The sequence below is a fragment of the Euprymna scolopes genome, chromosome 19, assembly GCF_053919585.1.
Source record: "Euprymna scolopes isolate OS-2025 chromosome 19, ASM5391958v1, whole genome shotgun sequence".
NCBI lineage: Eukaryota > Metazoa > Mollusca > Cephalopoda > Sepiida > Sepiolidae > Euprymna > Euprymna scolopes.
In genome coordinates, this window is record NC_136500.1 from 93,557,831 (window position 1) to 93,629,919 (window position 72,089).

At 32.1% G+C, this 72,089-nt stretch overlaps 2 protein-coding genes and 2 non-coding genes across 5 annotated transcripts; 1 reads left to right on the top strand and 3 right to left on the bottom strand.

The window, feature by feature from the left end:
• Window positions 1–4,821: 4,821 nt before the first annotated feature.
• Window positions 4,822–36,563, bottom strand: LOC145239841 (large ribosomal subunit protein eL8-like). Its single transcript, XM_080103389.1, has 7 exons — window positions 36,318–36,563; window positions 28,490–28,604; window positions 24,435–24,584; window positions 20,028–20,248; window positions 15,355–15,485; window positions 5,582–5,651; window positions 4,822–4,966 (listed from the first exon to the last, which is right to left on the bottom strand). The coding sequence occupies exons 1-7, from the start codon at window positions 36,318–36,320 to the stop codon at window positions 4,862–4,864; spliced, it is 795 nt and encodes a 264-aa protein (XP_079959515.1). The 5' UTR covers window positions 36,321–36,563; the 3' UTR covers window positions 4,822–4,861.
• On the bottom strand, window positions 17,171–17,241 carry LOC145240601 (small nucleolar RNA SNORD36). Its single transcript, XR_013862519.1, has one exon. It is a non-coding gene; the product is annotated as a small nucleolar RNA SNORD36 (small nucleolar RNA).
• On the bottom strand, window positions 21,911–21,979 carry LOC145240602 (small nucleolar RNA SNORD36). Its single transcript, XR_013862520.1, has one exon. It is a non-coding gene; the product is annotated as a small nucleolar RNA SNORD36 (small nucleolar RNA).
• Window positions 36,564–36,738: 175 nt separating the features above from the next.
• On the top strand, window positions 36,739–55,743 carry LOC145239842 (mediator of RNA polymerase II transcription subunit 22-like). 2 transcript variants are annotated; one of them, XM_080103390.1, is made up of 4 exons: window positions 36,739–36,873; window positions 39,995–40,167; window positions 50,899–50,979; window positions 55,498–55,743. In XM_080103390.1, the coding sequence occupies exons 2-4, from the start codon at window positions 40,030–40,032 to the stop codon at window positions 55,714–55,716; spliced, it is 438 nt and encodes a 145-aa protein (XP_079959516.1). In that variant the 5' UTR covers window positions 36,739–36,873; window positions 39,995–40,029; the 3' UTR covers window positions 55,717–55,743. The 2 variants fall into 2 exon arrangements, with proteins under 2 accessions (XP_079959516.1, XP_079959517.1); XM_080103391.1 differs by having other exon boundaries at window positions 39,995–40,155.
• Window positions 55,744–72,089: the final 16,346 nt, after the last annotated feature.

Sequence of the window (72,089 nt, forward strand, 5' to 3'; positions counted from 1 at the left end):
TTACCACTTAACGGGTTCCCTCGATCCGTTTCCGTGGTGGTCTTCTATCAACGGATAATTATTATTTCGGTCAAGCAACAAACACCAGGCCCCGTGGATCAGTGACTTTTATAGCCTCACTGTCAGCCGTACTGTACTTTAGACCGGATTTTATGACCCCGTCGGTATTTCAACAACCAATTTCCCTGTCTTCGTCTCCAAGTGGCTCTCATGGACAATTTCTTTTTACGCTCAGCCACTTGACGGCGATTAACTTTTGGTGATCTGTCGATTAACATAAGTGTTCGCCTGTCCTGGGTAGGAATTATTTTTATGACTTCTATTTCATGCGCAGATACCCTTTGGCTATCCATTCTTGTGGAGAGATCATTTTGATCATCTGTTAAAAACGCCTTCTTTTCATCATCCTATTATCATCATCTTCATCATTAGATTCAACCGTGTGAATTCTCCTGAATTCGTGTCAATGGAACCACCCAAGCGCAAGCTGTTTCTTAATCCACTAGCAAAGTCCCACCAGCACTGTCCGCCCCCCCCCCATCAGGTCACACATAATAGTTTTTTTTTTTGTTGTTTTTTTTTTTTTTTAATCTTGTCAAAAGATTGACGGATCAAAAATAACATTTGATTGACTGGTATACAAATAAGCCTAATTATAACCCCTACAGGGCAGCTCGGATGCAGAGGCTTGGGTGGAAGATGCAACCAATGTCGATCCCTGTAGTATTACCTGTGTTCTCGTCTAATGGTAAAGTTCGTCCTGTCGCCGTGGTTTGCTCACTGGCTTCACCTTTGATCTGTCTTCCAAACTGTCAACGGGGCCGTCTGAAAAAAATAGTCCGCATTCAACAACAGCGTTTTCAAATAAAGAAAAAAGTCAAAGCTTAACTGGTTTTTCTTAACATAGACTGATTATTGCTTTAAACTTCACAAATAGCGTATACACAGTTTGGCTTAGTCTTACAACAGGGTCTGGCGGTTATTAAAGTACTTCACTTGTCTAAGTCAGTATACTGGGAAGAATCAGTTCACAGAGACGTGTGTATCGGAGAAGCATGCCGCCAAGGCGCGTGGCAAAGAGTGTCCATCTATCTCCACTTCACCCTTTTTTTATCAATATCGGTTGGTGGCAACCCCCCCCCCTCGCTGAATACGCCCGCGATTGATGGTCAACCAATCAGCGGCTGCGCTTTTGTTTCGCGGGAGGGGGGGGGCAGTAATGTCTTGCTGACTCTGAACATACGATCACAGAAGAAAAAGAAAAGAAAAGAATGAAAAGCGAACTTTACAATTATTGAAGAGAAAGAAAAGGTTTTCGCCTACGTCCATTCCTCCTGTCACGATCCCAGACTAAATTACCACATCAGCGAGGCAATAAATGTCCACACGCCAGGAAGATGGGTTGTCACAGTCAATTAACACTCAACGGGTCCACCGGGCATGTTCTCGGAGTGGTCTTCTCTTCAACAGATAACGTCCATAGCCTCACTGTCAGCCGGACTGTTTCTTTGTTCAACCACTTGACAGCGATCCCTCTTAGTGGTCTGTCTATCAACATGTGTCCGTCTGTTCTGCTTAAGAATTATTTTTATGACTCATTCCGTTTCGGCTATCATTTTGATTATCTAGTAACAAACAGATGTATTCTTTTTAAAACATCATCAACACCATCATTAGAATTCAACCGTGCGAATTCCCCTGAAATTGTGTCAATGAGGCCACCCAAATAGCATGCTGTCTCATAATCAACTAGCCAGTTTCGCCCCCCCCCCCCGCATCGGATCACATCTCGACCCCCACCTGTTTTGTCCTTTACTTCGTAAATGACACCCAGGCACCACCTTCTCCGTGTCCGGACAGTCCATAACAGGAAATATTACAAGTTCTCTAATTAATTATCTCTCTAATGAGAAAGAGGGAGAGAGAGACGGAAAAAAAGTAACAAAACAACAACCAAAAATCACAAATTGCCAGCCCGCACCACACTCTAAAAATAAAAAAAGAATCGAATGAGAATTTTGAAAAAAAAAAAATAATAATAATTGTTCACTCGAAAGCCCAAGAGTCTTTCATATAGATGTCAAACAAAAAACAATTGTTTTTCCTCTCGTCCCTCTTTTTTTGTGTTTGTGTATGTGTATTCTAGATCAGGTAACGGGAGAAATGACGATTCAATTAGGGACTAAGCATGCAATGAAAATGTCTTTCAGTACACAACAAAAAGATTAGGGCTCTCACACCCCTTACATCTCCGTCCTTTTATTTTTTTTGTTTCTGTTTTTTTTTTTTTTTTAAATTCCTGACAATTTTCAGCTTAACAGCAGGTTTTAATGTTCCAGCTTCCCGCCTGGACATCTCGTCTGCATGTGGCATTCCCACCTGGATCTCGGTCCCCTCTATCAGAAACTGCAGCTCTTGTACTCTACCTTGATCTAGACATGGTGCACTCATTGGTACCCTCTCTTCACCCATGTGCTCTCTTGTCTGTGTCTTAGTTTTACCCCACCTTTTTCTATGTCTTATCCATACCGACCATGTTATTATCACCATATGATTATGACCACAATAGCGTGCCTCCCCAGACAGGCTATTATGCTAACCACATCCTCACCCACTCTTAGGTTCTGTTCACCTACAGGACTTAGTTCTCTGAGTCTCTTCCCTCCGGACAGCGTGACGCACCCCCAGTGCAATACAATACTGCAATACCTATTCAATGGGGTCCACAAGCAACCTTAAATCATGCAGTAGCTCAAACTGTATTTTCAGTAATACGTCTCTCAACCTTCCGGGGCCACAGGTTTCCTGATGACAACACATCTAAATGGCACACGTACATGTTCCGAGAGTAATAACAGCAATTGTCCTGCCGGCCATGGCCAACAATTTTAAATATGTCTACACCAAATCGTCCAGTTCTTACAGTTCTGTCATTATGACGTCAGTTATATTGGTCACTTCTTCTCTAAATATCTGCACCTGGAAAAATAATTCTCTCAAACCGGCTGTCCGTGGTCACCTCCACCCTGATGACATTTGGTACAGACTCAATATTTCGCCACCTGTGCCGATATTTTCGGACCGCTCTCTATCGTTTCTAATTTCTCCTAATTGCTCTTATATCTTCCTCGAACACTGTCCCAAATAATACATCCAGTGCTTTTCCCTTTATGGGTAGCACTGACATTTTCTGCAATGAGAAGAATGAGAATTTGGCCTTAGTTGTAAGTCCTTCCCTAACCTTTCTTTTTTATTTCTGCTGAGGAGATATCTCATCCTTAGTTATCTCCTCGCCTGCTCGGCCCAATCATATCTTACCGGACTAACTTGGCTTCCTAATCGTGGGTGCAACTCTGCCCCACTGCAATATCACCACCGCCTAACTTAGGCTGCCACATCCCTCCTTGGTGGATTGCCCTAATGAAATCCATTCCTATCCACACTGCAACGACGGAAGTCAGCAAAACGAAAACGGAGTAAATGTGGTACTCTGGGGCTGCAAGAACCCGAACCAAGCATGTCGTGGTCAAGTCGCATCTCCATAGTGATTCACCTATCTCCAAGTGCTTAGAGGACAGTCTACCTCACTACTACGAAGTCAAAATTCGAATTGCCCTCGGTATCGTTCCGACTGAGGTGCTGAAAAACCTCTACGTCAATAGCTCCCCTCAAGCAGAGCGATAGATAAGAAAAAGATAAAATTGAGAACACAATATCTCTATTTCTTTTGTATCCGCCTTATCAAAATCGGTACAACACCGGTACCGTCAGTTCCTTCAGAGTGGGTATATTTTTTTTTTTTTACCTCTCCCGGTCTCTCACTAGTTTTCGTTTAACACTCGCATTTATAATTCATCTTGGGGCCAGTTTTCTTTTTTGTTTTTTCTAAAAGCAAAAAGTCAAAATAACGATTCTTTCGGCACATGAAAACGTCACTGTCGGATTCTATTTCTCACCAAATCGGTACCGGCCGTACCGATCCTGCCATTCTCATATACTATCGACTACTGTTTAATGTTCAGTAACCGTCTTTCCCTTTTTTTTTCCTGCCGTAAATCCTAGCCACATCGGGCCTACAGTTCTACTTCCCGGAGGATCAATGAAATTTGTATTTCCTTTCCCACATTTATTCACCATCCATTTTTAACAATATTTTAGGCTATTTAATCGGTAGCATAAACGCTTCCTATCGCCTTCAAGCGATTCAATTACTTAAGCCTCCTCCCAAAAGTAAAAGTGCAGATAACATCAAGTTGTTCTCTTAACAGTCCAAAGCTCCTTCCCCATAATTTATTTATTTCATTTTTCTCTCAATTGGGAAAATCTCAGGCCAAGCCTTTCTTATACGACAGTTTAAACACCTCAACGCTACTTTCAAATACATTTGGTTAAATCGCCTGTTTCTACAACAAGTCTCCGACCAAATCAGTCGTCTTATTCGACACTTTAAATCCTTCCAAGACACTTTTGCTCAATACACGATTTTCTCATGCTAAATTAATCTCTCCGTTTGCCAATTTAATTGCTGCGAGATGCCTCTAAATTACTTACTACCCTTCTGTTATTCAAGGCGTTTTTTTTAGAACTCTCAGTTTTAGTCCTTAGCAACCTCCAAAGGCCGGTCCACTACACAATCTGCCAATAGTGTGCATATATGGGGGCCCTCCATGCACCCACAGAGAAAACAATTGCACCACATCACAACCCGGAGATGTCGCTCCAAACTCCAGTCTCTATCCTACCCACCCTCACTGATCCTTGGTGGACGGATGTTACACTAAAATGTTAATGCATAACAAAAAAAGAAATAAGAGACCAAGAAATTCTTTACAGTATTTATTTTCTTTTGAAATATAGAAAGTTAGCCCAGTTTTTGAGCTATTTCTTTTGCCCGCACTCTTTCCAATTTGGTCAATCGGGCCTGGGATTTGGCACCAAGGATACCACCACCCCAGTGACGACGGATCTGTAAAGTAAAAGAAAACAAGTTTCATCAAGAGGATATATAATTACAACATCAAAACCATCCAACAACAAAGACATTTGCACATTAAGAATAAAAATATTGAAAAAAAATTTTTTTTGAAAATTTGCAATTTTATTTAGTTTGATGGATAGAAAAATAGGATAAATTTGAACAGTTCAAACCTGAAACTGCCTAGAATTTTAATTGTTTGATTTATTGTTTATCAACTGGTTGAGATGTTTTTTTTCTTTTTCAATAAAGTTCTTAGTAGTTTAAGTATTTTTCACTTTTCAGTGGATTAGAATGAAATTGAAGAATATTGTGGAAAATCAGAGGCTTAGATTTGGAAAAGACATTTACTTTTTTTTTTTTTTTCAAGTAGTTTAGTTTTTTGTTTTTTTCTTCTTTTTTTAAAGACTTGACATTATTACTATTGTAATATTTTTGTCAGGTAAGAGCTAAGTCGACACCATTTATTAGGAAGTGTTTTACTGTGTGGTTCACTTGTCAAGATATGCTAAAGTTATATTTAAACAGGTTATCCCCCACACCTCACACAGGTAATGCCGGGTACTCCCGCTAGCAATACATAAGTATACAGAAAACAAGACTTACCTCTTCAAATCTATCATTAAAGTTAGTTTTTACAGATTCTACCAGTTTGTTCAGGTTGGCCCTGTCTTCTCTGGAAAAGAAAAGTGAAAGAGTTTACAAAGTTTTAAAGTGTATTCAATACAAAGCAAATTTATAAGAACATGAAAAAAGGGCTTTGTTGAGTCGTTCTTTGCTTGAATTAAAGTTTAAGTTACAATCCTTGACCATAAAGCCAAACTAGATTTCACCGATTAAAGAAAAAAATAAAAATAAAAAATAAATAAAATACTGAATGAATGTATACCATTTGTAGTGTGGTATTGTTTTTGTTGTTTTTTAACTCAACATGCAAGTACATAAAATGTGACATTTTAAAAGGATTTTTAAAGATTCTAGTGAAATCAGGAAATCACTGATTTCTATTAAAAATAATTCTTTTGAATGTTAAAATAAAATGACTCAGACAGCCAAGGGTGTATAATCACATAAATTCATCTTTTGAATAAAACTGTTTTTCATTCATTGTCATTTTACGTTCACATTCCATTAGAAATTTACTTTTAAGGTAAATAGAAAACCAAATTAAAATGATAGAACTTTGCAAAACCTTCGTATAATCTATTCAAATGAAATATTAAAAAACTGTATATTTACTAAACCGGGGAGAGGGGGGGGCTACATTAATTGCTAAATATGGATGAAAATATTCTAGAGTGTTATTTTAAGTTAAACAATTCAGAAATATTTCATTCTTATAAAATTTTATATCCACAAAGGAATTATGAATGTATTCTTGATGCACACGTCATCAAATAAATGACAACATTTATGCATTAGAAGAAACGTTATTGTTGGAAGAATTTTTGTACGGTCGCATCACTAATCAGATAACGTCCGCGTAGCGTACTTCCAAATATTTAAGCAGATTTATAATAGATTAAAAAGCAAATACAAAAAAAAAAAAAAAAAAACTCAATTCAAAAATGCTGTACTATGTTTTCCAAGACAATCTGAATGTTCAGCATCATTTGTGTCTGTAAAATCATTTCACCATTTGTTTCTAATAAAAGAGTATGAATGCGCAATTTATTATTTTTTATTTGAATTGTACACCAACACCAGAAAGGGAGTGGAAGGGAAAAAAAAAAATGCAAAGATAAACGAAGAATATGGAAGGTGGAGAGGGTAGAAATAGTCTAGTTGTGAAAGTTTATTACTCTAAAGTTGGGCATAATCTAGAGTATTATTTCAAGTTAAACAATTCAGAAATATTAAATTTACATCATAAAAGTTTATATCCACAAACGAATTATGAATGTATTCTTGATGCACACGTCATAAACAACATTTGTGCATTAAAAGAACCGTTATTGTTGGAAGAATTTTTGTACTGTCGCATCACTAATCAGATAACGTCTGTGCAGCGTGCTCCCAAATATTAATAAACAGCAGATTTTAAAAAATGGTATTGCCATCTACTGACAGAGTAAACAGATTTCCTTCGAGACTTGCTCCACAACAAAAGCGTGAATCTATTTAATCTTAAAATGAAAGGATATATTTTCAACAATCAGAATAGATATTCGATTAAATTTTTTTGTGAAACTTTATTACTTTAAAATTGGACATCGACATTAATTGCTAATTATGGATGAAAATATTCTAGAGTGTTATTTTAAGTTAAACAATTCAGAAATATTTCATTCTTATAAAATTTTATATCCACAAAGGAATTATGAATGTATTCTTGATGCACACGTCATCAAATAAATGACAACATTTATGCATTAGAAGAAACGTTATTGTTGGAAGAATTTTTGTACGGTCGCATCACTAATCAGATAACGTCCGCGTAGCGTACTTCCAAATATTTAAGCAGATTTATAATAGATTAAAAAGCAAATACAAAAAAAAAAAAAAAAAACTCAATTCAAAAATGCTGTACTATGTTTTCCAAGACAATCTGAATGTTCAGCATCATTTGTGTCTGTAAAATCATTTCACCATTTGTTTTTAATAAAAGAGTATGAATGCACAATTTATTATTTATTATTTGAATTGTACACCAACACCAGAAAGTTAAAAAAAAAAAAAAAAAAAAAAAATTGTATGCAGAGAAGATAAACGGAGAATATGGAGGGTGGAGAGGGTAGAAGTAGTCTAGTTGTGAAAGTTTATTACTCTAAAGTTGGGCATAATCTAGAGTATTATTTCAAGTTAAACAATTCAGAAATATAAAATTTACATCATAAAATTTTATATCCACAAACGAATTATGAATGTATTCTTGATGCACACGTCATAAACAACATTTGTGCATTAAAAGAACCGTTATTGTTGGAAGAATTTTTGTACGGTCGCATCACTAATTAGATAACGTCCGTGTAGCATGCTTCCAAATATTCAAACAGATTATAATTAAAAAGACAAATGGATAAAAAAAAAAAAATCTATTAGATGACAAAAATATTTCACCTGACATTACAAAAATAACAGCAAGTTATTACTTAATCAAGAAATTAATAAAAAAAAAGATTTTTTTCATGAAGTGTTTTTGAAACATGAATAGCAAAACTTGTAATAAATATAAAATCTGAAATTTACAAATGTAAAAATAGAATGAAAATGTGACTTTGACATCTAAAAATGTACACTCAAATTGTTATTCTATATATTTGCATCCAATGGGAAACTTACTTTAGATATATAGAAGGCAACCAGTGTAACAAAGTTACAAAAAAAAAATTTAAATAATTTTTTTTTTTTTTTTTTTTCAATTCCTTCCAACAATCAAAGATTCTGACTTTGGAATATGTAAAAAAAAATAAAAAAATAAAAATTCAAATTACATATTAGAAATACAAATACATTTAGGAAACTTGAAAACAACTCAATTGAGAAATTACATTTTATTTTTCAAAATTAAATCCCAATCTCTATTATAGCACACGAAATCGCTTCCGCTTAAAGATAGAAAAATAAACATTGACAATTCTATTTGTCATCAAATAAATAACATTGGTTAAAACTGTAGGTAGAATTTTTGTACAGTTGCATCACTATTAAGTGAGTGCTTTCCATTATTAGAAAAACTAAATTTTTTAAATTAATATTTATAGTAGTTCTATCACAAAATCGATTCTAATTAAAAATTTTTAAAAAAGTAGATCGGAATTACCTCTGCCACTAAATTTAGCAGTTAACTGATTTAACAAACATACTTAAAATTTGAATAGCATCTTAAAAATGGCAGAAAATTAACCCAAGTTTTCCATGTACAAAATAGATGATCATCTAAAAAGGATTCAGCCACAACAAATAATTCAAAGAATTCATAATTATAAAATGTTGAAGTTCAACATGTCAGCATTAAAAAAGTTTTTAATTGCTTTGTTTAGTTAATTTTTAGTGTAAATGCATTAGTATATGAAACATGAAAAATTATACATTTATTTGTAATAAAAACCAAAATTCTGAATGTGAAGAAAATGACTCAGACAGCCAAGGGTGTATAATCAAAAAAATTCATCTTTTAAATAAAACTGTTTTTCATTCATTGTCATTTTATGTTCACATTTAGTTAAAAATTTACTTTGAGATGAAAAAACATCTATAAATTGGGGTATAAAAAAAAAAATTAAAAAAAGGCAAGCTTTAAGGAGAAATAGTTAAACCTTTAGAAATAGAAGCTTTTTATAATTGCACTAATCTTACATTGAGTAAATTATTTCAAACAAAAATTCTTTGTCAAAAATATTTTTTCTTGCTCATTAAATAATTTGGTCTCAATTAGTGGTACTCAAAATAGCTTTCTCTTAGAGAATTGTGAATGTATTCTTTCCTATTTATGTCATCAAATACATGACAACATTCGTTGAAAAGAAAAATTTTGCTGTAGGGAGAATTTTCGTACGGTCGAATCACTATTCAGATAACGTCCGTGTAGCGTGCTCCCAAAATGCTTACATGTTTAAACAAACAAATTGTTATAGAAATAGGAATTCTCCAAGTCTAGGTAATACAGTGTTTTCTACACACTAGTTGCTATCATTTTTTTTTTCTTTTGAAAGATTCGCATAACTGAAAAATAGCTGAAAACTTAACAGCCGATATTTGTTTTTAAAGCATTGTTTATGTGAAAATTAGGAAGGAGACGAGAAGCAAGAATGAAGCATGTATAATTTGTACAAAAAAAAAAAAAAAAAAAAAAAAAAAACTCAATAGCAATCTCTAGGGTTTCATTTGTTAGTTTTAGTTGGAAATGCTGCCTTTAATTTATTTCTTAGTCTACGTTACAGTGTAGTAAAAGCAATCTAAAATATCCAATGGTCAGAAACATTAAATTAAAAAAATTTTGCAAGTTTTTCTTTTGGAATAAATAAAAGAAAGTTTCTGAATGGAGAAAAGGTTTAAAAAAAAAAAAAAAAAAAAAAAAAAAAAATCTTTAGCAATTTATTTAAATAAAGTTCATTGGTCTTTTAATAGTCAATTTTAAATTTAAAATGAAATACAATTATTTTGTAGTATAGAAAAATGAACCTTTTCTTTAATGAAATTGTAAATGTATTCTTCACTATTTTGTTTATCAAATAATATCCATTAAAAGAAAATTTTACTGAAGAATTTTAGTACAATCATATCACTATTCAGATAACATGTAGCACACTGTCAAAATGTCTACATTTAAAATAAGAATCAATATTTTAGCAACTTATCTAAAATTAGAATACTTTTAGTTAGGCTTACAGAAAAATATCACTAAATGTTTTACCCCAAACAAACAAAATCTTTTAAAGAAAACTCTAAAGACATCAAGTACCATTTAATCAAAAGATTTAAGAATTAGTTAACTCTGATTAAATGTTTAAATTTAAATAAAATACACATTTTTTCATTTCAAATAATGATAAAGAATAAAGTTTAAATTCGCTGCTTTCATAATTAATAAAACAAAAAATTCATAAGAAAAGGACTCCGCCAAAAATCTTGTTTTTCATTGTCATTTTGTTTACATAGTTGAAAATTTAGTTGGATAAAAAAAACAAAAAAAAAACAGTTTAACAAATATTTTGTTGCCAACTACTAAAAATACTAGTTTTTGATCTACCAACAATTTAAAAATTAATTATTCGGAATGGGATAATCTTGTATGAATTAAAACTAATTTAAGATTCTCAATCAAAATTGAAACTTTACTGAAATTTATTGTTAATAACATTTAATTAAACCCAAAACTCAATTCCTAATAGTAGTACACAAAATGGCTTCCCTTAGAGATGCAATTGTGAATCAATAATGTTAACAGGATTCATTTAATTGAATATATTTAAATACATTTTTAAAAATGGGTGCTTCATGGGTAAATGTACAAATGATTCAGTCACAGCCAAGGATTTTAATCACAAAAATTCATCCACAACAAATTATCCATCATAATCATTTGTAAAAAAAATTTCAAAATCTAATTTGTTGTCATAATAATGGGATTCATTCAATTAGAAATGATTATCTATTGCTTTTTTTTACATATTGAGTTAATTAAAACCTTAAAGTGATCACAAATTTCTAAAATAAAAAATGTCTTTCTTAAATTGTTTTATCGGTTTGTTCAAGCTGGGGCCACTAACTCAGATATTCCAACAGGGATCCTTTTAAGATTCTGACCATCCCTTTCAGTGCAACTGTTTGAATCTCTCTTACATTTGGTTTGCTAGGTAGGTTTTGAAATTCTTTTTTCAGTAGTCCAATTGCTGCTTTAATTACTGGAATGATAGATCTTAAGATTCCAGTTTCTTTTTCTGCCATACATAAGACCATAGTATTTTGTTATCTTTGCCATTTTGGCTCTGTTTAGTATGAAACAAAATGTGACACTAGAGAAACAAAATATTGAAAATTCAAAAGCAAATGACCAAGACAGCCAACAGTGAATCTACATGCAACATAGTTAGGAATTTAATGTGGATCAATTGAAGAAAATTTTACAAGTTTACAACTTGATTCTATACAAAAAGCACATTTTGGAACATCTGAAATACTGGTATGCAAGACAAAACTGACATGGACTGGAGAAATGTACCCATATCCAAAAGAAGTGAAACAAATCCTTTCTCTTTAGTAGAATAAAAATAGGATTAGCTAATCTATAAATAGAAAAGCGAAAATGTATGTGTGTCCGCTTTTTCTGTATGTCTACAAAAGGCTTTTTTCAGAGAAGCGGTCGGTCGCTTCACAACCTTTTATATCACATATAAATGGTAATATCTCACAGTTAACAACGAAGCTCGCCTGTCTATTTAATTTGCTCGATTTCGGGAAGATAAATATTCAACATTTGTCGCTCGCCACATGTGGGTTAGTCTTTTTCCTATAACATCTTGGGAAAATAAAAATCCCGCAGTCAAACTTGACTTCATTAACTCATTAAAACGGGCACCTGCCGAATCCAAGTAATTAAATAAATTCAAACGTGTTTCCGTTAGTATATCGCGGTGGGGCAATCGTTAATGTCGCACTTTTTTTTTTTTTCACACTTTAATTTACAACTTTGCCTCAACGGTTCGGGTTCGATCCTCATACTGACTTTTTTAACCCCCCACCCCCGGAGTTTCCACACACACCTCCAAACACCCGGGCAACGCCGGGTACCTCTCGCTAGTCTAATATGAAATCAACAATCAATAGTAGGGGGGGGGGGACATGGTATCATGTTAACTTGTCAGTATTTAAAAAAAATAATCTGCCCATTTTTCAAACAAATTCACAATGAAATAGGAAATTCTTGAATTTTCGGCAAAATAAAATTTAAATTCTGCTGTAAATTATACACAAAATCAATTTGTACAAGTGTTAAATCATGTTTTAGAAGGAATTGGGAATGTATTCTTGATGCACACGTCATCAAATAAATAATATTTGTGCATTAGAAGAAACATTGTTGGAAGAATTTTCGTACGGTCGCATCACTAATCAGATAACGTTAGTGTAGCGTGCTTCCAAATACTCAAGTAGATTCATCAATTAAAAAGCAAATAAAAATTCAATTAGAAATCATAACCTCCATAGACAGCTCCCAAAAACCTAAAACAATTGGGTTCTTTTATTTAAGACTTGCATATAAAAACTACAATTAAAAAAAAAAAAAAAAAAAAAAAAATGAGTTACCATCTTAAACATTCGTTTTAAGTGAAGAAAAAGTGACAACTATGAAATATGAAAGAATAATACTTTTTTTTTTTTTTTTTTTTATTTACTTGTTAGTGATAGGATAATTCCAGTATTTTTCTGATTCCGATACAATTCCCGATTCTTTAGAAATATTTAAATATTTAACAAGTTATATATTCCTGATTAGCATAAAAACATGTTAAACATGCAGATATTTTTTAAGTGTAAAAATACACTTGTGGCAGTGATCTCTAGATTTTAGTTTTACTGGTACTTTAAAATCAATAAAAATTTATCATTTCATCATTAATATGAGCTGTGTAAGATTTTGCTTCAAACAAAATAAAAAAAAAGACAAAGGAATCGTTTTTGGTATCAGAAAATAAGCACACATTTTTTTCTGATTTTGACACTCCAATTAATTGTCCTAACACTTGCTTGTTTCACCTTAAGCAAGCTATTGTGAATTAGAGGCCTGCTACATTTTAAGTGGGGAGTTGTGCAGACAGATGCTTGTTCACATTACATTTAAATTTTCGCATGTTAATCAAGCAAACAGATTGAAAGAGCAAGTAGTACATTTTAATAGACTTGTCTAGTGAAGGAGTGGAATTTTTAGAATGGTCAGAGATTGAAAAGACACAAGCGCAGAGGACATTCCATTGAACTTAGAATTCAAGCAGAGGGATGCAATAGGGGTTAAGCTTATTGGACTGTGGGAAAATTAGATGAGAGGCTCTTTTTTTGGAATTTGTAGCATCAATACTTCAGGCATGGGCAAATAGTGGCTTTGTAGACATACAGGATATTGACAGATAATTTTCTAGCCTAGTAGCAGGAGCCAACCTTCTTTGCAGCAGACTTGGAAATATCTGAATGTTTTTAAATTCATGTTATCTGTAAATGTATGGCAGAGAAATTTGAATGGGGTAAGGTGCTGCAAGCACGGGTAAGAAAGGTTTCAAGTAAACTGCCAAATGAAATGTGTTCCCATTTCGTAGCATTAAATGTAACCATGTGCTGCGTTTCGATATGTGCGCATTCGCTTTTCCTGTTGTAATTAACGAACCCAGTCAAAACCAAATTGCATCAGAGAGGTCGTTTATCAAAATCAGGAATAAAAAAAATCTGATTACATTAAGTATTTGTCTAGTTATAATTATACAAATTAATTTTCATGTCGGATTTAGCCAAAGGATGTAGATATATATCATAATAAAAACGAGAAAAGTGCACTGAATATTAAAGAAAATGACTCAGACAGCCAAGGGTGTATAATCAAAGAAATTCATCTTTTGAAAACTGTTTTTCATTCATTGTCATTTTACGTTCACATTCAGTGGGAAAGTTTAGAAAACATCTTGAAATAAAAATCTACTCATTGAACACTAAAAAAATAAAACCTGAAAAAATTGTTTGTGGAGTAGATATCAATGGGAGGGCGAGGGTAGAAGTAGTCTAGTTGTCAAAAGTTAGGCATAATCTAGGGTAGTCTTTCAAGTTAATCAATTTAGAAATATTCAATTTTTCTTATTAAATTTTATATCCACAAACAAGGAATGTATTCTTGATGCACACACCAAATAAATAACATTTGTGCATTAGAAGTCACTGGCAAACAAAAACAGTGTAGATAGGATAAGCCTATGAGAGAAAAACATCTTACAAATCTAAAGAGAATTACCAGTGCAATTGATGAAATTATTTCAATCAATTATACTTCTCTTCTGAAGTTATAGCTGATTTTACTTTTTACTCTTAAAACAATATAAATTCAATCTATTTTTACTGATGGTACACGAAATAACTTGCTCTTGTGAATGTATTCTTTTCTATTTATGTCATCAAATACATGACAACATTCGTTAAAAAGAACAATTTTACTGTTGGGAGAATTTTCGTACAGTCGCATCACTATTCAGATAACGCCGTGTAGCGTGCCCCCAAAGAGCAAAATATCTATATTTAGAGATTTTAATACAGAAAACTTTGGATAATCTAGAAACTTAATTACAAGTGATTCACAGCAAATCTAACAAAAGCATTAACATTATTCTTGTTTAATTTCACAGGTATATTTAAATTTTTTATAGCAAAGCAAATGAAAATTGTTGGTGTTCTGAAATGCATTTCCAGGGCAATCAAATTTATAAACCTTCAAGAAAAAAAAAAAAAAAGTTATTAATTACTGAAAATCAGACAGGTGGAACCAAAATGAACAGATAATAGTCCTCTATTTGGGTTATTTTTTTATTTTTTTTTACCTTTGATGTGAAAGTACCTTCATTTTGCTCTAGGGATAATCTTTACAAAAATTTGATTTGAACAAAATTTTAACATTTTATTCATATCCTACGAGAGAATTATGAAAAGAGTAAGTTTTATTTATTCATTTTATTTTTTTTTTAACTATTCTGTATGTAAAACATGGAATATGAAGGTGTGTGATTATTTACAAATGATTCAGTCACAGCCAAGGATTTAAATCACAAAGATTCATCCGAAAAAAAAAATTATCCATCATAATCATTTGTAAGCTGAAACTTGAAAACCACTTGTTTATCATGAAAATCTTTTTCTACTCAGAAACTGCTTTTCTAGATGTACATTAAAAGAAAAATACTTACGGATTGACTTGTGTGATAGCTAGGGAGGAACAGGTTCGGCGTCTCACGACACGTCCTAATCTGGCCTTACCCTTCACAATGCAATATGGCACCCCCATTTTACGACACAAAGCTGGCAGATACAACACAAGCTGGAAAAATGAGGAAAAATTTTTTTTATAATTTTTTTTTTTTTTAAATGTTTAAAAAATAAACATTTTTATTTTTTATGATCACTCAGTTTTTTGTCAATGTCTTCAATTGAATTGCAGGTGAAGAAATTCAAGCATCACAGTGATCATTGAAAAGCTGTCAGATTAATGTAAGGAACGTTATTTCGAAGCAATTTCGAAGAGAAAAACAAAAAATTATATTTAGATCAGAAATAAAAATAGGATGTCATACTAATGATGGGGTGACAAAACAGCTTGACTCATTGATTGGCAGTAAATTAATCTCAAACATTCAGTATTCAATTAAGTACACAAATGTGTGCTGAAGAAGATAGGAAATCAGTTTTCAGGAAGGATCGAAATTAGAGGATTCTAAGAGGCAGTGAAGAAATACTGCTTACTGAGGGACAGTCATGAATGAAGTAACTACTGGCTTCTTTGCGAGTTTCTATATCGGCTCATCAGTTTTCAAAATAGGGAGGCAATAATAAATATAATGAATGGTTGCTAAAAGCTGCAAGTTTATATTTGAATGCAGCAATAGCCTCACCCCACCTTGGTAGGGACAGTGACAACATGGTTGTCAAGAATTACCCTGGCACTCAACAGTATTAAGGCCACAATCTGGCTAATAGGACTTATGAAAATATCAGGATTCTTCACCAGTATGTAAAGATCAAGGAATGCAATTACTATACAACCTTGTTGCTCTGGGTGTCAAAGTTAAATTAAGTTTTATCAAACTTAAATTACATTTAATAATATAAATACTGACTCAACGTTAAGTCCAAATGCTATAATCATTGATTTATTCACTCCTAAGTATATTCATGCCATTAAAAATTCCATTATTTAGAGGTGGTAAACTTTAAATTGACAACTATTTTCTTTAATTGCAGATTTGGCAATTCATGCTGTTTCAGCAGGGCGGAGTTACATGTAACACAGAACCTGATACAATTAATTTACTAAAAATTTACACAAAATGGACCTGTGAACTGACCACTTTGTTCTAACGATTTCACCCCATTAATTAAAGGGGGATAGGTAAAATCATGTCTATGCTGATAAAGCAGACAATAGACGACCGATTCAAATTATTGCCAAATTACAGCTGAATTTAATGCATAGAGTTGTGAAAATTGGACCTTTAGATTAGACCATATACATGAGGGAAGGAGACGGGGGGGGGGGGTCGCATATGACCGATGCCAAAAATTAATCTTTAAAATAAACCAGTTATTTATATAATGAAAATATTTTAATTTCAAGTTCACTGCATATATATATAACAATGATAAAGATTTGTTATGCAATAATTAAGAAATGTTAATGGCCAGCATCTTCAAAATTAATTCTAAGTGAAGAAATTCAGTCATGACAAGATGAAATTAATTTTGAAGATTTTGCAAAGGTAAGCAAATAGTTTACAATTTTATTCAGGAAAATGTTCATTCTGTTGAGTTAAAATAAAAATCATCTTGGCTAATAATATTTCAATTGGCAAATCACAATTGACAAAACAAGCAAATTCAAATCTAACTTCAACTATTTTTTGAAGGGATTATACTAAGCAAAAAAAAAAATAAATTAAAAATTTCCTAACAAGCATATAAAAGTTATATGCATGAAAATAATTATGCTTTTGCAAAGTGGGATTCTTGAAGACTCAGATTTAAAAAGCTCGTTTTCACAACATCAGAAATCAGGTGAAAAATATAAATCATCATTGTTATCAAGATGAAAATATATAAATTGTGGAAAGCACGAAACCATTTGCAAAAATAATTTCAAAGGCAAATATGAGCATATAATGAAAATTGGAAATAAATGAAGGGGAGGACAGCAAAGGGTTTAGTCTAACAAACCATTTTGATCACGTTTCGAGTTTACAATTGAAAAAAAAAAAAAAAACATATATATATATAAAAAGCTAGTTAATTTTGATAAAACTTATTAATCTTCCTGTAAGATTTCATGAGAAAATTAAGAGTTGATTTTGCCTTAAAAATTGTTTAACAAACCAAAGGGAAATGTAAAAAAAAAAAAAAAAAAAAAAAAAAAAATTTACAAACTAAAAATCCTTAATCACTTAAGACTAACAATTTTGCATAAAGTTTGATTTTTTTTTTTACAATAAATGGGAGGTAAATGTATTAGTGGAACCACATCTTAAAAAAAATTAACATGGGTTTATGTAATATTTTTATAATTGAGAATCAAACTATTTCTCAACATTAAAACAGGACTCGAAGATCTCGGTATGGTAGTAATTTTTGATAAAACCATGGGTTGGTCTTATTGGAGTTTTTCATCATCGTCCTGCAATGTTGAGAAATTTTAATGTCATGGAAAGAAAAAAAATCCAGTTTATTTAGTTAAATTTCCTATGGCAATAGTTACATAAACATCACTGGAATAAATACAAATGATTTATGTAAGTATTATACATACAATTATATGTACATAAAATTTTAACTTTTCACAAAAAAAAAAAAAAAATCAGATTTTTAAATGACAGCAAATGTTTGAACTGAAAAATTCACAAAAATTCTAATTGTTAAATGATGTTTTGCAAAAGTTTCACTTTGAGTAGAAGTAATTGAGAATAGAAAATTTTAGAAAGCATTACTTTAGTATTCAACTCAAATTGCGAACAAAATCTACATTTTCCAAAAAATTAAAGAAATGACAATTCTAAATGTAAAGAATTTCAAAGGCAGGAATAAGAAGGCATAACTTAAAACTAAAAACAAATTTTATAATTAATTACATTCTAAGAAAAACTGGTATTTGTCTTTAGAAATAAACTGCAGTAAAAGAATCTTTAAAATTGGTAGTGCAAATATAATTGTAGACTAGATTAAAATAAAATGTCCAAAAATGACAAATTCAGAATTTAGAGCCAAAGTAAAAATTCAAACAAAAATTTATCACTGACGAAAAAAAATATGTAAAATTTAGGTTTGAGACTGCAAGTGACCAAAATTACTCTTCGCAATAAAACATGCTAAATATAAAGAACTGCATTCTATATTAAGCTGATTCAGCCTTAATACTTTTAATACATGTAGCAGTTTTTAACTGCAATAAATTGTTTTTATCTACACTAAATTTTGGACAAAGTAGCCTACAAGAGCAAACTTAGGTAGATTTAAGTTTTGGCTCAGTCACTGCCCATTTTTTTTTTTTTTTTTAATTATAAAAAACATTGAACTTAAACTATTTACAAAAAAAAAAGGAAATAATTATAAAAACTTGATCTTATATTTTTTTTTATCAGGAAGGTTTTGTATACAAAAAGTTAAACAAATTCACATAAGTATTTTTTGCATATTAAATTTGAGAGCACAGAATTTTTTTAATTTCTTAAAAACAGGACTCTAAGATCTCGGTATGGTAGTAATTTTTCATAAAACCATGGGTAGGTCTTATTGGAGTTTTTCATCATCGTCCTGCAAGAATTTAATACAATCAATAGATTAAGACAACTAAAAATCTTAAATCATTTAAAATTAACAATTGGACAAAGATAAAGTTTGATTTTTACCATAAATTGGAAGTAAATGAAATCACAGTTAATCTAATATTTTAAAAAGAAAATTTCTTACACAAAATTTCAACATGGGTTTATTGATTTTTAAATAATTTGTGAATTAAAATTTATTAACATTGAAAAAAAATAAAGAAAACAGGACTCTAAGATCTCGGTATGGTAGTAATTTTTATAAAACCATGGGTAGGTCTTATTGGAGTTTTTCATCATCGTCCTGCAAGGTTAAAAAAAAAATATTGTAGAGTTACTTAGCATCAAGACTGGAATTGCAAATTTATCCTTATGCATTTAATCTATCATTTAAAAAAGTGACAACTAAGCAATGGTTTAGAGCTAACGAAGAAATGTTCTAAAAGGACAAAGTCACTAGAAAATGAAGTTGAAAGAGTAACTTTTATCATACAAGATTTTATAAATAGAAAATCTTATTAAAAAAAGTGAAAACTAGTAATTTGGTTAAGTACTTTTTCCTTAAATTAAAACAAGAGACAATGCCAACCTCCTAAAGATTTTTTTTTTCTTTTAACAAAATTAATGGACAGTTGAGGATAGGACTATCAAATAAATATATATATAAAATGAAAGAAACAGATTTTAACAATTTGACATCAAGAAAAAAAATGTTCAAAAATGATTAGTTCATAACAGGACTCGAAGATCTCGGTATGGTAGTAATTTGTTTGATAAAACCATGGGTTGGTCTTATTGGAGTTTTTCATCATCGTCCCATAAAAAATCTTTTGAACATTTATAAATATTTGCCACAATCACTAAAATATGTATGAATTCAAATACATTTAATTTTTTTTCCCTTGGTTATTATTGTAACTTAGAGAACTAAAGCAGGACTTTGTATGGTAGTAATTTGTTTGATAAAGTTCTGCAAATGTTTTAGCAAAATATAAAATAATTTCATAAACCACTTACGAAACATCTATTCAAAAAAACAAAAAAGGATTACAAACCTCAATGGGGTCAACATCATGTGCAATGACAACAAGTTGAGCCTTTTTCTGTTGAATCAGTGTTGTGACCGTATTGCAACCAGCTCTGACAACAGGAGGACGTTTAGTTGGAACATCTTCCTTGCCAGCAGCTCTTCGTTCAGCACGAGCCCTCAGACGAGCTTTTTTGGCTTGCTTTGTTTCAGGCTTGTATTTATCCAACAGTTTGAATAATTGTGTTGCTGCAAATTAAAGAAAACAAAAAAAAAAAACTTTATTCAAAGCATTTTTTTTTTCACTAATAGGTTTAAGTCTGTACAATTCCATGGTAAAAGCATTTTCATGCAAAATTAAATTATGCTTTAAGTGGATTTTCATTTCTTTCAATGTTCAGCTTATTCCTATCTAGTTTTACAAAGTTTTATAAATGACTAATATCTAATATGCTCATAACAGAAATTCAGAAACTATGACATACAAGAAATATATGTATAATATACTAAACAAAAAGTTAATTTTTAGTGTAATAAATTGATAAAATTGAAGTTTCAATTTATTTTAATATATAATTGAAAATGATTTTTGTAAACAAAATATTTGTATTTCTATCAAATTTTATAAGTAAAAAAGTTTATATAAATAGGCTTAGTGATACTGTTCCACAACCCAAGAAAAAGATGCAAATATAAAAATCAACTCATATTAGTTAAACATAATGCAAGCAATCATTTAGAAATCCTAAGTGATAATCAGGTATTTCATTATATATATATATATATATATATATATATATATACACACACACACACACAGAGTCAATTTTTGATCTACAGACTTGAAAGAGCTATATTTTTTGGTTTCAATCCTACCTGATGGCACGCAAATCATCTTTGAAATCACTACTTAACATATAATAATCAGTAGAGAATTGAAATTAAAAATTTCATAGTTATTTTATAATCAAGTAACACCAGGCAACATGCTAATATTGAATATTTTTAGCTTGTTTAAAATGTTATAACAGATCAGTTTCTAATAATTTTTTTTATTTAAACTTTTATGAATAAGTGTTTATTCCCAGCAAAAATTGGTATGGAAACAGACCAAACCAAAAGCAGAAGGAAATAATTTTGATTTGGGGAAGGTTTTGTCCAAACGTATCACAAGTTACGCAGGTTTTTAAAATCTTCCCATAAAACCGATAACTTTAATGCAAAATAAAAAATATTAAAACGCAAAATTCCTTTTACAATGAATCATCAAATGCTGAAAGGGATAACTCAGGATAAAAAACATTTTTTCCATCACCTGCAACAACCTAAGTTTTATTTATACCAGTCAATCAAGGATACGTTCTAGATGATTAGAAGATGAACCCTTGTGGTTCCTTCTGACATTCTGTTAAGTTTCAAGAGGTCCACTCTCCCAGGCTTTACCTTCTTTGAGAAAGGAAGAGTTTATTGCTGATGGCTTAAGGTACCACTAACAGTATGTCGACCGAGCTGCTCAAACATTTTTGTAGGTCAGACACACTAATCCAAGTGCATTGGCATACCTGATCTTGTCTCTAACCTCCTGGAGATGAGGTAAATATATATATACTCCTTAAAAAAAACTCCATTTGAAATGTTAAGGGGTGACATCTCATTTTAAAAAGATCATTTATGAATCAGTTAAAATCAAATTATTTTTGTTTTCATAAAAAATTGCATTATACATATGAAAAGCTGAAATCAACACCACCACCTCAGTTTTTCAATGTTTTAACATAAAAAATATAAAATTTTGTATTCTTTAACGATAAAATTATAAACTCAGCCTCATTCTTAAATTGTTTAGAAAAGATTGCTCAACAGATTACTTTTAGTATTACTTGCCATGAAGACTTAGAAATGTTCAACTTGAAAACTCAGATTTAAAAAGCTCGTTTTCAAAACATCAGGAATCACATGAAAAATATGTCATCACGGTTTATAAGTTCAACATTTAAAGTATTTGAAATTATTTTTATAAAACTAAGGACAGGTATTATTGAAATCTTCATCTTACAAGAATTTAATAGAAAACAAACTGTCAGACTAAGACAGCTTATAAATCAAACTTACACTTTCGTACAGATAACTAAAGGGAAATAACTAATATTATTCAGAATAGAGAAAAGAAAGTTATGTATCGGTTCATGTAAGAAAATCTATTTACCAATAAGCACTTCTGCTTTAAATAAGGAGAATTAACAAATTTATTAAAAAAAATATATATAAATAAAATAAAAACAGGACTCTAAGATCTCGGTATGGTAGTAATTTTGGATAAAACCATGGATGGTCTTATTAGAGTTTTTCATCATCGTCCTGCAATTTTTTTTTTTTTTTTTTTTTTTTTAAGAAATAAAATCCATGTAGTTGTATGACCATTTGTGGTCATGCTTCAAAAGAGAATTTAGCTAAATTTAACAATTCAAGAAACCATTCTACAGCTGTGCAAAAATCATACTCTTACTTTTGTTTAAGAAATAATTAACATTGACAGATTAGAAATTTCTTACAAGGAAATTGTGAATAAGCAGCTAAATTTCTAATATTTTTTGTTAGATTTCTGGCAAAATTACTTAACGAGGTTGGTAGCGTTTTTGATTTTGGTCATTAAACCCTCCCACTACCATCATTTGGCACTAAGTTTTTTAATTTAACAAATCTCAATTGGATCAACAAATTGAGATAAATACTACATGTGCAGATACAAAAAATATAACAAATCTACCAAGTTTTATTTAGACTAAATTGAAGTGGTTACACAGTGCCTGGAAAGTTTCATTTCATCCAAAAAAGTTATCTAATTTTCTTAAATATAAAACAAGAAATAATATCATTTAACGTATAGATCTTACAGTAGAGCTAACATGAAATTAATATAAATTACAACCCAAAAGATTTTCTATATGCTTTTATAGTGTGGAAACTAACCATCTGAATTTATCATTAAATTGACTTAGAGTACAAAAATAAAACTTTAAAAATGGTTGCCTCTCACAAATATTTTTTAATTATCAATGTCAATTTAACAAATTTTACTATTTACAAACAAAATATATAAGTCTTTAGAAAATTAAATTTTAATGTTTGTGGCTGCTGCTGTTGAAAGATTATGAAACAACCACAACACTTACGTCAGTGACCACCTTACACATAACCCTTTATTCTTGCGTGACCTCACAAAGAAATATGCTAATATACCAATGTTAGGTTACATACAAGTTATCTTGTTTCTTAAGGGAAAAAATATCCAGTGTTTATGCATTTATATTACTAGACTATTTTTGTAATAGTATTTTCAAGTTAAATCAATTTTTACAATATGTTTACTAAATTGTTAGATAAAAGTACAGAATAGCTACAAAGCACACACCCCTCTTTTTTAAGAATGGCTTTCTAAATAACATTTCAGTGCAACAACAGATGCACAAGTATTGAAAAATACTGGAAAAAGCCAAACAACTTGAATGCTCAGATTTAAAAAGCTCGTTTTCAAAACATCAGGAATCACATGAAAGATCAAATCCTCATGGCTATCAAGTTGAATACACCTAAAGTGATAATTGGGGATTTGTTTTGAAAAATATAAGTTGCAAGAGAAGTTTACATTATCTTCAAAAGGTGATATTGTCATAATTATCAAATAAAAAACGAAAACTAAATTAAAATAAAATGTCTGGAGACAATTATAAAAACACTGAATTCAATCAAATCTGTACAACAGAAACAAAACATGAAGGAGTCAGAAATGGTGAAAAGTTATTAGTGACGCATTACTTGGAGATAGTTACTAAAACTAAAAAAAAAAATTAGAGTGATTACTCACCAACAATTTTTTTTTAATTGGTTGAAAATATAAATGATCATTAGCAAGAACTATGCCAGTGATCTACCAAGAGTGGTTAAATTTCATGAAAACTAGCTCCACATAACTGTATGTGCAAAAAATGTAGTAAACTAAAATATTTTATATTTACTAGTTATATTTACATGGTGTTGCTCAGGATGTAGCAATGTCATTTTAGTGTTGAACTGTTTGCAGATTTTTAAAAGGTAGACCATTATATTTTTCAATATAAATTGACTTTTTATCTTCAAATTTTTATTAAAAATCTTTCAACTAAAAAATTGTAGCTTAGTACATTATCTTGCCAATAACAGCAAGAATGGATGAAAATTTATCAGAAGCAGTGTTTGATTTGTCAGCTTAAATACTATTTGGGTCTGTTAATTGATAGCTAAAATTATTTTTGTGTTTATATGCCAAAATATCCTTGCAAATTAAGTGTCCAACAATTTGGCTCAGTGCAACATTTTTAAATCATTTTGATTCATGTAGCAAATATTCTAAGACATCATTGCCAGATGGACACTCGACAAAGGCAAAATGACTTACCCAACTGTTTATCCAATCCTTGTTTGAATTGATTGATTGGAGGAGGAACCTTCAAGCGTTGATAAAGAACAGCCTTTTGCCTTTGAATCTTTACATATCGTGGCCATTTGACAAAACGGGTAAGATCTCTTTTCGGCTGGATATCTTGACCTGTGGATTATAAATAGGATTATTTAAAATTCAAAGTGAAAAACTACAAATTCTCAAATTTCATCAGATAAAATTTTTTGGAATTGTAAAACATCTTAATTTTGTGCCACTATTTGATGCACATTTACAGGATTAGGTAATTTCTTTATTAAACTTACCTTTTAGTTTGGGTTTTTTTTTGTTTTTTTAAGCATCTTAAAATATAGATTCGTCATTTTGGAACCAGATTACATTTAAGACATTTTTTACTATATTAAAATCATTCATTCTTCAATTAAATACATAGACTTTTGCAAAAATGTTAACAAAATTGCACAATTCTTGTTTTTAGATGAGGATTGATTATCATTTGGATTCTGGACTATTCTCATCTTGAATATTATTTTCATTTTTTAGTCAATGTAACTTCCAAGCCTTTTTAAGGTGTATCCTGCTGAACTCTGGAATCTTTGTCGCAAGGATCCATGGCAAAAATTCTTCCGAAGGTTCAATCCTAAGTGTGGGCGACACTTAAAATACAATTGCAAATTACTTGGGACTTCTATCCAGTCATGGGTGATGGAATAAGACCAAGTTATCCCCATGGATTAAATAAAAAAGGGTTCTGTTAGAAATTCTGTGCAGATTCCAGAGTCCGACACGATACATTTGAAGAAGGTTGGAAGTTACATTAATGGAAACATGAAAACACTCAAGATGAAAACAGTACTTGATAATACGACTAACTCAATTTTGTTTCTGTATAGTTTTTATTTATAATGGCTATCACCCAATAAGCAAGAATAGTTTCTTCACAGTTCACTTTTGCAAAACTCAATAGGTTCTATAAATTTATTTCAAAACTATCAAAATGTTAGTTTAATAAATGCTAAAATTTTGTTTTGAGCTTAGAAAATTATGAAACATTTTAATTGGTTTCATTTTATTTATTTTTATTGGTATTTCAAATTTCGAACTTTAGGAAGCAAGCATTCTTTGGGGCATAAGTCCTGCTACAAAATTTCAGAATTATTTTTTATGATAATACTAAAATAAATTTACTATTTTATTATCAGTATATTATATAGGATTAGTTTTTCAGAAACAAAAGATACTAATTTTTAACGTCTGTTTGATTGAAAAGATTTATTACAGATCAGTATAAGAGCCTGTGTCTACCAGAAATATTCAAGTCACGGAAAAACCTCAAAATAAAAAAAGTGTTTATATAAAAAGGACGATCGATCGTTACCTGGAAATTTAGTCAATCAAAGATAGACAACAATCAGGCTGTCATCACATCTCCAGAATACCTAAACGCATCAAAAATGTTGGGGGGGGGGGGGGGAAATCGGGCGAAATCCTAAGATCCACAAGACAAATGGCAACAGAAGCACAAACATCAAGCAATACGCGAAGATTATGTCTAAGTGACCAACAGATGTCACACTAAGCTTCAAAAGCGACAGCTCTCTGCACCCACAATTGCAAAGAGATTCATCAGAAGTCGACCCTTGTCAAACGATATAAGGGAGGGCACGCTCAATAAGATAATCGTCATGGATGTAAAGTTATTCTCACTTTAACAGTTCCACAATCATCAAATTGGTGGAGTCTGTGAGAAATCGTGAGACAATACTTGGTAATACAGGAAAGATGCTGAGAATGCACAAACCAGAATCGATGGTCTGGGTGGTCATTTCTGAGATCGGGAAATCTCCACTCATTTTTCCCCCTTAAGGGATCAAGATTAACAAAGAATGTTACATTGAGGACATTGAAGGTGCACTGACTTCACCGTGTAATTCTGTGTAGGGTGATGAAGTTTGGACTCATCAACAAAATGATGTGACAAACCACACTGCCCATATAACACGGCAGTGGTGTACAGACAACTGTTAGTCCTGGATCAGCAAAGAATAACCTTCATCACTTAACGCTCGATTATTTTTTGTGATTACTCCTGGAAAGTGGAACATACTTTACATGAAAATATTGAAGCTTTAAAGACAAAATTGAACAAATGCTGGGAGAGAATACATTTAGATGCTATGCATACTGCTATAGATGATTTCCCCATTTTCTTAAGCTTTAACTACACTGCAAAGTGTAGTTAAAGCTTAAGAAAAGCATTTTGAATAATACTTATGCAACATTGTTCCTTCAGTATGTGCAAATCATTTTCCATATTTGGGTTTTATAATAAATTATTTTGTTGGGAAAAATCGAGTTTTATTTTGTAACAGTATTTATGCTCTACCCTGTACAAGTTTTCAGTATTGTTTGTAGAAATTGTAGGCAACTAACTGACCCAGAAGTCACCTCAGACAAATGGGCTTTAGTTTGTGACATTTATTATTGCACTGTTGCTTGGCCTCTACAGCTACAAAATGCTTGCACAGGTTCAAATACAGTGCAGAGTTTTCTTGACAAAGTTTAAAAATAAAACATGAAATCATTGCAATTAGACAAAGATTAAAAATACAAAAGAATTAACAATTCCTTTTCAATACAAAATTTTAACATGATCTGAATTTTGTTCCTATGAAAAAATCCACTGATGCTAAAAAAAAAAAAAAAAAAAATTTTTTTTTAAAAAAGATTTTATAATATACATTAAGGATGGGACCAAAAGATGTACTGGAGAGGATAGGATGAATTGACAGGTTTTTTAAAGAAAATGAGGTTAGTAAATGGTGGCTGGTGGCCATTTTAGGCTAATCTATGTATCTCATATCAAGTAAAGATTAGATACCCCCGTAGCAGACTACAAAAATAGGCGAACAATTCAAGAGGCATCGTGTGTTCGACCTTGACATTGCCGTTAGGTGTTTCTAAACTTGTAAACAGGTAGAATGTTCGCGAGCAAGATTTTTTTTTAAATATATTTACAAAACTTTTAAAGATTTAAAAGTAAAAATAAAACTAATTACACTGCTAAAACTGAGTTTGTCTCCAGAAACAATGAACGAAATCACCACCCACTAAACGCTTGTTATCCTGTATGTTTAGCTCCGTCATACTGGATGAGAACCTCCACTAAAATAGATGAAATACTAAGATCCTTTATGGTATTATGCATTCAAGCAGAAGATAAAATAACTTGCGACACAAAATGCCTCCCATATTCCTCACCTTTGGGATGGAAAAAAAGGTTAATAATTGGACACAGTTTTCAAATAAAATCAAGTAAACCATCTAATTTCTTTCATTATAATTTGATCAACAGGTTATTCGACCTCCACCTTTATTCTATAAATAGTCTATTAATTTTGATTTTGTGTCTAACAATTGATGAAAAAAAAAAAAAAAAAATCTAAACAGTCATTCGATACAATATATCAAGCTGAAAGAGACTAATTTTCAATCTTAGTCTTTATATATTTAACTGGTTTTACACTCACTTTTTCCAAATTCAAACAGTCACACATACAAAGCATCTTGATCCAGAAGAGTGAATATATTTTAATACTATAGTCCAAGTCACTAGTTCATTGATTTGCAACTGCGCATAGCACAATTGCAAATTGTTTCAGATTTTTAAATCATGTCATTATACAACTTCTATTGAACTCTTCACGCTCGTTCAAACTGAACTGAAGCAGGTATGATCCTCCTCTCCATATCAGCTTTTATAGTCCAACTCGTGTTCACATGTCAATAGGGTTACAGAAGAGCAGATTCCTGTGTCAGTAAGAGAGAGTCATGTACATGGCTGCAGATTCACATTTGGTGAATATCACTGGTAGCTTTTGACAATCTTGATTGCAACTTCATATATCTTCACAAGTGATCGCAAGTTTCAGGTGTTGCGATTCTGACAATTAGTTCATTAAAAATTATTTCATCCAAATTGATATATTAACTTTTCCTCATTAGGATCCATGCATTTCGAAATAAACATGGTTAAGAAAACTTCCACATACCGATTCCAAAGTTTTTGGGTCTTTTTTCAAAGAGAGGGTTAACCACTTTCTTTGGCTCAACCTTCCTTACAACGGAAGGAACAGCGGCAATCTTCTTCTTCCCCTTCGGTTTAGGCTGGACAGAAAAAAAAAAAAAAAAAAAAATTATTTTAATATCAGGAAACGGCGATTTTGTTTGAGAAATAAAATTCATTAGTCAAAAAAAAAAAAAAAGTATTTGAAATCCACTTTGAATAAATTTTGCAATGAAAATATAAAAGCTAATTTTATAAAGTTGGTGCTCCTGCATTTATTGATCCGTGAATTCCACAAAGTTACTCAAGTATAACAGAATAACAGGAAACGGCTGCGTGAACCTTTGCCCTTGATAACTTTTGTTTGTTATATATTTGTCTTTTTAACAACTTTTTCGAATCCATGTGTATAGTAAAACCCTTTAAAGCTTGGTATTTTTTTTTTTTACAACCTGCCCCAGAAACACCCCCAACCACTACATGTTAAGAACACCTTTCGAGGTTGGAGGGGGGGGGGGGGGTATTCCTCCATGGGGAGGTTGAGGTGTTTACGTCATAAAAGTTACCTAAAGCTTTTTAAAAATAATTATTTTTTTAGAATTTTTTTTTTTTTTTGTAATTCAAATAATTATATTACTGAGAAAACGATTGTGCTGCGTGAGAGGATACCACAAGAAAATAGTAAAAAATGATGAATGCGAGAAGTTGCCTTCACATTTTCGCCAAGTTTCAGAAAAATCTAATTGACGAGGCAAAAGTTATGTGCTAAAAAATGGCACTTTTTTTTTTTTTTTTTTTTTTTTTTTGCAATTTTGAGCGTTTGTGACTCCTTTTGAGCTTCTGGGAATGTCGAATGCCAGTAAAAACAAAATGGACAAACGATGCAGTTTCACGCCTTAAGATATGTATATTTGAATTCAGCACCATAATATATATAAAAAAAAAAAAAAAAAAAAAAGAGCTCCAAAAAGGCATTTTTTTTTAGCCCTAAAAGTCAAACCAGAATTTTGCCAGGGTCAGGGTCGGGTCACCCATACTGAATATTAAGAACAATATCCTCCACATTTTGGCCAAGTTTCAGGAAAAGCTAATGGATGGATCAAACGCTATGGGGCAAAAGAGTAATTTTTTTACCTCTCTTGAGCCCCTGGGGGATGCCGATTCCCAGTGTAAATGGATAACGGTGCAGTTTCAGACCTTAACACATGTATATTTGAGTTGACCACCGTGAAAAATCACTATATATCAAGTTTTTTTGTTCTGAAATATGAAAAAAGAGGAGTTTTTAGCACTGGAAGTTCCCAGGGACGCGAACCAGAATTTTATCAAGGGTCACCCATACTGGATTTATATTAACAATGGGATCCACATTTTGGCCAAGTTTAAAAAAAAAAAAAAAAATCTAATGGATGGATCAAAAGTTATAAGGCAAAATGTGTCATTTTTTACCTCTTGAGCCCCTGGGGGGGGGATTTTTTTCTTTTTTTTTACTGTGCATGTGCACATCTATAATAATGAAATATTTGTGGCAAAATTTCAGGAAAAATTAATGGACGCTTATCTGGAAATAGTCCGAACTAACGGACGCTACTGAAAACATAGGTCCCTCTGATAAATCGGGGGGACCAAAAATAAATAAAAACTAGGCCACACACGCGAAAATTCTTTCCTTGTAAAAATAATGATATTCATGCACTTATTGATCCGTGCTGAAAAAGTTATTTAAAAAGCCATTCTTAACATGGGGAGGGGAGAGTGTTTTGCACCTATTCTGCACTTTAATCTTACAATTGAATAAAAAAATAAATAAAAAACTAAGCTTGGAAATACGATTGGGTTTGTATTACTGTACACAGATTCGAAAAAGTTGTCAAAAAACATATAACAAATAAATGTTATCAAAGGCAAGATAAGTTACTTTTCTACCTAACTGGATATATTTTTCGTGTTTTTATTCAATGTAACATTTATTCAGCTCGAAAAACATACAGTGTTTACCGATGTATTCGAAAATTCAAGATGGCGTCTCACACCCTCTTTAACACCGTAAGTTTGGGAAAAGGTGTTATAAATAATAAACTATACAAAATACTATTAAAAACCCGCCGAATATATGTCAACCTATGTCACGGTAACATATAGTAATACACACGGACGAAAAAATGCTTTGGATAATCACAGATTTCAAGGTAGTTCTACTAAAATAGCCATATTTTTTAAACCAAAGCACTTCAAGTCTTCAAATTACTACTGTTTTGTTCGGAAATGAGTATACTTTCAAATGAATTAATAAATATGAATGTACATTATATATTTTAAGAGTTTTAAGCAAATAAAGTGATAAAAATGGGAACGTCATAAAATGGCGTTTTCGGTAAGGTTTTGTAATGACCCCCCCCTGTTTTCTAAAGGTCCGTACCGTGATTGTATGAAGAATTTCGTCATGAAATTTGGGAACCAATTAGAAGAGGTGTTAATCTTAATACTGTCAAGTGTCCGAAATATTTTTGACCATTTCTTTTTTTGTCGTGTTAAAAATAAGATTTTAATATGACGAGTATTGAACATTTTGAAAAAAAAATTCTTCGGACACCCAGTAGTAAGTAAATCAATCTTTTTACTATCTTTATCAATTAAAAGTATTGTTTTATGTTGAGTAGGACCGCGGTAATTGATAATTTAAAAGGACCTACCCGAAAAAAAAAATTGTTTCTTTTTAATCGAATTTGGTCAAATGAAGTTTAAGCAGCAGCAGCAGCTCCAGCCTGTAGAATCAGCGATAGCACAGTTGTAAACAAACACGCGTTCTTTAATTTTTATTCAAGAACGAATTAAGAAAAACATGAAAATATGAATATAAATGTTCTTATGTTTAATTAGAGCTATTTTGTTATCAGAATAACATTAGTTTAGAACTATTCGGTTTTCAGAATATATAATAACAACAATCCTAACCAATTCGGCATTATAAATCTGTTGCAATTTCTCACAAATCTCGTCAAATTTAAAAACATGGTTAAAAAAACAAAAACTTTTGTAGATATATAGCTTGCATGCACTTTTATTCTTTAAATTAGTTTTTGAACAGCGAATTAAAACAATGTTTTACTGCGAACAGCCACAAATGTTTTTTTTTTCAAAATCTCGTTTATACATAGATTCGAAAAAGTTGTCAAAAAACAAATATATAACAAATAAATGTTATCAAAGGCAAGATAAGTTACTTTTCTACCAAACTGGATATATTTTTTGTGTTTTTATTCAATGTAACATGTTTATTCAGCTCGAAAAAAATATAGTGTTTACCGTGGAAAATTAAAAATGGCGCCCGGCCCGACTCTCTTTGACACGGTAAGTTTGAGAAAAGGAGTTAAAAATTAAAAAAACTATACAAAATACTGTTAAAAACTCACCGAATATATGTCAGCCTATGTCACGGTAGCAGTATCAGAATTTTTGTAGGAATTTTTGACACCCCTAACACGAAACTGCGAATACAATATAAAAATCTCGTAATTTCTCTGTTAAAAGTGGGTTATTTATTTTCTTTATGGATTATACTTCCAAAATAAACTATTACAGTTGTTTTAAAAGTAATAAAAATATTTTTATTTTTTTTTTAAAACAGTAATGAATTTTCCGAACTCAATATTTTTCAATTTTTAAACTCAATATTTTTAAATTTTTAAATTTTAAAAATCTATCAAAATTTTTCTATTGATTCTATTTTTACGATATTTTCAGGGTCAATGTGAAATTTTATGTTCTTTCCAATAAACCGAATATAATATTTTAGACAAACGTTTTTTTTAAATTCACGCCCCCCCCCCATTTTGAAATGTCTATTAAAAAGTAAATAATTAATTTATGTTTAATAGGTTTATATATCACAAATTGAAGAGAAAAGGTCAATAAATAATATATTCAAATTTAAAACAAAAAAAAAAATCAGTTTTTTAGAAATTTACCTGTAAAGTCCGAAGTTTAAAACCTTATTTTATAAGAACACATTTTTTCTTTTTGTCTTTTTTTTTTTTTTTAATGAAACCTTGGTCCTTGCTCCTTTAATTGAAAAAAAAATTAGGGCTTGAATTACATTTTTCGAGGAGTTATAAGCTTAGAAAGATAGGGGGTCGAATAATTTACGCCTCTCATTTTGAAATGTCTATTAAAAAGTAAATAATTAATTTATGTTTAATAGGTTTATATATCACAAATTGAAGAGAAAAGGTCAATAAATAATATATTCAAATTTAAAACAAAAAAAAAAATCAGTTTTTTAGAAATTTACCTGTAAAGTCCGAAGTTTAAAACCTTTTTAAAAAAAAAAAAAACACATTGTTTTGTTTTGTTTTTTTTTTAAATAAAACCTTGGTCCTTACTCCTTTAATTGAAAAAAAAAATTAGGGCTTGAATTACATTTTTCGAGGAGTTATAAGCTTGGAAAGATGGGGTGGAATTATTCACTATTTTCACGAAATTTCTGACACTGCTACGGTAACATATATTGAGCGAGTTTCTAGCAGCATTTTGTCTACTTTTTTATTTTTAACTCTTTTCCCCAAACTTACCGTTTCAAGAGAGTCGGGCGCCATTTTAAATTTTCCAAAACATCGGTAAACACTGTTTTCAAGCTGAATAAACATGTTACATTAAATAAAAACACTAAAAAATTATCCAGTTAGGTAGAAAAGTAACTTGCTTTTGATAACATTTATTTGTTATATATTTGTTTTTTTGACAACTTTTTCGAATCTATGTGTATACAAACCCTCAAAATCTATATCAATATTCTTGAAATTTTAAAAGCAGTTAGAAAACACATCAAACTACAATTAGGAAGCTTTTTATTTCGTTATTTTTTTTTCTACTTATTAAGCGAAAGATATTTTTACAACCTGCTCCAGCGTAGTATAAACGGCCTATGGAATTAACACCTTCAACCTCGAAAATAGAAATCAACAAATTTTTGAACGCTCTTTTTGAAAAAAAAAGCTCTCTTAACTTCACCTCTAATACAAATTATGTGTGGCAAGTCTCCTCCTAAAACACTCTTTAACCTTAACAATAACACTAAGTTCGAGTGGCAAGCCCCCCCCCCCAACAAAATACCTCTGTAAGCCACATACAAGCATCTAAAACAAACAAACAAAAAATAGATCCTTCCTTAAAGAAAAATACACATAAAAATAAATTGGTTAACTGTCCTAAAATGCTAGAACGGCCAGGAAATGATGAATTATTTTACATTAAATTTTTGTGAAACTAACCGCTCCCCCCTCTAATATTGTTTTTGTTAGCTTTGTCAAGTTTTCAGTATGTTCACACATAATTTTCCTTAGCCCTACAATTAATTCAAAGTCCGAATGGCAACCCTCCCCATATTCTCATTGCATAGAAACCCTCTTAAAACTACACATAATCATCTTAAAAAAAAAAAAAAAAAAAAAAAAAAAGCATGCATATTTTCCCATAGAAAAAAAAAAACAGTTAACTGCCCTAAAATGCTAGAATGACCTGTAATAGGAAATTATTTTACATTCAATTCTAAAATAATTTGTTTATCTTTCATTAAAGTTTTTCATGGCATTTTATACATAATTTCCTAAAAAGGTAGAATCACATTTTGGAGGGGTGGTCAGAAGGAGTTGAGTGGGGTTAAACAGAAGGTGTTAATCTACAATAATACCAAAGAAATATTGCAATATATTCATTTTTAAATGGTCTTATGTTTAGATTTAAGGTTTTTGTACATAAAGCACATTACAATTCAACTTTGAGTTCTCCAACTTCTTTTCTGTTTATGGATACATGGCATTTTTAAGGAATTGCTGCATATTTATGCACATTTACTGCAGATTATTTGGAAACCATAAACTTCGGGAGATTTTCAGTTGCATATTCTGATTCCTTGTACAAAAATACACTTCTATGGTAAATTTCATTTCTTAGTCTTGTGTTTTAACAAAGATATGACATTTTTACTGAAAAAGTAGTGTAAAAAATGTGACGAAACGCATATGGTCTTAAAGAGGGAAAAATATCCAAACGTGTGAGGCACAAAAATAGCCATAACTTCCTTAATTTTAATCAGATTTTAAAAATTTAAAAAGATTCTTTCTTAGCTCATCAAGCTCTTTCTATGCATACCAATATTGAAATATTTCAAGCTATTTCAATTTTTTCATGTGTATTGCTATAACATATATTGAGCGAGTTTTTAATAGTATTTTATCTGGGTTTTTATTTATAACACCTTTTCCCAAACTTACCGAGTTAAAGAGAGAATCAGACGCCATCTTGAATTTTCCAATATCGGTAAACACTATGTTTTTCGAGCTGAATAAATATGTTACATTGAATAAAAACACGAAAAATATATCCAGTTTGGTAGAAAAGTAACTTATCTTGCCTTTGATAACATTTATTTGTTATATATTTGTTTTTTGACAACTTTTTCGAATCTATGTGTACAGTAATACAAACCCAAGGGAACATATATCCATAATTGTTTAATTGGAAATGTTTCCATTTTATGAAAACGGGAAAGTTTTTGATTAATTTTAGGTTAACATTCTTTCCGGAAGCAATCGTTCTCCAGTTTAAATTTTTTTTGTTATTTATTTCATGCTTCGCGCAGTTTAAAATACTGATTTCTCCCTTGAATTTTAACAACAGGTGCGCGAAATAAAATGGCGTCTCCAGTTTCGGCAATGTACACACTTTTCTACCAAACCGATTAAGTTTAGAAACCTGTCCAATAAACGTTACCGTGACATTTATTAGGTTAATGTTACTTTTAACGCCGACCATTTTAGTTGTGATTTTATTGGGCGGGTTTCTACCACCATTGTTTTATTTCTTATTTTGAAGTGATTGTCGAGACTTCAGACATCACGGCTATTTTATTATTGTTTTCGGTAGCGCTCAATATTAATCGTTTTTTCGAACCGAATATAACATTTTTTAACGGTACTGTTGTATAATTTGACCAAGATTCTCGGGAATTCCCGTCAAGTATGGATCGGGCGAGACCGGCAATCATCGGTTTGCTTGATCCATGCTTGACGGGAATTCGAGAATCCTGGTCAAATTATGCAAAAGTACCAAAGAAAACTTATTCAGTTAGGTAGAAAAAGTTATCTTGCCTTTAATGTTTTGACAATTTTTTTCGTACCTTTGTGTACAAACCCAAATATTCCTTCCGTAATTTACGTTTGATTTAGCAAAAAAAATCTAACTAAATTTACAGTCATTATTATCAGATGTGCCTAAATATTTGAAAGAAAGATTTTACGCAATTTATATTAAAAGAACCCAATTTGTTTTGTAATATCAATTTTAATCTCGAGATAAAAAATATCAACAAACTTGAAATTAAGAAATTTCAAGACAATTGTATAATACTTGAGAGTATTCAGCAAAACGACCAACCTTTTTTAAAGCACGTGTCAACAGTAATGTTATTAATGTACGTTATGTAGATCGACATAACTAATTTTAAGCATTTCCGTAAAATTAGATGTTTAGCCACATAAAGTGATTATTACAACACGAAACAGAGCTAAAAAGTATGGAGAAAATTATTAAAAAAACAACTCACCTGCTGGAAGACATCTTTAAGTAAGCGAGCACGTTAGAATTAAAATTTTATCTAAAAAGATCGTCTAAATCAACCCATAACAAATCAAAATAGATTGATACACATTCTAATGAAATGATTTAATCCATACAATACAAGTTTTATAAACTAATAAGGATGGATGGCAATAGATTACAAAACATACATGGGAATTAGAGAAATGGTTACTCACCATGGTGGATTTCGCTGTAAAAAGGACCGGTTGTGGGTACACGATTGCGCAGTAACAATTTCCGGTGTGATATATTCAATAGACCTAGTTTCGAATTTTTATAACTCTAAAATAAATTTTGTTTTATCTAATGATTTCGTGTTCAAAATTTTTTATAAAAGTTTTCATTCATCTTTAACTCATATTATTGAACGTTAATGTTGCTGTATTACTGACGTTATAGATTCAATCCCTGTATACGTAATTAAATGTAGACCAATAATGCTTACGTCATATAAAAAAAGATTTTTTTTTTTTTTTTTAAACCTTGTTCTTGTTCGCGTATTTATTGTTATTAAATTGAATGTTTTATATATAAAAATAATATTTATTTCAACTAGATTAATAATACAATTTTTTCAATATATTTATGATTATTTTTCTTGTTTTTATTTACTGCGAGAGAAAAAGGGGAGATAACCATAATACTTCCTGCAATAATAGAAGCTGCGGATGAAATTCATTTTTTTTTTTTTTTTTTCTTTCCAAATGAGATAAATTGTATGTACAGATTTTTGTAAGTATCAACGAAATATTTTTATGGTTATATTTTTAAATATACATATATTGTTTAATTATTGCCAAAAAAAAAAGTCTATTATTTGCGTTATAGCCATTCTTTTAAAAGGAAAAACAAAGGAGTCATTTTATTATTATTAATTTAATAAAAGTTGGTTTATTCCTATTTCAGTCACGTAAATTAATTAGAGTGGAACATTGAAACAATCATGTGCTTTAAATTATTTACTTAAGCCATATTCTAGCAAAAAAGGAAAATAATATTAAAAGCTAAGTTTCACCCTACATGTGAAGCACCTTTTATTGGGGGGGAGCCGTGTTATTGTTATGCTTATAAACAAGTTTTTATGGCCATTTTCTTACAATAGCCTCTCAAACTAAAATCAAAGATCATTTAAAAAAAAAAAAAAAAAAAAAAAAAAACTTATCCAATCCAGAATATCCCGAAATTTCTTTTTTAATTTCAATAAATCTTAATAGTAAATAAGTTTTGGGGAATATTCTGTATTGGATACGTTGTTTTTATGATGTTTGATTTTAATCTGAAAGGCCCGCAGCACAGCAAGCGTCGGGGGACTTAGCTTGAATTTAACCTAAATATATATATATATATATATATATATATATATATAACAGATTTTTTTTATTTTTACATGGGCATAACCACTTGTCCAGGCCCAGAGACCACTCGAGGATAAGGGTTAAGAGTGTACAGTAGTCAATTGGATAATATAGTAATCGTTAGTAATGGAAATTCGGTAAATTTAGTGGAACAACGGCTCATTAAGAACTTGTTTACGTTGGACTTGAAGACAATCAGATTGTAGTCAGCTGGAAAGCAGGAAAACGGAAGACAGTTCCACATGTGTGCAGTTCTAAGAAAGAAGGTTTGTTTTGCTTAGGTTTAGACACACAGATAAAGAGTTGATAGTGTTTTCAGCTAGACGAGTGTTTCTTGTGAAAGTTTGGCGAGGGAGTTCCATGCTCAATAACCGCTCGAAAATTAAGCAAAATATTAGTAGGACATTTAATTTTTGATTGGTGACATTTATTGGATGGATTTCTGACAGTATTTTGTTGTTCTTTATTTTTAACAATTATCGAGGGTCCAAATAGCTACAACGAAACCCCAATTTTCTTTTCGACAGACTTGACTCTAGTGCTGTTTTAAAGTAAATAAATGAATTAAAATAAATTAAAACACAAAAACGTATCTAACTAAGTAACTTATCTTCCTTTAGTAACATTTATTTTCCCGTGCAAATTTTAGAAAGCCATTCTTAACATGAGAAGGGGAGTACTGTTAACACTTCCCTTGATGCGGACAGAATTTACTAAAATAAAAATTGTTAAAATGAATGCACAAGTGTCAAAGAGTCTAACGATGCGATGCATATTCAAGTCCAATGTAAACAAGTTTTTGCTGAGCCATCTCCTTAAATAATCAAATTCTATCTTATTTCCACCGCTAGCGATTACTATGCTGTTGTCTTAGTAATCGCAGTACACTCATTAACCCTTATCCTCGAGTGGCTTTAGGTCTTGATAAGGTATGACTCTTGTTTAAAAAAAAAAAAAAAGTGGGGGTTAATTTTTACTTTTTTTCCACCTTAACACTCACATTTAAAATGACGACTTTTAAAGGTTTTCGGGTATGCTGAAAACAAATGTCACCTTTAAATTTCGTGCGGGCAAGTAGTTTTCTAAATATTAAGACTTTTTTTTTTTTTTTTTTTTTTTGGTAAATGTTTATTTGGTTCTTAAGGTTTTCGGGGTCGCTGACAACGAATCTGATATTCAAATCCGTCGCAAATTTACCATAAGTAGTTATCGAGATATAAAAAGTTGTATTATGCATTGTATTCTTTGGCGGCCATCGTTTTTACGCGCGTGCGCGTGCCATAAACAAATCTACGCGCGTAACAAAGATGGCCGCCAAAGAATACAATGTATAATACAACTTTTTATATCTCGATAACTAATTATTTTTGCAAACTTTCATGGCGATTTTCGTATTCAGCATAGCCGAAAACCATTAAAAGTCGTCATTTAAAAGAAAATTGTGGAGGTGGACGTAATCTGAAAATTTACCCTACTTATTTCTGCAAAATTTCAATGCGATTTCCGTATTCAGCATAGTAGAAAACTTATAAAAGTCGGCATTTAAAAGAAAATTGTGCAGGTGAACCTAATCTAAAAAAAATACCGAAAATATTAAATAAACGATGCTGCTTAATTCATTTTTCTTCGAGTTATATCGAATTCATTAATACGTACTTTAGGGGCTTTTTTCGTAATGTTCCTGTAAAAATTATTTTATTTTTATTGTTGCAAATTACGATGCTTTATTTATATTAAAAGCAAAAATAAATTCTTGCGTTTTTTTATTTACTACTGAAAACCATAACTTTAGTAAAGGTATTTTTTGTTTAAACAAAAGAATACATTTCCACTCAGATTTAAATAAAAATAATTAGTTCATTATATTCTGCGATCATTATTTGATAAATACCGAAAATTTTATTAAGATTCGTTAATTTCCTGATTTTTGGTGAATTTTTAAGTAAAGGGGGGGGTCAAAATGTTTATACATTCTGAGCGTCAGCATTCATTTTGCCCGTACCTAATAAGCAATGTTTAATTCAATTAATATCATTAGTTTGAGTAATTAGTTTTTCTCCAAATTTTATTGATTTCATTAACTTATGGTTTTTTTAAATAATATTCTTGAAGTATTCTTTAAAAAAAAATTTTGTTAACATTTACAATGCTTTATTTTCCATAAAAAGCAAAAATAAATCTTTTTTTTTTCTTTGTTTGGGGGGGGGGGTTAGTACTTAAAACTATAACTTTAGTAAAGGAGTTTTTTGTTTACACAAAATAATAGATTTTCATCAAAATATTTTTAAAAATAATGTGTTCATTATATTCTGTGATCATTAATTAATAAATACTGAAAATTTCATTAAAATTGGTTGATTAGCTGAATTTTGGTGAATTTTTTAAGTGAAGGGAGAGGTCAAAATATTTATGCATTTTTGGGATCAACCATTCATTTTACACATACCTATTTATTGTGATGCAGTTTTTGTTTTGTTTCCCCTTTCATCTAATTTAAGGTTTTCCAAGTCGGAACTTTTTTTGAATTTACACAATGTCTCATCCAACCAGAGCCTTACCGCAGAGCAAAGAAGCCCTTCTCAGGTCTTACAACAAGAAACTTAAAGATGACATCAAATCAATGGTGGAAAATTTTAAAGAAATTATCAAATTAGCGCGGGTTTGTAGAATTGTTCGTGCCATGTTTTCTTTTTTTCCTACCGTCCATTTCAAGTTATGAAAAAAAAAAAAAAAACACATAAATCTCAATAACTTTCCTCCTTGGAAAATTATTTGTCAAATTTTAAATGATTAATTTTGATGTTAAAAGGATGTCAGTCTATTATTTTATCTATACTCCTATAAATTTGGTTCTTTTTGGGGGTTTTTTGTTTTGATATTCATATTAACCCCCTTTTTTCTATTTATTTTGTTATATATAGGTCAGGGAATTGCATTCATCTGCAAAAGATCAAACTAATTTGCATATTTTTTAAACATTCATTTTAATTAATTCCTTATTAGCTTTTAGGTTTCTTATGGGATGATCATCTTTAGTTAACTATTATGTGTAATTATATTCATGCAGATATTCTACATGATTTATACTTACGTAATATTTGTAAAAAGGTTATAGTAAACACAAACTTCTTTCTATATATATTTATGTATGTGTATATATATTTGTTTGAAAACATTTTGCCTACCAAATTCCTCTGTCAGTTTTTGGTCTACAGACATGAAGCTTAATATATAGGGTATTCGAACCCATGCAAAACTTTATATTTATGGGGTAAATCGGTGCAAAAGTGTGAAAATTAAAGAAATGGAATTTGCCAGTGAAGGTCGAACGATGGCATTACAAATATGCATGCATAACGTAATAGCTATTGGTTCACATTTTAATTTTTAGCTTTGCCTTACAGCAAATATGTCTTCATAGCTCAGACATTAATGTCAAAGGAAAAAGTAAACCATAAGCTGAACATTTTGGTTTCGATTCTTGGTGGTGGCACACGAGTCATTTTTTTTTTTTTTTTTTTTTTAAAGTCATTACTATATATTGGGTACAATATAATAATAGATGTGAAATCTGCATTAATCAAAATATCATATTTAAGCGTATTTTACAACCGGGCAATGTCTTGCTAGTCTCTATATAAAGTTAAGTATATCATTTCCTTATTTGAGGCAAGACTTATGAGTTGAATGCACTTTGTGCCTATCCAATAAGATGATGGGAACCAGTGCTTTTCTCAGTGATTGCCAATAATTTACCTGCTCTTTTGGGTTGTCTAAAATGTGTTTCCTTAAAGGAAAGCAGAATTATTCACTGGCTCTGTACTTTGTTACCCATTACGGATTCTAACTTCTCTTGGAAATATATTAAGGCGGAATCCCAATCACCTAAGTTGAGACAGATACGCAACTAGTATAATCGGACTAAGTATAAGTACTAGTCACTGCTAGTTTCAGAATTATTACCTAAAATCTAATATTTAAGAATATGAAGTAGTAATGAAGCCTTTTGTTTCTTACGTATGATTGATCCAAAGCTATTGCCTTCTTGCATCTATAAGTTACTGTGCTATGGCTGTCTAAAGAAAGATGAGGTTTAAAAGTGCAATGGCATGTCTAACCTCTTCAAATTTGATCTCTCCAACTTTTGGGAACATAAGGGCCAAAGTATATGCATGTTTATATATTTCTATGTATAGAATTCACTCCTAATTAACATATAATTGTGAATTTTTGAACACGGCAACTTTTTAGTTGCATGCAAAAAAGGGATGGAAGTCCTTCATGGAAATTCAAATACCTCTGATTCTTGTGAAATTTTACCAATATGGTATTATATATCAATTAATAATTAGATCCAAAATTTCAGTTTCTTTGAAGTATTCTGAAAGGTTTTAGTAGCAATACACATGGCCAATAAAACGCTTTGGATAATCAGATTTCAAGGGGTTTCTGCTAAAATAGTCATATTTTAAAAATCAAAGCACTTTAAGTCTTCAAAATACCATCGTTTTGTTCGGAAATGAATATATTTTCAAATAAATTAGTAAATAATAACATATATTATATATTTTTAGAGTTTTAAGCAAATAAAGTGATAAAAATGTGAACATCATAAAACAGCATTTTCGGTAAGATTTTGTAACGACCCTTCCCCCCCCCCCTGATTTGTAAACACTCGTGCCGTGTTTCTGTTAAGAATTTTTTAATGAAATTTGGAAATTAGCCAAAAGAGATGTCATTTTTAATTTTGAGTGTCTGAAATTCATTTGACCACTCGTTTTTTTTTTTTTTGTTGTGTTAAAAAAAAGATTTCAAAATGACGTGTATCGAATTTTGAAAAAAATTTTCTTCGGACACTCACTATTAAATAAAACAATCTTTTTACTATGTTTATTCATTAAAAAGATGATTGGACAGTGTTTTCTCTAGTGGTATGTAGCAATTTAAAAACATAATATCCGAAAAAATCGGTATGAATTTGAATCAAGACTTCTGTAGTATTAGTAATAGTAGCAGCAGCAGCGATAAGCATGGTGTAAAAAGACGTTTTGTTTTTGTTGTTTATTTTTATTCCAGATCGATTTTCTTTTTTTTTTTTTTTTTTTTTAATTGAAAATCTTGTTATAAAAAAAATTTCTTAATGTTTAGTTAGAGCTATTTTGTTATAAACCATACAAATATTTTAAAAAATTGGGTAGTATTAAATTTTAAAATATTTGAACAAGCGAAGATGTGAAGTACGATTGTTTTGGTTCACGTGTACGAACGGTACACCGTCGGTACACACTTCTAATTTTCGTCCTTTAAAAAATGTTTTCAGCGAATTATTATCGAATGGAAACTAATCTACCCGATTATTAAAAAAAAAAATAAAATAAAAAAAATAATCAATATTTAAATATTTGTAGGAGGTGCTCAATTGAAAAATAAAACCGTAGAACAAGACATGAAATGTAATTAAAAATCAAAATAACATTAATTCAAAATTTTTAACAATTTGTCAGCTTTAGCAAAAAATTGTTTCTTTTTTTATATTTAAATAGATGGGACAAAAATACTTGATATTTTTCCAAGCATCATGTTTTCTGTAAGAGGGGCGTCACTTTTTTAAATAACATTTATTTTTGTCTGTTTGTCATAATTCTTGTAAAGTTTCAGAACGGGTATCAAACACCCTCTTAAAGAAAAAAAAAAAAAAAACTTTCTTAATTCTATGTCTAATCCAAAGTATGAGTGGCAAGTCTCCTCCTAAAACCTTAAACCAATAATGCTAAGTACAAGTGGCAGAGCTCCTCACTAAACAAACTTCCTCTGTGAGCTCATATAAGCGTTAAAAAAAAAAAAAGCATAAAAAACGTTTAAAGAAAAGTGTATATGATTAATCTCCTATAAAAAAAAATAAATTGATCAACTGTCCTAAAACACTAGGATCATCTTGAAATGGTGAATTATTTTACATTTATGTGAAACCAACCCTCACTCTAAATTCCAAAATTGTTTTTGTTTTGTTTCTATCGAGTCTTCAGGATGTGCACATAATTTTCCTTAGCTCTATCATTAACCCAAAGTCAGAGTGGCAACCTCCCTACCTTCTCATAATTGCACAAAGACCCTCTTAAAACCACGCATAATCGCCTTTTAGAAAACAAAGAAACAAACAAAAAGACACCCAGGATTTATCTATCATAGGAAGGGGGGGGTAACTGCCCTAAAACACTCGAATGATTCAAAATGGGAAATCATTTTACATTAATTCTGAAATAATTTTTGTTTATCTTTTATTAAAGTTTTTCAAGTTGTTCACATGCAATTGTCTATAAAGGTAGAATAACATATTGGGGGGGAGGGGTAACAGAAGGTATTAATCTACAATAATACCAAAGAAATATTGCAATATATTCATTTTTAACCAATCCTAGATTTTGATTTCGGTTTTTGGCACATAAAATGCATTACAATTCAACTTTGAGTTTTCTAACTACTTTTCTTTTAATGAATACATGGCATTTGTAAACAATCGCAGCATATTTATGTGCATTTACTGCAGATTATTTGGAAACCATTTATTTCTGGAGATTTTCAGTAGCATATTCAGATTCCTTGCACAAAAATACACTTATATGGTAGATTTCATTGCTTAGTCTTGTGTTTTAACAAAGATATAGCATTTTTACTGAAAAAGTAGTGTAAAAAATGTGACCAAACACATATGGTCTTAAAGAGGGGAAAATATCCAAATGCGCAAGGCACAAAAATAGTCATAACTTGCTTAATTTTAATTGGATTTTAAAAATTTAAAAAGATTCTTCCTTAGCTTATCAAGCTCTTTCTATATATATCAATATTGAAATATTTTAAGCCATTCAAATTTTTTTCATGTGTATTGCTAGTTTTAGGAGGCATAATATGGACACAAATCTCCCATTTGAAAATTTAAATATTTCAGATTTGCATTGAATTTGATTTATGAAACATCAATTAAGCAACGTTCTGTAAATTTCGCCTTATGTTTATATTGTTTTAATTATTGTTCTTATCTTGAGTGTTAGTTGTGCAACATTTCTGTCTATGTAGCCTTCAGCCTTTGTCAGGCATGTTGGTCGCCATTTTGGAAAAGAAAGAAGAAAAGTTACTTGCTTCGTAGATGGTTTCGTATTCTTGAAATTGTTTTTGTTTTCTTCGCTATGTGTGAAAAAAAAATAGTTGACAAGGGAAGGTAACTCTAATAAAGTTTGATGGGATTATCTCCCTTTTACAGTTAAAATTTTAAACGGGTTGTACAATTTTTTTTTTTTATAATTAGAAGTCCTCTATGCTCGGTCTGCTAAGTAATTTTTTTTTTTTTTTTTTTTTTTTTTGCATATGTTCCATATCTTTAAGTTGGTTACTGCTCCAACTTGTATCCGGATATTGGATATTTTGAACTCATTCCATAAAGGAGGTGTGTTCCTTTTTCTTTCCTTATGTGATCAGCTAGTTCCGACTTTTCAACTTCTCTCCATCATGGTGTTCTTTTAGCCTTACCTTTAGGGAGTGACCCATCTCACTTTAAAATAGTTCAACAGTAAAAGGGAGATAATTCCCTGTCAAACTTTATTGGTTACCTCCCTTTGTCAACCAATTTTATTTTTTTTTCACACATATGAAACCGCGGCGAAAAAAAAAAACAGAACAACTCCAAGAATAAAAAAAAAACATCTATAGAGCCAGTAAATTTTCTCCTTTTTTTTCTAAGATGGCGACCAACATGCTTGATGAAGGTCACAGGCTACATTGATTGAAATGTTGCACTAATAACACTCAAGATGAGAACAATAGTCCGATCAAAACATGCAATACAATCAGACCTCAACTCAAAAATTCAGAACTCTTATGCATAAGCCTTATATACTCTTCAGAATAAAATTATATAACAATCAACTGGTATGGAAACCTGTGATTATAAGTCTTACAAGATATTACTGGCAGTAATATTCTATAAGTACTATCCTACCTAAATAAAAATTACTTGATATACAAGATAGACCAAATAAATAAAATTTTAGTCATTCAATGAATTTAAAAATTTATGACGTGAAATGTTTGAATTTCAAAAGATTTTTACTATTCTATGTAAGACAAAGAATACATTTGAAATATAACTCCTTAGCCTATAGGATTTCAATGTCTACCATCTCTTCAGATTTCTTCTTATTTGCTAAAGTCATTGAGACATGGAAAATCACAATTAAAAATTAAGTATTTAAATGTTATAGAGTAAGGGAAATTAATGAAAAGGACATAAAAATGCAAATCTGAAGTGAATGTCTTTGATAGCAGTGTTGTAAAATGATTCACTGATGATTACAGTTGATTAAACAGTAAAACAAAATAAGCAAATATCAATAAATATCTGAAGATATAAAGAACTTGAAGTTAGTCTTTTTCTAAAATTTTTGGATTCAGCATTAAATATCCGAAAAGGGTTAATATGCTTTACACTATTAATCATATAATAATAAAATGCAATGCTCTATTATGTTTGACTTTTTGGCTAAAATCAAAGTGTAATATTATTAAATCATTTCTTTCTGATAGGTTCATAAGAGTAGTAGTTGATGGGCAAAAATCAGAAGCCCACAGTATTAATGCCGGTGTCCCTCAGGGGTCCATCCTGGGCCCAACTCTTTTCCTGATCTACATTAATGATCTTCCAAATCACATCTTTACATCATTTGTAGACATTTATGCTGACAACACTACCATTTATGGTAGCACATCTAAGACAGTAAATGACCAAGTTCTCTCTAATTCTCTCTCCTCTGATCTTGAGCATGTAGTACAATGGGGAAAGGAGTGGCTGGTTACTTTTAATGCATCTAAAACCAAGCTTCTCTCTTTACATCAACATTCTGATCCACATCTGGCATCAATTGAAATGAATGGCTCTCGTCTTCAGGAGGCCTCAAGTTTGGACAAGCTTCTGGGCTTGACCATTACTCCTGATCTTAAATGGAACACGTACATCAAATCTGTTGCTAAGGCCGCTGGAAAAATGGTGGGATCTTTCTATCGATCCAGTATATATCTCACTGCTGATGCAATTCTCTATCTATATAAGAGCCAGGTACGTCCAAGGATGGAATACTGTTGCCACATCTGGGCAGGATCTGCTAGAAAGGACTTGGCCTGCCTTGATAGAGTTCAAAATAGACTTCGTAGCCTCGTAGGAGATGTCCTTTTCTCTTCCTTGCAACCTCTATCTCACAGAAGAGATGTTGCGAGTTTGTCTCTGATGTATCGTTATTTTCATGGAAAGTGTTCGACTGAGCTTCAATCTATGGTCCCCCCTCACAAAACTTTCACAAGAAACACTCGTCTAGCTGTAAACACTATCAATAATTCCCCCCACTCTTTATCTGTGCCTAAACCTAAACGTAGATTCCATGAACAAAGCTTTTTTATTAGAACTGCACGCCTGTGGAATTGTCTTCCGTTTTCCTGCTTTCCGGCTGACTACAATATGGTTGTCTTCAAGTCTAACGTAAATAAGTTCTTGATGAGTCGCTCCATATAAGTTATCAAATTTAACAAATGTTCATTACTAATGATTATTATATTGTCCAATTTCTACTGTACACTCTTTAACCCTTATCCTTGAGTGGCCTCTTGGCCTTGATAATGAGTTGATACCTATGAAAAAAAGAAAAAGTCCAATGTGAACAAGTTCTAATTGAATCGTCCCCCTAAGTAATCCAAGTTTCAAAATTCCCACTGTTTACTATGCTAAAATCACAATGACTAATGTATACCTATTAACCCTTATCCTTGAGTGGCCTCTGGGCCTTGATAAGTGGTGACACCCTTGTAAAAAAAAAAAAAAAAAAATCTGTTCTAATACTACACTTCATCTTTTCTGTCTTCAGTTAAGAAATCCTTCTCATTTGAGGCAATTTATATTTTGATCCCAATCTAGAGTGCCCCTTTTTGGGGAGATGGATTTTCTCACATTAAAAAGCAACCTTGTATATATCTCTGCCCTTGTTGGTTGGCAGGTAAATAGTGACTGAGAATTAAATCTATTAAAAAGATTTATTTCAATTTTATTGTACTTTTAATTCGTAGTCTACTATTTTGCTGCTAATAGCTAACTTTGTAAACAAAATAAAAATTTAAAAACATTGCATAGAAAAATAAACCGATAGATATTAAAAAAAAAATCGTAAAGAGTACAAATTAAAATACAAAGTGTTTTTGTGTTTATTTTATTTCTATTTAAAATATGTGTAAACAAAAGACATTCTCTTTAAACATCTGGAAATGGTTTTCTAATACTAAAAAAGTGAATAAACGCCTTTTTTTTTTTTCTTTTTTATATATATCATCAGTTCTGTTTAAACAAGTGGAGCATGCATTGTACCCCGTGAGTGCACAGTGAATGAGGCATAAAAATAAAATGACTAAGTTTAGCACCCCCCACCCCCCTCCATTTAGCCTCAAGTCCTCAGGGAACGTCAAATCCTGGTGAAAATGAGCAAACGGTGCAGTTTTAGGCCTTAACATATGTAAATTTGAGTTCTGCGCCATGCAAAAAAAGAAATGACTAAGCCTATCATTTGTCCCCCACCCCCATTTAGCCGCCAAAGTCCCCAAGGCCTTAACATATTAAAATTTGAGTTCAGCACCATGCAAAACTGCTAAATAGACATGCACAGGAAATTTGGGACAAATATGGTAAAATAGACCCAAAAATGGAGTGTTCCAAGAGTTATCGTAAAGTATAGACACACAAAATTATAACTTTTCAGAAAGTTTTATAAAAATCTAAGGCATCAATTATTTTTTTAGTAAGCTCAAAAGTGTTCATTTTAGCTATTTTAACCTGAAAGGCACCCTTAGGGGAGCAACTGGAGTTTTCCTGGAAAATCCGTTCTATTACTTTTTTACTCATATCATGTTTAATGTTTGTGCAAAATTTCAAATTCCAAGGTGTAGTTATTGAGAAAAGTGTGGACGGATGAACGGACAAGGGTGAATTTGCAGGTTCACTCTCCTTTTGTCGAGGAACCAAAAATACCATTGTATCTATAATTTATAATCTATCAGTTTAATTTTTAAATAATTATTTTTATATAATTTATCAATTTTGAAATATTCTTAGTTAACTTGGATTCTTAGTTAACTTTTGGTTCTAATGGTACTAACAACTTGCATCATGCGTGACTAGAACTGATCATCCAAGTTTAAATAGCCTGTGAAATTTCAAAAATTCTCAAAAATCTCCAATTAAATCTAAACCTGTGGATTTTTATCAAAATGTAAGGTATGAAATATAAAAATTTCAAAAAACGTTTTCCATTTCTGGTTCATCAGTTTAGAGCATTTTTTTTTTTTTTTTTTCATTTTTAACATGGAATATACAAGTATTAAACATATAAAGGCACATGAAATTGACGTCATTGGAATACTAATTTTATTCTCCTTCCATATAATTGTTTTAAATTTGCTCCACAAATGAAGCTCGTTTAAACACATTAGATGTGAAACTTTGCTGATGTGCAACAAAAAGGTTATCAGCTTTTAATGTTGGTTTATTCCTAGCTTAACTGTTTAACAGCATTACCCATGGAAATAGTAGTGTGATACATGATATATTGTTCAACTTAAATTAAATAATAAATTAAATAACTTCAGTCAGTCAGTTCTTCTAAATTTCTAGATCAGAATACGTTAAAAATGATTTAGAGATTTTTGTCAATGTTGGAATTGTATTCGTTTAAATTTGACAAATATTAGTTCAAGACTTTTTGTGTTATTGAAGTTTATGCAATTTGTATAATAACTTCAGATGGGCTGTACATGTTGTTTTAAAAATTTATTTTTGAAGGCAATTCTTCACACTAGCAAACCATTGTTTGCTTTTTCTGCAAACAATTTCTACCAAACCTTTTGCATTGTGTTTCATGACATTTTAGACTCAAATCAATTTAAAAAAAACTACAACACCTTTTTTATCTTATAATTAAAAATGTTCAATTAGAAATTTGAAAAAATTTGAATTTTAAAATTAAAATTTTTATCTGTATTTGTACATGTTATTTGTTATACAAAATTTGTTATTTACGACCTGTATTTCTATTCCTTTTTCTTTTTCTACTCTTAAACCCAAACAAGGCATATTGACACTTGGTTGTAAGAGGGCTACTATTTAGCACCATGTCGACAGAGGTACTATGTAGGAAGTTGAGAATCGAGATATCTGTTTGCATTACTTTTAAATTTTAACATGTTAATAGAATTAGGGGAAACAGGATACAGAGTGGGAATTATAAAGCCTAACAGTTTGAGGTAAGAAACTCTTATAGTAGAAGGCTTTTCAGTATCGAGAGACTACTACAGTGAGAGGGGTGGGATTTTGCTGCTTGTCAGATTATGCGGGAGTATTTACATAGAGGGGGGCACAAGTGCTACAAGTTCGTTAGAGCACATTCCATTAAAGTACTTCTAAAACAAGCACTAGGAATTAACATTTTGCCAATGGGACACAAATTGGAGCCATTGGATGACAGTGCCCAATAATGGAAGACAGAAGATTTCATTTTGTAGCAGTTCAATTGACGTCATGCCCAAGAATGAACAATTGTTGCAGAGGCAACCTATGACTACCAAACGCCTCAAAACACTACTACATGCCAGTGACCACCAGTGCTCGACAATTTCATTTTGAATTTAGGTTGATACTGGTCATGGCCGCCAGTGGATGGCAGTAAGTGCCATGCACTGACAGTGACAGTTGTAAAGGCAAATAACCACCCTAAAGCAACACTAATCACCAGTAACGACCAGCGCCAACAATGACAACCAGTGGATTCCACTACCTGCCACTGCTAGACAATGCACAACAGCTGCTTTCATTTTGGCCACTGCCACCAGTTTCTTGAGCCAACAGTGGCTACCACTAGCAACTGTCACCATCTCTCTGTGTTAATATTTTTTAGCTGTTTATCCATAATCAGTAATTTATGTGATTCACATACGATAATGCACTAGATAATTAAAGGCATTTTTTGTTTTTTGGGGAGGAGGTTTCATTGTAGCTGTTCTGGCTTTGGGTCATATTTCCACTGGGCAATGCTGGTACACAAGTTCTGCTAGTATGTAATATCTCTTGACTTAGTAAACTCTGCTTCATTCTATATTTTATTTTTATTTTATGCGCTAGTCATTATGTGTGCATTTTCTTCAGAAATTTGAACAAGAATCTATGAATTAAAAGTAAAACCCAGAAATGGAAATGTAGGACTATTTTAATTGTTTTTTCTTTTTTTTTTTTTTTTCCCTGATCTTAAACCTGCTGATTTTGTGAAAGATGGTTATTTTAATACTGTGTTTCTGTCTTTTTGTTTGTTTCCAATTATTTTAGGTTGAGGATGAAAGCCAAATCTCTCGAATGACCCAAGCCGAACAGGATCAGTATGAAATGCAAGTCAGAGCAGCAAACATTGTGAGTGTTTACAGATATTTTAGTTGATTTAATTTCTTTAGTCTATATATCTATGAAAGTGAGAATGTGTGTCTGTGAAGGTAACTCTCACCCTATATACTCAACAAAATTTTGATATACATACTTGAAATTTGGTATATAAGGTATTCAGACAAGTGAAAAACTTTTTAATAGGTTGTCATCTGCAAAAAAGGGGCTGCTAAAGAGTCAAAGTTGAAAAATTAGTACTTGGGGATCATCGGATTTTTATGTTTGTCAACTGTTTCACAACTGTGCATGAGCAAATTGTTCCGATGCCCACTTCCTTATGTTAAGAATAAGTAAGTTTGAAAACACTTTTTAAAGAACGTGGCAAACTGGCCTAATGGTTAGCATACTTGATTCACTGTCTTTAGGTTTTGATTTCGATCTCAGCTTGAGTTTTTTTTTTCTTTTTTTACTTACAAGAAGTGAATTATTAAGAAAAAACAAACTTGCATGCACATGTCTCAATTTCTTTTTTTTTTTTTTTTTTTTTTTTTAAGGAATTTAACATTACATTTAATACGGGCAATGCTGGGTACATCTGCTAGTCTATCTATAAAGTTGCCAAAAGCTACCATTTTCAATTAATTATTATATATTTCTTCCTTGATAATAATTCATTTTTTATTATCTTTTAACAATCCGGCTTTAATTGCATCATAAAGGATCTTTCACTCATTATATTTGGTTTAACTCTGTTCTATATGCTGGCATGTGTTGGGTGGTTTTTGGAAATTGACTTCCAGGCCAACCTGTCTTTGGCCAAATCATTATTTAAACTATATAACCTGAAATGTGATAGATTTTCTTTGAAAGTTATTTCTTAAATTGAGGCAAGATTTTCATAGACTGGATGCCTTTCTTGACACCACGAAGAAACTATCTCTACTTGTCAACCAAGGTTAAAGAGCATCTCGTCTAATTTGTGACATTATTCAGTATAAACCTTGACAAACCAAATGATGTTATCTATTGTACACAAATATAAAGGAGAAAAACAATGTCTACAATTTATACAGATAGAATATACATAAGAAAAAAGGGGTTAGCGCAGACTAATTTGCTAAACAATCCAAATGTATGTATTATTCTATGAGAAATGACCAAGGATTTCTTGAAGAAAATTAAAACCAGATAAGACTGGGATGTCTGCTAATGAGAAACGTTTGTCTGCTAATTACTTTTATGGTATTAGATCTATGAACTTAAAATTTGTTTGGAATGATCTGCTACCTATGCGGATTATGCTAATGAAAGTAATATTTATTTTTCTTTATATATAAAGTTATCCTTAAGAGAAAGCGTGTCCCACCCATTTTTTTTACTTTGATTTTGATGCTCTGGGTTTTACAATGTAACAGTCACATTTGCAGGTGATTTTTCCAGGTGGGGACTAGAAATAATAAAGCGCTTATCTTTTGGCGATTGTGTTTTTGTTGGTTGTTTTTTTGTTTTTGTTTGTTTTGTTTTTTTTACCGACAATCTTCCAAAGCTCATTACTGAATGAAAAATCCTTGTTCAATTTTTACTTTTTTTAATAAAACAAGCTATGTCAAATTAATTGAGCAATAAATGTTTAATAGAATAATATACTCTTATTTTTTTTTTTCTTTAAAGAAGACTGTTTAAAAAACATCTGAACTAATTCAAATATTTATACCTTCAAGTCTCAACATAAAATTCTGTGCATATTTAGAATTACACTTGATTACAAACAAAAATACAGAAAAAATCTTTATGATGTATGTACTTGTCATGGAATGAAGATGTCATATTCCAAAAATCATATGGATCTTTCAGTAACTTTTCTATTTGCCTCATAAACGAAAATATTTAGTTGTCAAAGATTAACTATAGATAAATTTGTCTGTAGAGACTTGCTGTCACATAATTATATAAGATTCTAAAAAATTATAACAATTTTGACCCTAATAGCAGCTTAACCATTGGCAAAGATAAGTTAACTTGCCCTCTCCCACTTTATCTTTTTCAGTGTTAAACTAGTAAACTTGCTTGAAGTGTATGCTGTAATATTAAAAACAGCCAGAGACAAGTTTATACATAATGGTTCAATACTTCTCAGCCCTTTCCAGCTAGAAATCAGTATATTCAAACATTGTAGGAAACATTGACACATCATATTGAGGCAGACAGTTATTCTTTAATATTTTTTTTATTTTATTTTTTAAAAATTTATCTGAATATGAAAGTCACAAGGAAATAATTAATTTTAGAAAATTAAAACTTTTCTAAACCCATAACTTCAGTTGTGTAATCTATTTTCACACTTCATATGATCACTGAATATATAATAAAATCATTCCCAGGGCGATCGGAAAGGTAGAATAAGAATCATAGCCTAGATCAGACATGTCAAACTCAGTCCTACGATGGCCATAGAACTGTTTGTTGTCATAAGGGCCACACTCCTACAATTATAATGGAAGTTGTTTACTAAAAAAATAGTGCAGGATATTTTTCTTTTCATTTAGAAACATAGAATAGTTTGATCTTATTCAAGAATGCAAACACAAACCTAGATATAGTTTAACAAAAAATATAACAAAAGAAACTCGCATGAGATAAAAATGTGTTTTTTATTTCAATATAACAAATTTTAACTTAATGGTTCAATTGTGTATGAATGAAATGGTGATAAATCCAATGAATATAAATTACAATAGTTAAAAATGAACAAGTATTCAGTCAGTTTTCATTTTTTGTTCCAAAGCTTGACACCTTGTTGTCAACAATCTTTGGTTTGTCTGAAATTTCTGTCAAGTTCTGGCTTTTATCAGAGATGACAAGTGATGATCAGTCAATCTAGTTCTCTAGAAAGTTTTGACACGAATGATTATGAATCCCTCTTGAGTTTTAATAATGTAAGTTGCTGCCTGTGTAAGCTACGAATAAGCTTACACTGGACCTAGATAAGCAAGACTTATGATCAAAGTGATCACCTTTTACTCACTCCAGCTGGGGCTGACAATTTAACTGCATTTGTAAGACAGGAGTGTATCAAGAGATGTAACACATACTATACGCAAATTATAAGCAAAATAAAAAAGGATTTCTTGTTTTTTATTCTTCATTTTTACTACAACACATTTCATATTTGGGAACGAATAAAGGAGAAGGTTACATTACATCTGTGTTTCATTTAAAATATTTCAGTGTTTTTTTTTTTTGTTTTTTTTTCGTGTAACACTAATGTATCTGACAGATTATCTGGATGTGATTCAGCACACAAGCAGCTCATAGCTGTTTATTTTTATTTATTTTTCTTTTCGACATGCTGAAAACAGTTCAGAAAACTCTTATCTATATAAAGGAATCCCTTAATATATATATTAATAGGACAGCATGTCTTTTATTTATTTTGTATGTCACGTTTACATCCAAGGGCTGTCGTTTAATTGTTATGGACTTCCATTTATTGTTATAAATAATTTTACCAAGAATTCTTTGTACGTTTAGGTTTAAATTATAGCTGAAGGAACTCAAGTTATATGTATATATACACGTTTTTTTCATAAGTTTTGGTTTCTGTTTCGATTCAAGCTGAGGCATCCAAGTCATATGAATATATTTTTTTTATTTTTTGAAATCACAACTTTATAATGAATAAAAATCGATAGAACTTTAACTCTATAATAATAATATATACAAAATCTGCAAGAATTAAAATATAGTTAAGTGTACTTTGCATCCGGGCTACACCAGGTGTCCCTGCTAGCTTAGATAAATACTTTTGTAGTTTTAACTAAAGAGCTACAATATCAGAGCGTCTCCATTCATGCTGAATGTCTACAGAATGCCAACATCAATATATGAATGAGTCTCTTGTGGAAATTCCGCATGTCCTGTTAGTATAGATAAATAAGATAAATATTTCCCTTTAGCATAATTTGCATAGGTAGCAGATTATTCTCACCAAATTTCAAGCTCAATCATAGCAATACTAGTTTCTTTTTTTTTTGTTGTTGTTATTAAATCCTATCATCATAATTGTAGTGCAGTTGATCTGTCTCTTTGACTGTAATAGACACCATAGTAGTTTTGTTCTGTTGTTTGCAATAAAAGTTGTAAACTAACAACAAATTTAATTTCAGCTTTTATGTTCTTCATTTTAATTTTTCTTGATATCCTCTGCAGAAGATTACACATTATTAATAACATGCACTTGTGTAGCAGACCTAAAGCCCAAAGGAATGATTTGATTCTCTTATTCACTACATGTCACTTGGGACTTCCTTTTATGACAACTTTCTGAACACGTCAGCTTAAATTTATAACTGCTAGTAAAATATTTCTCTACTTAATCTTGTTACAAAATTAAGTTTTTTCTTTTCTAGCATTTCTTTTCTAGCACAGTTACATCCATATATTGCTAAACCTGTCCTTATTAAAAGTTTGAAGTGTCTGACTATTGTAAACCCATTATCAATTGCATATTCCGGTTAATCTATAATATTTTCTTTATATTTTTGCTAGGTCCGTGCTGGTGAATCACTAATGAAATTGGTGTGTGATTTGAAGCAATTTCTCATCCTCAATGACTTCCCGTCCGTCAATGAATTTATTGGCCAAAAAACAAAACTCTATAAACAAAAACAAAGTGAATTGGACAACAAATTATTAGCCCTACGAGATGATATGGCCACAGAACTTTTTGAGCTTGAAGATGAATATTACTCGTGTGTCTATAAATGATATTAATAAAGCCATTTTGTATTTTTATTTTTTGCTCATTTTTATCCATTTTTGATACACAGGAAAAAGAATTTGGACTCTGTGAACTACTCCTCTTCTAAAAATCCTTTTATATTTGTTTTGACTTTAAAGAATGGTGACCAATTGTCAGATTATTGGCAGAAGAATTATTTCAGTAACTTATATAATATTTGATTTGTTTTTTTATTCAATCTTTAAGTTTATCTTGGCACAATCACGTGTTTCAGAAACTCTTAACTTTGTGGAAGTTTTCTCATCCCTATGTGCCACATGTGTGTAGGCTGAATCATTTGGAGTGTTAGAATATAACAAGTTACTGCAAAAATAGTCTCCTCCTCCTCTATATTTGTATACCACTTTTGGTAACAAATGTTATCCATACAGTGAGACAAGCAACCAGGGGCCACTCATTACCAGTACAAACACTCCTGAGATTTTTAATATACTTGTGCTTGGCATAGAATTTCTGCAGAAGCCATCTGATTCTGAAGCAGATGCTATGTAGATGCTACTGTTACGACTCAGCTATCTCCACGAGGAACTGTAGAGATATGATCGCAACGATAATAAAAAAAAAATTTTTTTTCTTCCGGGATTAAAACGTAAATAAATACAGGAAGGGATTATCCAAATTCTTCAGAGACAACGGTAAAACATAAGACAGAAAAATACAACTGAAATAACAAACAAAAGGCCGATGGGAATCATGAATGTAAATTTATTTATAACAACACAAAAATAAATAAATAAAAATGCAATTATTTTGATAATTTAAAGAAGTAATGCATAAAAGAAAATAAATTGTCTTGATTGAGAGAGAATGTTCAAGAAAAATGCCAGATCTCAATATGACATTTTCATACTGGTTATTGTCTGCTCAGTTCAAACAAAGGGAGAGAAATAGAGAGAGATTTTGCTTCACTCACTGTCTTAGCGATTTTACTTCGTTCTTCTTCTTCTCCAATTTCCTTCAAAAAAAAAAAAAAAACTGGCTCCAAATATATCAAATAGACTCCTTTTCCAATGTTTATTAAGAGCACCTCCTCATCTTTTATCCACCGCAGTATTACTGCTAATCATATCTGTTCCCAATGTCGCCGTTGTCGGCTGCTTCCCTCAGCAGCGAGGAGCAGACTGTTTCTTCTGTTCTTCCTAAGCGTGCAGGTTAAAACGCCCACCCCCCTCTCTCTATACAGCCTGCCAGCGTTCGCTAGCTAGTTTCTTTCTTTTTATTTTCTTTCTTTCTCCTCTACTGTCAGCGCTCGTTAGCTATTCTTTTCTTTTTTTTTTTTTGACCACTTTATATATCTCTTCATATCCTCTGTCGTGATTGTTTTTTTTTTTTTGTTTTTTTTTACTGAACGCAGACGACAGTACAATTGATGAAAATAAAACAAACAAACTCCTATTCTCTCTCGATTTCGAACAACATATAAAAGAATAATTAATTACATTTTTTTTTACTGAAAATGTAACATCCCACCACCTATTTAAGAAAAGTTTTTTCCAAAGATTTTTCTAGTTTAATACTTTTCATTCGATTTCATGAAGAATAGCAAAATATCTTCAACCCGGCTAAATCCCTGAACCGTATTTTGTAAATTTGTTTTTATTTAAGATCTCCAAATTTTTTTTTTTTTTTTTAACTATTAACTAAACAAAAATGATAAAGAGTCTGGAAGACGGGGTTTTTTTTTTTAAGAAGGGTTCTAGTTTATACATATCATACACGCGACAATGCATCGGTACAAACATTATCAACTCCCCGGATATGCTGGATTTCCAAGTTATATTCTTGTAGAACCAAGCTCCAGTTTAATAATCTTCGATTTTTATCTTTCATTTTATGCAGGAAAATGAGCAGGTTGTGATCAGTATAAACGAGTATTTACATGCATGAGGAAGATACATACACGTCGAAATGCTTTAGGCTTAAGACGAGGGCCAACGTCTCCTTTTCGACAGTCGAATATCCTTTTTGATAAGGGTTAAACTTCCTGGAGAAATAGCTAACCGGGTGTTCAATACCAGCCGAGTCTGTTTGAAGTAGCACAGATCCGAGACGAGAATCACTGGCATCGATGGCCAAACAGAATGGTTGTGAGAAGTCAGGAGCTTTTTGACAAGATGATGTCCAGCAGAATTTCACCTTGGATAGCAACTGGGTAAGTGATGACGCTATGTCGGAGAAGTTGCGACAGAATTTCCTGTAGTATCCGGCCATGCCGAGGAATCGCCTCAGACTCTTCAAGTTGGTAGGGGCAGGATAATCTATGATACCCTGAATTTTGGCCTCGACTGGGGATATCTTCCCATAGCCGACTGTATGCCCCAGGTATATAACTTCAGCTTTGCCAAAGTCGCTTTCAGCTAAATGGACAGTAAGATTTGCCTGTCGGAGTCTATCAAATACGGCTCTCAGCGACGCTATGTGTTCAACCCAGCTATCATTGTATATGACGATGTCGTCAATATAGATTTCGACACCGGGTAAGTCTCGCAAGCATGAATTCATCATTCTCTGAAAGGTGGCCTGGGAATTCTTCATCCCGAAAGGCATAACTCTATATTGATATAAACCATAAGGGGTGACGAAAGCGGATATTTCATTAGCTCGTTCAGTTAAGGGTACACACCAATATCCCTTGAGTAGATCTAATTTGGAAATATATGTGGCCGTGCCAATCTTATTAATGCAATCGTTCATTCTAGGTATGGGGTGAGAGTCAGCTTTTGTAACAGCATTCACTTTGCGATAATCGCTACAGAAGCGAATGGATCCATCGGATTTTCCGACTAGCATACAAGGAGATGACCGGCTGCTCTGGCTAGGTTCAATGATGCCATGTTCGAGCATATATTTCACTTCATGACTGATTATTTCTGCTTTATGTGGGTTGACACGATACGGGTGTTGTTTAATGGGGAGGGCATTTTCAATCTCTACATCATGTTGAACAAGGTTCGTTCGTTTGGGGACATCCGGAAAGAGATCGCTGTAGTCCCGAATAAGGAGGGTTATATCCTCTCTTTTGTTACTTGACAAATGAGATACGAGGGAGGTAAGATTGGCTAATATTTCTAAATTTGATAACCTTAGGGGGTGTTGGTTTTTCTCCGAGATCTCTTCATTGTCATCCATTGGTTTCCTCACGGAAGCGGGCGCAGTGGTGACCACGATAAGGTTTAATTTATCCCTTTCGAAATAAGCTTTGAGCATATTGATGTGACACATCTGTGTTATCTTTCTACGATCAGGGGTATTAATTACATAGTTTAGTTCGCTGACCTTCCGAGCAATGGTATAAGGGCCGTGGAACCGAGCCTTAAGTCGATGACCAGATAAGGGTAACAAAACAAGCACTTTGTCTCCAACTTCGAAGCTCCTGGGGACAGCATTTTGGTCATAATGCTTCTTCATTCTGGCTTGAGTTGTCCGCAGTCTTTCGCGTGCCAGTTGGCTGGTTTCATGTAGCCAATTTTGAAACCGTGATACGTACTCCAGCATGGGTTCGTGGGTGGATCCTTCCTGAAGCCATTTTTCTTTCAACAATGCTAGGGGGCCGCGTACCGAATGGCCAAACACTAACTCAAATGGACTGAATCCCAAAGATTCTTGGGTAGCAGCTCATGCTGCAAACATCAAGATGGAAATACCCTCATCCCAATCCTTCTGGTGACCAAGGCAATAAGCTCGGATCATGGTGTTCAGTGTAGAATGAAACCTTTCCAAGGCGTTCTGGGATTGGTGGTGATATGCGCTTGACTTGACTGTTTGTATGTCCAGCATGTTCATGGACTGTTGAAACCTCCAGGACATAAAATTCGATCCTTGATTGGATTGGATTATTTTTGGCAGTCCAACCATGGAGAAGTTGAGAAGGGCCTTTATGATTTTCTCAGCAGATATGTTTCTGAGTGGGATTTCTTCCGGGCATCTGGTGGCTGCGCAGATGAGGGTGAATATAAACTGATTTCCCCTTTTAGTCTTGGGAAGTGAACCTACGCAGTCGATCAAAATTCGGCAAAAGGGTTTCTCAAATGCGGGTATAGGATGTAATGGAGCGACTGGTATTTTCTGGTTCGGCTTGCCTATCATCTGGCAAATGTGACAAGTTCAGCAATAGTTAGATACGTCTTTGCATACTCCTGGCCAATAAAATTCTCTCGTAAGTTTTGCGAATGCTTAAGTGGCCTCCCAAGGGGATTTCATGAGCCACTTCTAATATTTCGGCGCTACGTGTCTTAGGTAATACTAGTTGGTATAATACTTACCAGTCTTGTTTTCGTTTTTTCTTTTTTGACTGAACGCAGACGACAGTACAATTGATGAAAATGAAACAACAGCAAACAAACTCCTATTCTCTCAATTTCGAACAACATATAAAAGAATAATTAATTACATTTTTTTTACTAAAAATGTAACACTACCAATCCTAATATTCTCAAAATACAGCTTGTCTAATGCTACTAATACGTACACCCCATTGCAAGTAGAGCAAAAGTTTGTGTAAAAGTAAAACCTACAAAACAAGCAACCATAAAGTAATCAAGTTAACAAAAAAGTTCTTTTAAATTTAGATGAGCATATTTCGAGCATAAGCATAACAAAAAATTTATTGATCAAAATAAGCATAATCAGAATCAACACACTTAAGTGTATTTATGCCAGTAACGTAAAAATCTTGCATTCTGGCGGCGATGAAGTTGCTGAAGGTGCTTTTGATATCGCTTAGGTTTTTGAAGCATTTCTTGTGTAGAAAGTTGTCAAGATGCTTGAAAAAGTGGTAGTTGGTAGGTGAGAGATCTCGAGAGTATGGTGGATGAGGCAGTTTCGTAGCCCAATTCTTTCAACTTCTGCAGGAAGAGTTTAGCAACACGTGATCGGGCATTGTCTGTTGCCTAATGCTGGGTGTTGTCAGTTTCTAATGCATTTCATCCATTTGTTGACAGTACTTATCCGCCATAATGGTTTTACCTGCATTAAAAAAACTAATGGATACAGTCAGCATGACCTTTTGGTGTAACTCTGACTTTGGGAAATGTCGTGGAGCTTCATCAGCATTTAACCACTGAGCTAAACATCCCGGTTGTCATAAAGAATCCACTTTCCATCACAAGTCACAACCCGATTGAGAAATGGGTTGTTCTTTTGGATCAGGAGTGTATATCAGGCAACACAATTCAGTGGGAAGTTAAATTACAATTCTTTAAAAAAAACATTTTCTGGAATATACTGTCTCTCAGATAACTCTTATTGAACTTTACTTGATTTAGATTGGATAACAGAATTGAACATTTTATATCCTTCTCAAATGTGTTTTTAACACTTCAAATCTTTCTTTTATCTCTGATATTGAAGAACAATTCACCAAAATATTCAAAGCTAATTTTAGCAATGTTTTTCAGAAGAGTCTGGGATTCTGCAACAAATTGAAGGTAACTCTCAAATTAAAGTCATGCGAAATCGATTTTCAGATTTAAACATCCATTGGTCTATGCTGTACTTGACATAATGACTGAGGAGTTGGAAGGTTTGTAGGAAAAAAGGAGTACTACACCCAACCAATTAGTCCACATTGAGCAGCTCCCATTGTTACTGTTAAAAAGAAATGAATGGAAGAGTAAGAACATGTGCTGGTTATTCCACTGGATCAAACAATTCTTTAAAAAAGCATCGGTACCCGTTATCTTTGCCAGAAGATATTTTCACAAAATCAAGTGGCAGAAATTGTTTTGCAAAAATTGATTTTTCTGGTGCTTTCCTGCATTTGGAGGTTGATAAAGAATAAAGGGAATTTCTGACAATCAGCATACACAACAACCATGTTATTTCCGAGTTGAACCATCTCCACCATAATCCAGCTGACAATGGATGCAATGTTAACCAGATTGACAGCAATTGCAGTATTCATCGATGTTATCATTGTTACAGGTGCTACATATAATGAACTTTTACGGCATTGCATTTCTATACTCAAGCAAATTTAGCAGTATGGATTTCACTTAAAGCTGAAAAATGTTAATATTTTGGGAAATAAATCAAATAGCTGGGATTTATTCTTGACAAAAACGGTCAATAGCCAGATTCAGAAAATATTTTAGCTATTAAAAAAAAAAAAATGCTAGGACTGACAAACATCTAAAGTTCATACTTTTTCATTGATATAGTTAACCCTTACAATGCATTTTTACCAGAACTTATAGATTAGGACACGTTTCTTGGATCTGAAAATGCTAACAAGAGGTTTATGACCTATGATCAAGGTATAATAACTTTCATATAAGAGTTATCGCAAACTAAAGAAACAAAACTATATAGAAATCAGTTAGTTACAACTTTTCAGAAAGTTTTATAAAAATCTAAGGCATCAATTTTTTTTGATAAGCACAAAAGTGTCAATTTTAGCGATTTTTTAACCTGAAAGGTACCCCTAAGGGAGCAACCAGAGTTTTCCCGAAAAATCAGTTCTGTCACTTTTTTACTCATATCATGTTTAATGTTTGTGCAAAAATTCCAAGGCACAGCTTATTGAGAAAAGTGCAGACAGACAAATGGACACGGGTGAATTTACAGGTCCACCCTCCTTTTGTCGAGGGACCAAAAAATCTCAATGTAACATGGCTGTTATGCTCGAATTGTGTCCGTTACAGTTCAAGACTCTCTTGGACCGCCACACCATCTGGCATCGTCAAAAAAAAAAAATAAAATAAATAAATCTAACTTGGCTTTTCTTTTTTTTTTTTTTTAACACAAGTCATTTATTACCATTTTTCTTTCTCGCCATCTCAAGACCAGCTTAAAAGTCTCTCGCTTCTGCTTCACTACATCACAGCCGTAGACAGCCATTTCTTTCTTATATGTCCATTTGTTTTGGTGTTGACTTTGTTTCCCCTTACCATGTGATGTTTTTTTTTTTCCTTTTTTCTTCTCTTGTAAGCTCGCGCACACTTTCTAATCTGCATATGTCTTTTTTTCGGCTACTGATGCAAATATCCTCGCAAGCCAGCTATCTTACAGCTCCTGCTGATATTTTCCTATACGCTCATACATTGCTCTAATACAACAAGATGTTATATGAAAATTATTATACCTTATAAAGCTCTTGTTAGCATTTTCAGATCCAAGAAACGTATCTTAATCTATACAGCTAACCTTCTTAAAAAATGAGCCATTATGCTGTTGGATTATGATTTTTTACATCAGATATTGTACAACTATTGCAATCAGACATGCAGATGCTTTGTCTAAACTCATGCATAAGCCAATCAAAGTAAAAGATAATTCGGTTATTTAATTATTATTTATGGAACTAGAAATTATTTCAGTGCGTTCATCAACCATTTAAGCCCTGACAATTCAAATGATCTGCGAGACTAGAGCTTTTGACTCAGGGCGATGTTGAGCCTCTGCCGTACAAAATGATCTAAGACAAAAACTTGAATCTTTTTTTTAGTTTCAATCACCGTTTTCTTAGGTTTTAATTTTCTTTAGTTAATCATTTCCCTGTGACTTTCATATTCAGATAAGTTTTTAAAAAAACAACAAAAAATCAAAGAATAACTGTCTGCCTCAATATGATGCATTCTTTTTTTTTTTTTTTTTTTTTTTTTTTTTGAGAATGTGTCATTGTTTCATTAAAATCCCAAAATTCTGTGGTAAAATAATTTCAATAGCATTAGCCTGATGAAAGCATTAGAATGTAGTTGTGTCTACTGGTTAAACATGGACAATTATCTGAGTAATAACTGTTCAAAATGTCATTTAACAGTAAAAGCTCAGAAAAAAGTAAAACTTTGTGTTTTGGCCAACCACACATTTACCCTGATCACATCTTTGCATTGATTTTCCAAGAATTATGTTTCCTACTACTAAAAGATACAGTAAGTAGCTTGAGATGTTTCTGATCACCTCTGAGGAAAAAAATTTTAAATTACATATTTTTAATCAATTTAAAATTACAACATATTTCTAACTGATTAAAAATTTCAACATATTTTTAATCGATTTCAAATTTCTGAATCAGATAGTTGAGCATTTTCTGAATGCGTTTAAGAACTCAAAGGGGAGAGTACAGCATCAGAAATCCTAGAGATAGTTCTTGAAAGTTTTAAAGCTACATAAACTCAAATCGCCTTAACTGAAGTTAACTATCTGGGATGAAGTATGGAATAAGGACCCCAGTAACTAAGAGACTCAAAGGGGGACACATTTCAATCGACACAGGTTGGCAGCCAACATACGTGCCATTTGTCAACAGACATACACAACCTGAGTTATTTGTTTTTTTTCATTGATTTTTAATATAAAGGTGAAGAGAATATATATTTTTATGTTGTGTACATCATTCACTAGCTGAAATAAAAAGTCTTAGAAAAAACACTATCAGAATGACAAAGAGAAGTGGGCACAATGTTATATCTTGCACCAAACCAGAAATATTATTTATGACGTCAGTGTGTAGTGTTCTGTTTGATATATAAATTAGTTACGAACCTCATATCTCATAAAAACCAACACACTAAATGGTACTATTAGACACATTTGACACTCCAGTCATGCAAAAGGAACAATCTACAATTCATCTGAAAAATTTTCACATCCAAAACTGCAAATCCAATACAGGTCAGATCCATCTTGAAAACAATTTAAAGAAGAGTAATTCTTTGCTCCTTCATCAAGAGAGCATTTTCAAAAGCAGAATTATGTGCCTCTGGATTTGGGCGAAACAAGAACGGAAAACATTTTAATGGACGGTCACTCACTGACAAACAATTAAAGACGTCCTTTTTTCAAAATAATTTACTTTCAGTTGTATTTTTATAATAATTATTATTGTTGATCTACATAGAATCATTTTCATACAAATTATTTCTTCATATTTCTGTTTTACCACTTATAAAATACTACTTTATTTAAGTTTTAGACATGTAATCTTACTACTAGATATATACAAGAATAAAAAAGCATTGGAAATGCAAAAGGATATAGGGATGGTATGCCAAAAAGTATACAAACAAGATAGCTATGAATGGCTAGGCACATGGAAATAGAATTGCATCCAAAGTATAGCCCTATAGCTTTTCCCCAATCTTCATTCCGTGCCATCATTACGGTTGTAAAAAGCTATAGGGCTATACTTTGGATGCAATTCTATTTCCATGTGCCTAGCCATTCATAGCTATCTTGTTTGTATACTTTTTGGCATACCATCCCTATATCCTTTTGCATTTCCAATGCTTTTTTATTCTTGTTAATTAGTATTTTTATTTACAGTCTTATTTTTAAACTTACATTCATGATAGTATTGTCTTTTTTAGGAGGCGGCTCATTGCCGCCTCCATTAGTAGCAGGTCACTTCCTGCTGGGTTTTAGGTCTTTGGGTTTTGGGCCTTAGGAGTTGCCTCTTGGTCCTCCATCGGTTCTATATTACATAGAGAGTGCTACCGCCTCTCTGATAAAACAGTTAGAGTATTATAAAGTTCTAAAATGTTCATACCTTCACTATTAAATTTTTTTTGGTTCATTCTTTGGCGTTTTGGCAAAGATTTGGCAATTTTTGATATTTATATTTATAATAGTTTGTGCATGAGGCAGCTTTTTTCCCCTTGGGATCCCTGTTATACCGTGCTTTTGAGTCAGCACGTGAGGCAGCCTTCTTTTTTTCTGGTTCTTTGTTATAAAGAGCACGTGAGGCAGCTTTTTTTCCCTCGGAATCCCTGTTATACCGTGCTTTTGAGTCAGCATGTGAGGCAGCCTTCTTTTTTTCTGGTTCTTTGTTATAAAGAGCACGTGAGGCAGCCTTCTTTTTTTCTGGTTCTTTGTTATAAAGAGCACGTGAGGCAACCTTCTTTTTTTCTGGTTCTTTGTTATAAAGAGCACGTGAGGCAGCTTTTTTCTCCTCAGAATCCCTGTTATACCATGCTTTTGAGTCAGCACGTGAGGCAGCCTTCTTTTTTTCTGGTTCTTTGTTATAAAGAGCACATGAGGCAGTTTTTTTCCCCTCGGGATCCCTGTTATACCGTGCTTTTGAGTCAGCACGTGAGGCAGCCTTCTTTGCCTCAGGATTTGCATGATACTTAATTTTTATTATTTCAGCATTTTTCTGATAGTATTCTTTTTGCCCAGATAATACCTTGACTTTGTTTTTTTCATAGTCTATATTTCTCTGAGCTTTTTTACTACATGCTGACTTTGGCATTTTTTATTAAATGTAAACATATAACACTTATGTGTATCTTACTATAATATCACTTATCTTATAGCAAGACAACTCTCGTAGAATTGAGATACTGCCCCGTCACCAATAGTTAAAGTGTGGAACGGTATATACACCAATAGTGTAGTTGTTATCTTTATATGAAGTCCTAATCAGTGACAGTGTGAGGTTACTTGGTTAATTTATTGTAGTTTATTTTAGAAAACTTACTTGTTTTTATTAGTAGATTGTGTATAGTAGCCACAATATCTAGTTATTTTTGTGGCTAGGGCTTGGATTTTGATTCTTTTTGGTCAGCTTCCAGTGAGTTCTTAGAAGATGACTTTCTTGCAGTTTCTTTTGCGGTTAATTTAACTTATTTCCTTTGGCGTTTGGTGAGTTCTTAGAAGAACTGGTCTGATCTACTTTTCTTAGCGAGCGAAGAGATTCAGCTGCATTTAACAATGGTTGCTATAGTGTATTTTTGCGCATGCGTGAGAATTCAAGTTTCCTCCTTATTTTTCAATAGTTTGACAGTAGTCATGTGTCTTTCTGCCAAGAGCGACAGACGTCAGTGTTAGCCGTGATCGTCTAGAGGTTAGGACCCCACGTTGTGGCCGTGCTAACCTAGGTTCGAATCCTGGTCACAGCATTGACATTTTGTACATATTTTACAGTCCAAAATCTGAAGAATTATTTGTTTTTATAACATTGTTTTTTGACGTCGTACTTGCTGATAGGTTACTCTTATAACAATTTGATCAACTGAGATAAAGATTTCGTGGTTTCATTAATGCTGGTGGGTTACTGTTTAAAGAAAAAAACCTTAACGTTCACCTCAAATATTCAGCGTCCAAGAAATATAGGCCACTGGCAAACTGGAACGTCTGTGAGCATCCGGTGTATTATTTGGAGCTGTCCCTTTTGAGAGAAGTTCCGTGTTCGAAGTGGTCTGTCTACATTGGGTATATAGTGTTTAAAACTTGTTATTACACGTAATCTTATTTAATTATGGAGTTAGCTAAAAAGCGATGGGTCACTGCACTTCTCCGTGTAAAGAGCAGTCGATTGATGCTTGAACTGTTGTCAGAGACCGTTCATACACCGAGATACATCGTCTCAAAAGAAAGAAGAAAGCAGAAGAAGAAAGGAGAAAGAAGAACAATTGGCCATTTTTGTACCCTTTTTTTTTTTTGCTCTCTTTTGACATTTTAACCGATGTTCTGACACTCGCTGGATTCGTAAGACGCTTCTCTGTAAGAATATGTGCTTTTTGAAACTTATAAGTTGATTTTAGTTGAGATTTGGATAGTTTTGTTTTGTAGGTGTATATAGGCGTGTACGGGCCATCCCTATAGAGAGAGTGCTACCGCCTCTCTGATAACTGAATGGATCCCTACAAGGATGAAACAGAAAATTTTGTGTAGCATAACTGCCATATATATATATATATATATATATATATATATATATATATAGTACAAAATTTTGCTAACATTCAAAGACCCACATTCTCTAACTTTCGTTTATTACCGCATGGATTTTCCCATTACAGCTGTTTCGTTAACAGGTGGACAATCCCATGATTTTATGTTTCCATAGAAATTTTCCAATCCATCAACTCGTCAGATGTTATTAACAGAAAGTTGTTTTGTACATCATAAACCTGGTACGTTTTTTTTCCCCATATATATATTTTTTTGAGTTCGACAAGACATACCTGAAAAAGGCAGGAGGTTATATTAACTAAGAATAACATTCAATTTGAGAACACTGTTTGAGTAAATCAAATAACACATGGAACTTTTAAGCGATTAAAAAGAACAAAATCCTTCAGATAGAAGACAGGCTATATAATAAACTTAATTTTATGTCTATTGGACTTTTTTCAATTTTCTTAGTTAAGCAACACATTAATGAAGAGTGAGCACGCCTTATTGATAATCGTTAATAGTGTTGGTTTTAAAAAGTCATCAGCAATGTCTGTAAAGGATGTAATGCATTATTTTTTACTATTACCTCCGTCTCGCTTTCATACAATAATTGATCTTTTTTATTTTCTGGCGTTTTGTACATCAAACTAGGCAGAAATTACCAACAATTTCCTTTTGTATTTTTCTTTCCAACTACTATTTTTTCATCTTGATTGTTATTATTATATGCATCTTTTCGAACTTGAGTATCGCTGGAAGTCTGGAACGTATATGGAATTTCAAATTGAACCTTTTATTGGATTGACAAAAGGAGATAGTTCTCATTTTTTCAGCCCTAATCGAGTAGAACTGTTAATTATTATTATTCTTAGTTATTATTGCCTTTAATACAGATTGAACCATGAAGAATGCCATTCAGAACTGATTGCTAATTAACACCTTTAACCATTGTGCCATTTTCAAAAAGATGAATAATTCAAATAATCACTCATCAATTTCAGAGACTCTGAAATATAATGTTTAAAAATAAATTTGGATAATAGCATAGGTCATCTATAATATAAATCTCACCTGCCTGTTTAAATGAATGTATGTATGTTTGTACATCTCGCAAAAACTTTCGACAGAGGCGATGGATTTTCACGAGGTCAGTATAATTTTGAAGCTTGACCCTTTGAAAAATTGGCCAAGAATATTAATTCTTTCACCCTCAACTGAGCACTTTTCTACAAGGAGGAGTCGCTTTTTTTCGCCGATAATTTCAAAAGTAATCGCCTCTTTTCGATTGTCTAGCCTTAATTTAAACCTATGTCACTTCCGGTTTGTCGATGGGCGCAACAGCTAACACAGCACTTTTTTTTTCACTTTCTTTTCATCCTTCACGGTACGGGTGCGACCTTGCCTGCTTACTACCACTTTTTTTTTCGCTCGCAATTTTCCGGGTTTTTTTTTTTTGCTCAACCAACACCCTTACACACACCTCCACTTTCTTTTCCGCCTTCATGTCACAGGTTCGAGCCTGCCTGCCTACTACAACTTTTTTTTTTTTTTTTTGCTCAACCAACACCCTTACACACACCTCCACTTTCTTTTCTGCCTTCATGTCACAGGTTCGAACCTGCCTGCCTACTACAACTTTTTTTTTTTTCTCCAAACACCCGAGCAACGCCGGGCACCCAGGCTAGTCTAAAATGAATGGACAACGATGACAAATATATCCCAGACTTTAGAAAAAGTGAAATAGATTCTATTTTTGAAAAGTTCATGGGCCTGGGAGGGGGAGAAGAACCTACCTCCAATCGAGATAACAGTTAAAAAAATAAGTAAAAATAGAAAAAGAGGAGACCCTCCCCCCAACAACAACAAAAACAAAAAAATCAAGGTAATGATAAGAGTTAGAAAATGTATTGATCATACAAAAGTCAGAAAGAGGAATCCTTGCAAATTAAAAAATTAAAATATTACCAAAAAATTTACATAATTATAATTTGATAATTGTTAATTAAATTATATTGGAAGAGAGAGAGTCATGCCTGTTTAATTCTCAATATAAGGCAAAGCATAACAAGCTTCAAAGACTCCTTTCTGTTCGCCCATTGAACCCACGTCCTTAAGAGAGACAGACCTCAGGCTTAGGACTGATATTGTCAAACTAATATCGGCCAGAACTTGATAATTTAAAAAAAATTTTTTATTACATTTTCCCCCCAAACAAGGCACGTTACCACTTTGATGTAGGGAGCTACTATCAGGGACATAAGTTGCAAGGATACTATGTAGGGAGTTGAGTAGCAAGATGTCTGCTCACGTTACACTTGAAAACTTCTGCATGTCAGTACAGTTGGGAAAGCAGGAACCCGGAAGGAAGTTCCAAAGTCTAGCAGTTCTAGGAAATGGAACTATTATATTAGAAGGCTTTCTTACATCTAGGGCTCTCTACTGTGTAGGGGTGGGATTTTGCTGATTGTCAAGTTTGTCGGGGGTATTTACGTCAATGGGGTACAAGGGCTTGTAGTTTGTCAGAGCATGCACCATTAAAATACAGAACGGTAGAGGGATGCAACATTTCGTCGATGGGACAGAGGCCGAAGCTTAGATGACAGTCCAGGACCTATCGGGTAATAAAGTCAGTCCAAAGCATGTAAAGTAGACATTGTATTTAGAAGTGTTTTTTTTTTTATATACACAAACACAACATTGTAACTTTTACTCAGAATAATTTTTTTTTATACACAAAAGAACAACCATAAAATTGTTATTTTTTGTGCTTGATGGTGATCTTCATTCCTAAACAGTACAACTCTGATGACCGATGCTGGATATAGGGAAGCGGTGATTTTACAAACCTGGGCACTTTAACATCTGTAGTTTCCATTAGAGCAGTGACCTTTTTGTAAGTAGATACCAACCAGAACCCAGTGTGAATAAAAAGTAGTACAAACCTGACCTGGTACTGTTATAGAATGGATCAAGAGAGAGAGAGGGGGAAGAGTATGAGTTATAGTGTAGACACGTTGACTGGAAGTCAAGATCAGCTGATCGGATTGCGTGTGAGTCATGTGATCAGGTTAGCTGAATCGGGGAGATTTGGTTGGGACTTGGAAGAGAGCAGACGGCTTCGCCGTTGTCTCCTCCCCTTCGCTAGGGGGGGGGAACCAACACTGACGTAGTAGAAATAAGACCTAGAAGAAAAAACCACATAGGCCAAAGTCACTTTCCATTCTTCTGCGATCGATATGGAAGGTGAATAAAAAAACTATAGAACCAATTTCTTGTCTTGGAGTGAAATGAATCTTCATCCCCAAAAACAGGTACCAGTCTCCCTCCCAGACGAGATGTTCCAGATGGACCAATAAGACGCAGAAGGTATGTTGAGAATGTATGTCACACACACAACGACTAACTCTAATAAGATAATCAAACACTCAATCCTTTATGATATGACAACGTAACAAACACTCAATTTGGTGCTCATGTAGTAGAATGTACCCTGTCTCTAGATGAAACACTAAGACTCTTCCTAAGACGAACAACAACAACAATACAGAATATACGTCATCTTCATACCACCAGTATATAACAGTACAACATGTCGTCCGTTTAAGGAAAGGAAAAAAGAAAAAAAGATGGCTGCTTCTGCTATTTATGGACTGGTCGTCACATGAGGTAATAAGATTTTTTTTTTTTTTTTTTTTTTACAAAGAAGGCACCACTTATCAAGGTCTGGAGGCCACTCGAGGATAAGGGTTAATGTGTGTACAGTAGTCAATGGGATAATATTGTAGTAAACGTTAGTAGTGAAAATTTGGTAAATTGAATTACTTAAGAGGGCGGTTCAACAAGAATTTGTTTACGTTGAACTTGAAGACAACCAAATTGTAGTCAGCTGGAAAGTAGGCAAACGGAAGCCAAAGTCACAGGTGTGCAGTTCTAAGAAAGAAGCTTTGTTCATGCGTTCAGTTAAAGAATGGGGGAAATTATTTATAGCGGTTTCAGCCAGACGAGTGTTTTTCATGAAAGTTTGGCAAGGGGGGGGACCATAGATTGGAGTTCAAACGAGCACTTGTCATGAAATAACGATAAATATAAATATGCAAATGGGATGCAGTTGGTTTATCAAGTAAAAAGCCTGTGTCAGAGAGAATGGGTCTTTTTGGCAGAAGTAAGTTTCTGACATATATGAGTTAGAGTTTGATACCGAGAATTGCGAGAAGGAGAACATAACGGTTGGGAATTTTTTCTGAGGACTTTACTGTCGAATAATACCAACAAATTTAACCGCACCTAGAAACAATCAACTGTAGAAATGTCATTATGAAGCATTAAAATCAATTTAATATTATGTATGAAATAATAAAAAAACACTTTTTAAATCCGTAAATTATCCATCCCCTATTCTACTTAAATAAAGTTTTGCTCTATTTTAAATAAATAAGCGTAGAATTAGAGATTGAGTTTCCTCTAACATTAAAACATTGTGTATGCAGTAAGATGAGAAAACCAATCTGTTTTAGTAATTAATTTGTTTTAAGATAAATGAATAGGATATTAATAAAAGAAAAATACCTGGTTAATCTAAGGAAAATACAAAGCAAAGAAACAAATGGTGGGATTAGATTTACATATAGGTTACATACAACACGGAATAGATAAATGTACTTGTTGTCCTTCGAGCGATCGAGGAAGGAAGAGGCTACCTAACGGACCAGGTAGTGAATAA

What these genes read in the sequence shown, in the direction of transcription:
- LOC145239841 (XM_080103389.1), bottom strand. An exon ending in ACCCAAAAACTTTGGAATCG is followed by an intron (nt 24,585 to 28,489) that starts GTATGTGGAAGT and finishes TATAATCCACAG; the next exon opens with GTCAAGATATCCAGCCGAAA. An exon ending in TTAATGATAGATTTGAAGAG is followed by an intron (nt 4,967 to 5,581) that starts GTAAGTCTTGTT and finishes TTTACTTTACAG; the next exon opens with ATCCGTCGTCACTGGGGTGG.
- LOC145239842 (XM_080103390.1), top strand. Translation starts at nt 40,030, where the DNA reads ATGTCTCATCCAACCAGAGCCTTACCGCAGAGCAAAGAAGCCCTTCTC. An exon ending in TAGCGCGGGTTTGTAGAATT is followed by an intron (nt 40,168 to 50,898) that starts GTTCGTGCCATG and finishes CAATTATTTTAG; the next exon opens with GTTGAGGATGAAAGCCAAAT. An exon ending in AAGTCAGAGCAGCAAACATT is followed by an intron (nt 50,980 to 55,497) that starts GTGAGTGTTTAC and finishes TATTTTTGCTAG; the next exon opens with GTCCGTGCTGGTGAATCACT.